The following is a 72089-nucleotide window of genomic DNA, read 5'->3' as shown; positions in this document are numbered from 1 at the left end:
TAACTGAACCAAGGGGAGGAGTATCCATTGGAAGGTGACAGACTTTTCAGCGTTAATCCTAGTCTCAGGTTGGCGACGCCATTCTCCTGCCAGTACCAGAGAACAAGTCGACCGGCAGGTGAGGCAGGGAAGGTGACTGTGTTCCCCTCCGTCCTCACTCCCGAGCCACACACTCCGTCAGCAGGAAGATGGTCGGCTGTGGGTATTGCTGTTGAGGAAAGACATGGGTGGCATTACATTGACAGCATCAGGGTGGCTGTGGGTATTGCTGTTGAGGAAAGACATGGGTGGCATTACATTGACAGCATCAGGGTGGCTGTGGGTATTGCTGTTGAGGAAAGACATGGGTGGCATTGCATTCACAGCATCAGGGTGGCTGTGGGTATTGCTGTTGAGGAAAGACATGGGTGGCATTATATTCACAGCATCAGGGTGGCTGTGGGTATTGCTGTTGAGGAAAGACATGGGTGGCAATCATTCACAGCATCAAGGTGGCTCTGGGTACTGCTGTTGGGGAAAGACATGGGTGGCATTACATTCACAGCATCAGGGTGGCTGTGGGTATTTCGTAACATCTCTTCCTCGTCCATTTATCCTGCACATTGCACCTCAGTGTACTCTTGTACGTTACTGATGAAGACGCGTCCATATTAAAATTATACGAATAATGTACGGTATATTATAAATGGAAGAAGGTTAACGTGTGATAAGCAAAATGAATCGCTGAGGAAGTGGATTTACGAAGTCTGCTATGTCACGTATAATAATATGGTCCACAGGAACAATTAAACAGAGGTATAAGGTTGCTCTGTCAGGGTCGGAACAACTCTAGTATTAAGCTAAAGACTTCATTCAGCTAAGACAGTGTCAGAGGCTAAGACCTGTTATCTCGTCGGGTAAGGAGACTCCATAACACCTATTCCTTAGCGATTTATTTTTGGATGTTCTTGGGTAATATAATTATGTACGTTATTTATTCAGAGTATGGCGATGTTTGAAGGATTTATATAACAGACTAGGACACTAAGGAGTCTATCTATCTATCTATTGCCAGACGCCTTAATCCCGCAAGGGGTGGCCACAAACAAATCGCCGCCATGTCGCCCTGTCCCCCGCCATTTCACTGACCTGCTCCCAGCTTACACCCCCCTCTCTCATATACCTCTCCACTCCATCCCTCCATCTCATCCTTGGCCTCCCCCTCCCTCTCCCCCCCTCCACATCACACATACACTCTTCTCCTGTCTCTCAATCTCCATCCTCTCCACATGGCCAGACCACAACCACTAAGGAGTAATAAGCATAATAAATCGCTTATGAAAAGGTGCTAATTACCTCAACCGACGAGGATAGGGGTCATCGTCTTCATCAGTGACGTACGAGAGGATTTTCGGTGTTTAGGGAAGGACAAATCACTGAGGAGAAACTGTTGCGAAATCTTTCAAACTACAGTAACTAGAATCGTAATGTCATCACTACAACAATCACCATCATTATCATCATAACTATCATGATCAACATCATCATCATCATCATCATCATACCATCATTATCGTCATCATTGTCATCGTCATTATCATCATCACTACATTCACCACCACCATCATCATCATAATTGTTATCATCAGTATCGACATCATCACCACAACCACCACCGTCATTATCATCACCATCATCATCACAACTATCACCATCATTATCATCGTCTTTATCATCACCATCATCATCACAACTATCACCATCATTATCATCGTCATTATCATCACCATCATCATCACAACTATCACCATCATTATCTTCATAATTATCATCATCATCATCATCATTATCATCATCATTATCACCACAAACACCACCACCATCATCATTATCATCATTAACATAAGCATCATCGTCATCATCATCACAACTTGTCACCATCATCATCATCATAACTGTCATCATCATCATCATCACCACAACTATCACCATCATTATCATCATAATTGTCATCATAATCATCGTCATCATCATCACCATGATCACCACCATCATAATCATAATCATCATCATCATCATCATGACCACAACCAGCACCATCATAATCGTCATCATTATCATGACAGCAACCATCATCATCATCATCATCATCACCACAACCATCGTCATTGCCATCACCACAACCATCATCATCATAATCACCACAACCACCACCATCATCAGCTGTCATAATCGTCATCATCATCACTACAACCACCACAGTCGTAATCATAGTCATCATCATCATCACAGCCATCATCACCACCACCACAACCAACACCATAATCATCATCGTCATCACAACCACCACCAACCCACCACCATCACCATCTTCAACAACAACACACCAGTCATCATCATCACGACACCATCACTACCACCACCAACCCATCATCATCATCATCATCATCATCATCATCATCATCATTCCACTGGTGGGGTGGGAGAGATGGAGAAACAGGAAGGGGAACCACAAAAGCAGAACTATGAACAGAGCGCCAGTAAGAGCGGGCCAAACATCCACTCACACATTCAAGTCTGTGAAATTCTCGGCTCCATCTCACAGGCTAAACGCATCTCACCAACTTTGGCTTCATAATAATGCACCTGAGGAATAGAGTCAGTGAGAATATTGCACATAAGCTAATCTGTTGCACTCTCCCGCTCTACAGGTCAGCATCGGATGAAAAAAAATTGTGTTTGACTCCGGGTATAGGTTTCTGAGCCTTTTCCCCCCAAGACCAGCAGTCCTCATACATACCATACACCACATGTCACCACTTCGGTGCTAACACCCACCTTCCTTATTAAATACATGCTAGGGCCGTCTCATACAGGGCCGGTGTAACGGTATTAGCAGAGGTGTTTTTGCGACAAGTCGGCGGGTCTTGTGGTGAACCAGTAAATTGTGCTTTAGCGAATTTCAGATCCTTAAGCTGTTCCTTGCCTTAGCTGCTATTCGAACCCTCATCCATAAGGTCAGCAGACCACCTCTCTCTCGACTGAGTCACCACCTCCAAAGGAAGATGAGCTCCTCAGAATGTGGAACAGTGAAAGGGATGTCATTTGTCCAGTTATTATCCCCACACAACTGGACAATCTGCATCACAAGTCGATTCAGCCTCAGTGTAACCAGGCCCTATCTCTAGGTTCGTGTAAACAAGCCAGTTATACTTACCAGGCTTTGCACCAAACGGGCAGCTGGTCCAACTGACTTTCTTGCTACTCTGAATACTGAAACTTAGAAGCTTGCTGCCCTCGTAGGGTTTTGACATTAAACCTTGCAGTCCTTGTGCTTCTACCACTGTCCGTGTGTTCTGTGAGAAAGAAATGGGGAAGATGGAGTCAGAGGGGAACTTCTTTACACATCAAAGCTTTCAAGTCAGTCCCTAAACTACCAAGATACATAGCGAAGAATCTATGCGCGGATGTCAGCAGAAAGATCCAAAGCAGCGTGAAAAACTGGCATCAGCTGTTAGTTCCCAACATTTAATGATCAAATCCACCTTCACTTTCAGTACCAATAGCAGAGTAAACAGAACGCTTAAGTTGACTTCGTAAGGTGACTGATGACATACTGAATTTATGGCTCATTTACTGGCCACTTCTCGCATAGTTCTTCTTCTAGTGGGTTGTGTTTTCCTATATCTGGATCACACTCATGAAATGTATTAGTAGTTAATAAAAATAATGACGATGATGATGATGAGGAGGAGGAGGAGGAAAAGAAAAGGGATGAGGATGACGAAAAAGACGACAATTGACAATGATTTAAAATGTAATATATATATATATATATATATATATATATATATATATATATATATATATATATATCTATATATATAAATGTAGATATACACACACACACACACACACACACACACACACACACACACACACACGAGTATACCCTACAAAATGTATCACAAACGAGGTCAGAAAGCCTTACCTGTTCAAACCTGAAGTTTATCCTCCTCATTTCGTTAGCGTTAATTATGACACCATTGATGGTGTCCTTGAAAGCTGCATTTGTTCTAAGATTCCTCAGCACCAAATGTATCCATATGGCGTCAGGTTGTTCCGTTGTGTAGTACAGTGAGAGTCGACCGGCATAGGGTACTGTGAACTCTATTTTCTTATGTGCAGAGGAGGTCACAGAGGGTTGACATTGTTCTGCAAGATGGGAGGACAGTGTTGATAACTGTGGTAGTTGTGGTTGTGGTGGTAGTGAAGGTGAGAGTGGTAGTGGTAGTTGTGGTAGTGCTGGTAGTGGAGGTGAGAGTGGTAGTGGTAGTGCAGCTGAGAGTGGTATAGTTGTGATGGTGGTGGTGGTGACAGCGGTTGTGGTAGTGGTAGTGACAGTGATGGGTTTTGTAGTGGTGATGTCAGTGATGGTGGTGATAGTGATGTAAGAAGTAGTGGTGATGATTGTTGTGATGGTGGTGATAGTGACATTGTTGGGAATAGTAGTGTTTCTGGTGGCAATGGTTGTGGTGGTGGCGGTGATGGTGATAGTGATGGAAGTAATGGTGGTGATGGCAGTGGTGGTGATGACAGTGGTGGTGATGGTGGTGACAGTGATGGGAGTAGTAATGGTGGTGAGGGTAATAGTGGTGATGGTGATGGTGATTGTGATGGGAGTAGTAGTGGTGGTGATGGCTGTCTACATCATTTCCATAGCACTTCTTCTTGACTAGCATCAGATTCTAGTACTCTGTTGCGACTCAGTATTCAGTATGGAGAGATGGCAATTTTAGATCAGGTTAGAAGGTTACAGTGGTAGTAGGGGTGATGGTAGTGGTGGTGGTATTGGAAGTAGAAGTGGTAGTACTGGCGGTGACTGGTTGAGGTGGTGGTGGTGATGGTAGTGGTGATGATAACAGTAGCAGTGGTGATGGTGGTGATTACGTGTTTGTTATTTTACTGATGTGGTGCTGTTGGTGGTGGTGTTAAGTGGTGGTAGTGGTGGTGGTGACTGATTGAGGTGGTGGTGGTGGTGATACTAGTAGTGGTGGTGGTGGTGATGTCTGGTTGAGGTGTTCGTTCTTTTATTTATGTGATGTTGGTGGTCGTGGTGTTGAGAAGCGGTGGTAGTGGTGGTGGTAGTAAAAGCCTTGTGGAAATAGTGGCAGATGCAAAGTATAGAAATTATGGATATCATTTTCTTTTTCGCCTATTTCCAGCAATACACAGTTAATCAGAAAAGCTGATGTGTTTCAAAAGCACACGATTGAGACGCCAAAGTATAAAGTAACTCCCTCAAGTTGAAAAAGCTCTAGTATGCAGTTCCAGCTGATGGCTTTATTCAACTATGAGTGAGTACGAGTCGGAGTGTTAGTACTGTCACCATTAATCCTGTCATACTTAGGTGTCATTGTTAGTCCTGCCAAGCTTGGGTGTCACTGCAACCCTACCATGTGTGAGTCTCATTGCTAACCCTGCCATGCTTTATTGTCACTGCTAACCCAGTCATGCTTGGGTGTCACTGCTAACCCTGCCATGCTTTATTGTCACTGGTAACCCTGCCATGCTTTATTGTCACTGCTAACTCTGTCATGCTTTATTGTCACTGCTAACCCAGTCATGCTTGGGTGTCACTGCTAACCCTGCCATGCTTTATTGTCACTGCTAACTCTGTCATGCTTTATTGTCACTGCTAACCTTGCCATGTTTTATTTTCACTGCTATCCCTCTCATTATAGGGTCAAATCTAGTACCGGATATTCAGTGCCAGCCAACGCAAGACAACATTATCAAGGCAACTGAGTCACAAGAGTCTGTGGGTAATAATAATGCCATCACTGACCCACTAATATTCGAAAAAGCTCTAGCAATCATCACTTCCATCCGGATACTGTCACTTTTTCCTTATCCTTGCTTGCTCCAGATCATATGAGTCAGTTCAGTAAAGGTTTCAAACAGGCAAGATAAGGTATAGCATTCCTTAATCTCTTCATTTCAAGAGATCTTTCCCAAACTGAATAAAACTGTTTGTAGAGACACTCAAAAGTAATAATCAATATCCTCCCAGCACTGCCTGAAGGTACACCCAAGAGCAATAATTGGTATCCTCTCAGCCAACTGGGAAGAATTACTAGTATTGTTTCAGCAAACTGTCTGTACGTAAACTCAGAATTAATGATGGATTATCCTCCCAGAAAGCTGTTTGTAGGTACACTAAACGGCAATAATCGCTATCCTCCCAGGAGACTAAATCATAGGCTGCCAAATATTCCAATCACATCATACTCAACAAACTCCAGAATCGAGTGAGAGTGGCGGTGAACTCACAGTGAGATGATGTATAATTAAATGGAAGCTGATAAGCACTTCAGACCCATGGCTCTTATTTCTCTGTTGGGGGTACACCAGTTATTGCTTTCCAGTACCAAGAACAGACAAAGCAAGTACATCTTAGTGGTGAATGGGTTTATAATAATAATAAAAAAAAATGTTTCACATGTCTCCACAATGCTTTAAATTCTCCATTCCGAGGATGTATTTTCTATTCTATTTTTGCTGTACCCATACGGTTTTATTAGGTTTATAAGGGAGACTTACACGAAGGGTTAAATACATCCCACATTTACCTCTTCTCTACAAGACACCTTCCTAAACCGACTAAAATCTTGTCTTGGAAGCCTGATTAAGAGAAGATTTACTCTCTCGGGCTGAGGAAATGAATATTATAGTAATCGTTTTGGTCAAGGAGGGGGAGTCTATTGTGGAGAAATGTTAGATAAAGGCAACGGATATGCATGTCTCTCTCTCTCTCTCTCTCTCTCTCATGTTATTAGTATTGCACCTTGATTTTTTCATCTTCAGTACGAGGACAAATTAAAACGTTTTTCAGTTTTGTAAAACGTTTTAATTCAGCTCTGGAGATTTTTTTTTTCACTCTGGAAGAGTTCCACACAGCCTTCATTAATCCATTCACTAAAAATAAAAATTTAATAAATAAATAAATAAAGTCTTTCTCCACCCAGATCCCTCAGCTGTTGTTTTCCACTGTCTTGGTGTTCGTTGTAAAATATCACTTGTACAGGATGCCTTTATTTCCTCACTCACAATGACTCATTTCCTTTAAGCTCGCTCCTCTCAGACGATTTTCTTTGGCTCAGGAAAACCCCATTGCAGTGAGAAGGTTGCTGAAGCCTGTATCCATCTCCGCTAGGTGGAAAAGTCTATCCAGAGTTGAATGAAATCTTTGAAGGCAAAAAGGCTGAAGTAACAATTGACACAATCCCAATGAAGGAGTTGGTAAGTTGGGTACTTTAGTGTGCTCGGTTTCTCCCCCTCCTCTCTTTCTCTCTCTCTGGGGAAGAATTAAAGGAATGTGCAGTCTTGTGTAGTCCCCTCTTGGGCTGGACCTTTCCATCACGGAGGGGTGCATCCATTAAGCCTTCCCACAATGGCTAGGTCGAGTTGGGGAGTGTGTAGGGAAGAGGTTGGGTGCATGTGAGATGGCTGGGGTTGTTTGTTCGTGTGTGATAGGAGTCTGTAGTTGCTGGCCTCAAAATGCCGTCAATCTTTACCCGTTTTGCTCTAAGCTGGCCTAAATTTGCGATCTACCCTCCTTAAATGCTGAGTTGTAGCAAAAGATTAGCAATAGAATATGGGACGAGTGAGAAGGCAGTGCTATAGAAACAGTGTAAAGTCACACTATTGTCTTTTTCCGCCACTGAGCTATGTGAAATAAGGAGCTAACGGAACAAAACCCTGGTCCAAGTTAAGGTAGAAAGGCCATAGTTGATATACCCCAGGTCCATAATATGTCAGTTCTTAGTACGATCAGACTGAGGCAAAAGACACCCTGCATAAAGGTCCCGTGACTGGTCCGGGGGTGTATTTTCGTCAGTTAAGTAAGCTCCTTAAAGCCTCTTTCTACATGATTTATGTAGCTTATTACTCCTTGCCGCCCTCTTGTGTATTACCAAAAACCTTTCAATATCACCATATTCTACATAAATAACGTGCAAAACCATATTAACCAGCCAAATCCACAAATAAATCAGTAAGGACGAGGTGTTAGGGAGCTTCCTTGACCGACTAGAATACGAACCCGGGAATCAAACCCTGGATCTCTTTCCTACGAGGCGATTATGCTGGCCGTTACACCACCGACGATGTCAGAAGGAGGCATTGGGCTGTGTAGCAAGTGGCATAACAGGCTTCGTAGTACCCCTTCCTAAGCGCTTTATTCTGCCTAGTAAACACTAACATTCTTTCGTAGGCTGTTTCTATCGTTGGCATCAGTAACACACAACAGCATACTAACAACAGGCATTAACAACAGGCACTAACACAGCAGCACACCATCAAAAGCACACTAACAACTGGCATTAACAACAGGACACTAACAACAGCACACTAACAACAGGACATTAACAACAGCACACTAACAACAGCACACTAACAACAGCACACTAACAACAGCACACTAACAACAGCACACTAACAACAGCACACTAACACAACAGCACACTAACAACAGCACACTAACACAAAAGGACACAAACACAACAGCACACTAACAACAGGACGTTAACAACAGCACACTAACACAACAGGACACAAACACAACAGCACACTAACAACAGGACACTAACAACAGCACACTAACACAACAGGACAATAACAACAGGAAACTAACAACAGGACACTAACACAACAGGACACTAACAACAGGAAACTAACAACAGGAAACTATTAACAGGACACTAGCACAACAGGACACTAACACAACAGGACACAAACACAACAGGACACTAACAACAACACACTAACAAAACAGGACACTAACACAACAGCACACTAACACAACAGGACACTAACACAACAGCACACTAACACAACAGCACACTAACACAACAGGACACTAACAAGAGGACACTAACACAACAGGACACTAACAACAGGACACTAACACAACAGGACACTAACACAACAGGACACTAACAACAGGACACTAACACAACAGGACACTAACACAACAGGACACTAACACAACAGGACACTAACACAACAGGACACTAACAACAGGACACTAACACAACAGGACACTAACACAACAGCACACTAACAACAGGACACTAACACAACAGGACACTAACACAACAGCACACTAACAACAGGACACTAACACAACAGGACACTAACACAACAGCACACTAACAACAACACACTAACACAACAGGACACTAACACAACAGGACACTAACAACAGGACACTAACACAACAGGACACTAACAACAACACACTAACACAACAGCACACTAACACAACAGCACACTAACAACAGGACACTAACACAACAGGACACTAACACAACAGGACACTAACACAACAGGACACTAACACAACAGCACACTAACAACAACTCACTAACACAACAGGACACTAACACAACAGGACACTAACACAACAGGACACGAACACAACAGGACACTAACACAACAGGACACTAACAACAGCACACTAACAACAGCACACTAACACAACAGCACACTAACAACAGCACACTAACACAACAGCACACTAACACAACAGCACACTAACAACAGGACACTAACACAACAGCACACTAACACAACAGCACACTAACACAACAGCACACTAACACAACAGCACACTAACAATAGCACACTAACACAACAGGACACTAACACAACAGGACACTAACACAACAGCACACTAACACAACAGCACACTAACACAACAGCACACTAACACAACAGCACACTAACACGACAGCACACTAACACAACAGGACACTAACAACAGCACACTAACACAACAGGACACTAACACAACAGCACACTAACACAACAGCACACTAACACAACAGCACACTAACACAACAGCACACTAACACAACAGCACACTAACACAACAGCACACTAACAACAGCACACTAACACAACAGGACACTAACACAACAGCACACTAACACAACAGCACACTAACAACAGCACACTAACACAACAGCACACTAACACAACAGCACACTAACACAACAGCACACTAACACAACAGCACACTAACACAACAGCACATTAACACAACAGCACACTAACACAACAGCACACTAACAACAGCACACTAACACAACAGCACACTAACAACAGCACACTAACAACAGCACATTAACACAACAGCACACTAACACAACAGCACACTAACACAACAGCACACTAACACAACAGCACACTAACACAACAGCACACTAACACAACAGCACACTAACACAACAGCACACTAACACAACAGCACACTAACAACAGGACACTAACACAACTGGACACTAACATAACAGGACACTAACAACAGGACACTAACACAACTGGACACTAACACAACAGGACACTAACACAACAGGACACTAACAACTGGACACTAACATTCTTCCGTATTCTGCTTCTATCGCTGACATCAGTAACACACTACAGGATACCGGAATGTAATGCACAGGATAAATAGCTACGGAACAGGTGCTACGACAGATCCCGGAGCTACTAAATACATGACTATTCGCGTCATGCCTATCGGCCACACTAGGGTCTTTAAGGCAGGTATTCACGTTTTCTAAAGCGCCAATCCTCCCCCCAGACTACAACACGCAAACCGTCAAGTGTTCAGTCAAGGTCCCGATTGTTGGTTCGGGTACGAACAGGCTGAGGTAAAGAAGCCTTGACAGAGAGAGAGAGAGAGAGAGAGAGAGAGAGAGAGAGAGAGAGAGAGAGAGAGAGAGAGAGAGAGAGAGGTGGGAGGGAAGCAGGGGAGTGAGAGAGAGAGAGAGAGAGAGAGAGAGAGAGAGAGAGAGAGAGAGAGAGAGAGAGAGAGAGAGAGAGAGAGAGAGAGAGAGAGAGATTATAAGGGAGTACAAAGGCAAGCTAACAGCAACAGACCTCCTTTCGTAGCTGTTTGGTATAGAGGTTATAACTATAATAACAAAGATATTCGATCACATAAAGACAGGATACAAACACAGGAAGACTCCCGTCCCCCTACCCACCAAACCCTCTAACTGAAGCCGGCAGGAAATAGCGAGAAGGACCAGCTTACAGCATAGAAAAGCTGTCATGGATATTTCATTGGAAGGAAGGAAAGGTAATTTTATTCTGCATTATCTTCCTGAAAAAGTAGGTTACATTAAGTCAACTATATTTATCGATGTTGTTCTGCGGTTGTGTCATCCACGCCCTGGAAAAAAAAAATCATACACACCAGAAACCGTGTTATTCAGTGTGAACATACTTAAATGGGGGTTAAATGACATGCTGGGGATTAGATGACCCCGAGGGAGGAAGGGTAAAGAGGGATGGAAAGGAGAGGGAAGGAATGGAACGGAAGAGGGTGTATGGAGGGAATGGAGTGGGAGGGTAGAGAGGGAGGGAACGGAGAGGTTGGGTGGAGAGGGAGGGAACGGAGAGCAAAGTAGACAAAGATGAAACGGAGAGAAAGGGTAAAGGGATGGAACAGAGGTGGAGGGAACTTAAAATAGTAGAGGGGGAAAATTTCATGGCTCTAGGGATAGAATCAGGCACTTCTAGGTTGAGTGCCAGGTGTTCTTCTGATTTCACCATTATCACGTGGTGATAGAACATCTCTGGCATCTCTCTCGTTAACTGTACTCTGTTAAGTGGAGTGAGGGGTGACCACTTTAATAATTACAGTTATATATTTTCTCTTCGTTGGGCTCCTCCGATCACAACCTTATCTCCTTAACCTGCCTTATTGCTCCAGTAAAGCCTGTGGACCTTCCCAAGAAGAGGCAGCAGTGGCACTTTCAAGCTGCTGATTTTGAGGCCCTGGTAAGGTACTTCTTTGACTTTCCATAGACTTTGTGTTGCTTTCATTACTGAGGGCCATCTAAATGTGAATTGTGCATTAGGAAGGTTATTTTCTCGAGCATGGAAATATGCATTCCTTTATCTTATTCTGTGACTAATGAAAAAAAAGTGGGTTTAATAGCGTTTGTTCTATTGCTGTCCACAGCATGAAGAAGAACTGCAAAATGTATTGGAGCAAACCCACCCCTGAATCTCATCTCTTTTATCTCTTTGCCCGGAAGCATGGTAATTCTGTTCTCCGTTCTACACAGAATAATTTCATTGGTACTAAATGCTCTGAACTCAATAAACTCATCAACTCATATTTTACCTGCTCTTTGTGGAACATTGCCAAAAACCTTTCTAACAACTTTACTTCATCTTTCTTCCCACCTCTTTTCGGCTCTGATGGTTCCGTTGTGTTTCTTATACTGAAAAGCAAAACTCTTTGCTCAGACGTTTTCCCCCATTTCTACCGTAGACGATTCCTATGCTGTTCCTCCATCGCTTTCCTTTTTTGATTTTCCTCATTACTAAGATTAAAATTTCCTCAGCTGATGTACTTTCTGCCCTCACTGATCTCAGTACGAACAAGGCATACGGGGTCCCTCTTGATTTCCTCAAGAACTGTGCTTCTGTGCTTACACCCTGCATAGGTAAACTCTTTTGCCTTTGTCGACCTGTACCTTTCCTTCTAGCTAGAAGCTTGCTCTTATTCATCCTGTCTCATAGAAGGGTGACCATTCCCATCCATCTAACCATCGCCCAATTGCATTAACATCCTGTATTTCTAAAGTTCATGAATTTATTCTTGACGAAGAAAAAGCCTCATTCCTTTCAGAACACTCTTTCCGATCGCCAGTATGGGCTCTGCCAAGGATGCTCCACTGGCAATCTTTTCATCCTCCTTTCAGACTCTTGGTCATCCTCTTTCGGGACTTTGGCGAAAGCTTTGCCATTGCGCTTGACATCTCAAAGGCTTTCGATCGAATCGAATCTGGCATAAATCTTTACTTTCCAAACTGCCGTCTTACTGCTTCTATCTTTCTATCTGTGCCTTCATCTCTAGCTTCCTTTCCGGGTGTTCTATAGCTTCTGTTGTAGACAGCCACAGCTAACAACAGTGGTGTTCCTTAGAGTTCTGCCCTATCATCAACTGTCTTCCATCTATTCATCAGTGACCGTCTAAGCTGTAAGTCTAATCCTATCCACTCATACACACATGGCTCCACCCTTCACCTTTCAATTCGCTTCTCGCAGGGTCCATCTCGGAAGTCACTTCAACAAACACGGGAGGAGGCTATCACACCTAATGTTTGACTTAGTTCATATGTCTGATCGGGATAAAGAAAATTTGGTTGGTTTTAATGCATCAAAAACTCAGTTCTTACACATTTTGACTGGGCAGAATCTTCTACCTAGTTTTTAACAATAACCAACTCAGTTCTGCATCATCTTTGAATATAAGTTGGGTTTCATTCTCTCGAGATTTATCTTGGAAATTCATATGATATCCCTTGTAAAAAATAAATGCCTGCAAGAGATTAGGTTTGCTAAACCTGTTCTATGCCGTCTTTACCTCTGCATAGTTATTGACTTTATACACAGGTTTTATTACCTCTCCCGGCCGGAGACCGGCGAGGTATTGTTTTTGGTCGAGTTTGTTGCTTTGTTTCTTTGTTACCAACTTTACGGGAAAAAGGCTGAAAGAAGTTACATTAAACTTTCAGGATATTTGGGCACTGGTCCCAAAAGGAAGTAATTAAATTGTGGAGGTAACTGAGTCACCCTGAAATGCCAAAATCAAGGTCACGGATTTTCAGAGGACTATAACCTGAAACCGGTTGAGGATATATTTACTGTTATCATCGTACACCAACTCCCATATGGGCTTTCATTTAGCACCAAAACCTTTGAACTTAAATGATCTTGAAAGGTCAAACTCAAGGTCACAGACAATCAGGGGGCCATAACTCGAAAATGATTTTAGATAATTACTTTTACCAACATTTAGGAAGTCCCATATGGGTTTTTAATTGGTACCATGACCTTTGACCTTAAGTAACTTGAAAGGTCAAACTTAAGGTCACGGATATTCAGGGGGTATAACCCTGATTTGGCTGAAGATAGAGATATTTACTATTATCAAGATATAGGAAGTTTCATATGGGCTTTCATGAGGCGCAATGACCTTTGACCTTGAGTGACCTTGAAAGGTCAAATGCATGATCACGGATTTCCAGAGGGCTATAACATGAAAACGGTTAAAAAAAAAAATGCTGTCGGGCGAGGTCTGTTGTGTGTGGCACCACTTGTTCGCCCCTGTGGAGAGCACAGCTCTCAAATGAAGGAAGGTTCCCGACATACAGCTCTCCTTAACAAGGTGAAGTTATAGATTTTTCGTCTCATTTACTCTCCTCCTCTTACTGGCTCGCTTTAACTTCTGTCTTTTCGGCACAGTGTTTCATCTTTATCTCTTCTGTTGCGACGTCAGTGGTCACTGCTCCTCTGAATTGTCTGCTTGCATCCCTCCACCACTACTTTGGGCACGTAGCACCCACCTGGCAATAAACTCCCTTCCCTTTTCTATCCAACTCTCTAATGCAAGAGTTAACGGTTATTCCCAGCCCTTCATGTATGTAACAGGTCGCCTCTGAAACTGTCTTCCTGTCTGTATTTCCTGCTGCTTATGACCTTTAGGCTTTTAAAGGCAGTGTGTCTAGGCATGTTAAAATGAAAGGATCTTGAATCTGACTCTCTGTTATTTTGTTTTTTATTTTTCTAGAAAGGAACATTGTCTCAAGCTTCAGGCCTTGGTTCCTTCTTCCTTGCATCTAAAGCAATACGTCATTGTAGTGAAGGTGTTAGCAAAGAGGCCATAACTGTTTAATAAATGATAAAGAAATGGAACGAATGATCTACCTTCGACACAGGATCATCGTTTCCCGGAGCAGCCCTGTTCCGTCAAGGGAAAGCCAAATTACTCTATCAAGTCATCGCTATAAAGGAATTAATGATGCTAGCGTAAGTTTTCAATAAATGATAAAGCAACACAATAAAAAATTTACCTTGGGCATCAGCAGAGCAGGTGTTGATAAGAACCAGCAGCAGAGTTGGCCAAATAAGCACACGTCCTGGCATCTTCATTCTTCGCTTCTCCATTCTCTTAGATTGCATTTCCTTCCTTGCTTTCATCTCTCTCTCTCTCTCTCTCTCTCTCTCTCTCTCTCTCTCTCTCTCTCCTGCACTTGTCCACCACAGCACACAGTATTCACCAAAATTTAGAGACTGCGCCGCAATTAGACTCCACCACAGTTTGGACTCCACCACAATTTGGACTCCACCACAGTTGAGACTTCACCAAAAATTATACTCCACCACAGTTTAGACTCCACCAAGATTTAGAGTCAACAACAATTTAAACTCCACCACAGTTAGACTGCACCACAATTTACTCCACCACAGTTTGGACTCCATCAAGATTTAGAGTCAGCCACAATTTAAACTCCACCACAGTTAGACTCCAACACAGTTTAGACTCCACCACAAATTAGACTCCACCACAATTTAGACTCCACCACAATTTGGACTCCACCACAGTTTAAACACAATTTTGAGATTACTACAAAATTTAGAGCCAGCCACCACAATTTGAACTACACCACAGTTTAGACCACCACACTATAGACTCCACCACAATATAGACCACCACAATTTAGACTCCACCACAACTTAGAGACTACCACAACACACCCACTCTACCACAGTCTCTAACCGCTCTGTGTGGAACGGAAGCGTAGTGGATAATAAATAGCATATGCTTTGTCTGCGTGACCGGATAACACCCCCTCCCCCCTTCACCAGCTGTGTGTGTGTCTGTGTATGAGGGACAAAGTGTAAGATGTTTCTGTGTGAGAGTCAGTGTCTGAGAGTCAGGTGTGTGAGTCAGTGTGTGAGAATCAGCATAAGAGAGTTTGTAATGTGGGACAGTGTTTGAGAGTCAGTGTTTGAGAGTTAGCTGTGTGAGTCAGTGTGTAAGAGTCAGTGTTTAAGAGTTAGTTGTGCGAGTCAGTGTGTGTGTGTGTGTGTCAGCGTTTGAGAGTTAGCTGTGAGAGTCAGTGTTTGAGAGTTAGCTGTGTGGGTCACTGTGTGAGAGTCAGTGTTTGAGAGTTAGTTGTGCGAGTCAGTGTGAGAGAGACAGCGTTTGTGAGTTCGCTGTTTGTGTGTGTGTGAGGGTCAGCGTTTGAGAGTTCGCTGTGTGAGTCAGTGTTTGAGAGTTAGTTATGTGAATCACTGTGAGAGTCATCATTTGATAATTATCTTTGTGAGTCATTGTTTGGAAGTTGGCTGTGTGAGTCAATTTTTGAGAGTCAGTGTTGAGAGTTAACTGTGTGAATCAGCGTATGAGAGTCAGTGTTTGACAGTTAGCTTAGTGAGTCAGTTTTTGAGAGCCATTGTTTGAGAGTTAGGTCTGTGAGTCAGTGTGTGATAGTGTTTGAAAATTAGCTGAGTGAGTCAGTTTTTGAGAGTCAGTGTTTGAAAGTTAGCTCTGTTAGTCAGTGTTTACGAGTCAAGGTCTGAGTGCTAGCTTTGAGAGTAAGCTTTTGAGTATTAGCTGTGTGAGTCAGTGTGTGCAGGAGACTGTTTGAGAGTTAGCTGTGTGAATCTGTGTTTGAAAGTCAGCGTTTGAGAGTTAGCTGAGGGAGTCAATGTGTGAGAGTCAGTATTTGAATGTTAGCTGCGTGAGTCACTGTGCGAGACAGCGTTTGTAAATTAGCTGTGTGAGTCAGTGTGTGACACAGTTATTGAGAGTTAGCTGTGTCAGTCAGCAGAGGGTGTCAGTGCTGAGAGACAGTGTTGTGACAGTTAAATATCTGAGAGATATAGTACTGAGATTAAGCTGTTTAATTTATTAAAGAGAGTCATTGTTGAGAGACAGTGTTTTGTGAGAGATACTTAATTGATAATGCTGGAGAGTTAGATGTGTGAGTCAGCAGGGAGTCGCTGCTGAGAGATACTTTTGTGAAAGTTAAATTTTTGAGAGATATTGCTTTTAGAGATAACTGTGTGATTCAATAGAGAGGGTCATTGCTGAGAGATAATGCTTTGAGAGTCAGATATTTCTGTGATAATTTTTGAGAGTTAGCTGGGTGAATCAGTAGTCAGTTTTGAGAGATAGTGTTGTGAGAGTCAAATATTTGAGAGATAGTGTTTTAGAGTTAGCTGCGTGAGTCAGTAGAGCGAGTCAGTGTTGAGAAACAGTACGGTGAGAGTTATATACCTTAGAGACAGTACTTTTAGAGCCAGAGGCTGGAGAGTTGCAGCAGATGTTAATGAACAGGTTTGTGGTTGACTGGAGTGAGTTACTGTGTTGTGAGATAATGTTGAGAATAAAGTGAGTGTAAGATGTGTGAGTTAGATGACCAAGTCCATAGACTGAGTGAGTTCTACACACACACACACACACACACACACACACACACACACACACACACACACACACACACACACACACACACACACACACACACACACATACACACACACACACATTGTACAGTATATCTAACCGGATGCAAGATCGTCTTCTGACACAGATGAAAACACACACACACACACACACACACACACACTCACACAGAATTACCCATTTTTACTCAAGTAAAATTAAGAGAGAGAGAGAGAGAGGCATTTATAATGATCCACTTGTCATCCCGCTAACAAGGCGTTATTTTCATCGTAGCCAAACCAACACCAGACGATTTTATTCAGCTTAGGAGAGACTTTTAGAACTGGTGGGGTTAGACCGAGGCCTCGTTAACCCCTCCAGTACCAGGGACCTCCCCAAAGCTGAAGGAAATCGTCTGAAGACAGCAAGAAGATCCAGGGGTGGGAGACTCAGAGATTTTCGCGACTCTTTACCTGTCCTGACTGATATGTTTTTACAGGAAAGGCTCGACAGGGGAAGATTTTGTACCCCGTGCCTTCCTACAGAAAACTCTAGTAACCTGCTGTAATTTTCGTGTCGTTATTTAAGATTTAATTACAAAGATAAAATAGGACCAAAAGGAGGATTCCACAGCTTCCTTGTCCATCCTGCATATCAAAACCTGACTTACGGTTAGGAATGGATATGCATTTTCCATGTTTTCTCTGAATGCACAAGAAGAACTGCACATCTACTTAATTTTCTTGAATGTGTCATAAAGGTTTGCGGAGCTAGAAAATTTTAAGCGCTTGTATTGGCGGTGACTAGCTTACTCGTCCTGCCTACCTTAGGACATTACTTTTCGTTCATTGTTGAGATTGCTGGTGCTGTGTGGCTCAGTCACACATCACGAAACACTGCCTTTGTGTTATATTATCACTAATATTATGCACAATGAAAAATCTCAGCAACTTGAATATGCGACTCAATATATAAATACATTCAGAGGAAAGCAGTCAGCTTCAGAGCTCTGTTTTTACATAATGAAACTTTGGCGTAAGGTTTAAAATGGCTATGCTATCTGCTCTGGGAGAACAAAGACTTAAGAAGGTTCGTACAAATCACCATTCTCCTCAGCTGTGACCTCCCAGAGAAAAGTGACAGGGACAAGCGTGCAGCTTTAAGAAACTGTAATAGATATTTTGTAGAAAAAGTGCCAGCATGTTTTAGCCTACCGTACATTAACAAAGTAACATAAAACAATATTATGGCATTTTAATCCTTCTTGACCTGCATCATCAATCTGCAATATCATTTTCAGACCAATACATCTGCATTATCAACATGTAAATCCTAACTGTGAGATAACTTACCAATTCTTATTTCATCTATTCATGATCCAAGAGTCTCATTTAGTACTACTTTCAAGCATGGAAACTTATTAATGGTACTCCTGTTTCCTCTCTTATAATAATATCCAGTCGATGCATTCTCGAAATATACACAGTAATTTGCCTGAACATTTTGGCAGTATTCCCCCCCTCCCCCTGCATTAATATCTGTATCTTCTCGTTGTATTTTATTTAAAAATACATGCACCCTATCCCACAACCTATTCACACACACACACACACACTTTACGTACGTTGTTCATTCGCCACTTCCCCTATACACAGCACTTCTTCCTCCTGTGCTGACGTCTGGTTTGCCATGAGCGTCAAGTTGTTATTCACTATTTTAGCTTGGCTTTCTTGTGGTTACAAATATTGATTTTTATATTGGTCAGTGGACAGTTTTGTCATTTTCTGTTATAAGGTTTTGAAAGTTTGTTTTATAGCTGAGAGAGAGAGAGAGAGAGAGAGAGAGAGAGAGAGAGAGAGAGAGAGAGAGAGAGAGAGATTGTTGCGTGTCCAACAAGAAAAAGGACTTTCAAAAGCCGCACCCACTCTTGCTATATTGTAAGGAAAAGGAAATAAATAATTAAGGGGAAACTGATGAGTGAAGTCCAGGTGTTCTACCTTTCATAAACTCCGGTCCGGGTGAAAGTCTACTACTGTGCAAAATTTCCTGTGCCAGCATAAAAACCAGAGCGTTGTCCCACATGTGGACAATCTCATCCATCTGTGGGTGGCCATTTGCGCTTCCGTCCTGCCTAAAACGTATCCGGGGTGAACGTCTACCTACAGTACATGCACAATTTCTTGCCCTTAGGTTGAAAACTATGACAGTGCATGAAGACTTTGGCCAAGACCCTCGGAGGCCGCCCTCACCCCCGTGGAGGTGGCCTTCGGAGTCTCACCCTACGCGAAACGTGAATGAGAAAATTATATGTTCCTTGGTAAGAATCTATGGGATTCTCCTTCCTGGGGGCCACCCCCCCTCACACAGGCCAGAGGGGATGATCACTGGGAGCCCCATCCTACTTAAAACGTGTCCAGGGTAAACGCCAACCATTGTGTACAATTTCTTGTTGATAGGTTTAAACGATGGCCGTACATAATGGCATTGCCGGACCTCCCTCTTCCCCGGGAGGGTGACCTTCGGCATTTCCACGTTTGTCAGAACGTGGCCGGTGAAACTACTATTACTGCACAATATTTCATGTTCATCGGTTATAAGATTTATCTGTGCATTACTACTTTGTTCGAGATCACAGAGGACCGACCCCCTGTGGTGTACTGCCCAGTGGGGTTCCACCATGATTATAACCTGGCACGGGTAAAGCTCTACCATTATGCCAAAATTTTTGTTACTTCATTAAAAACAGAAATGACTGTCCCTAACGGTTTCGGTGGGATACCCTGGACCCGCTACCCCCATAGGAGGCGGTCATCGGCTGTCCCACCCTGCCGGAAAGCTGGTTAGGGAGCAGGTCTTCCACTGTGCAAAATTTCTTTTTCCTAACGTACCACCCAAAAAGCTTGGGCCCCTTTCTTCAAGATAGTACAGTAATTCAGTAAGTGAGTGAGTAGGTGGGTGAGTGGAGGGGAGGAGAGAAGGTGATACAGGGAAATTGGCTATATTTGGCCAGTCATGTGAATGTGGCAAAATTGTATCAATGGTGAAGATGTCGTCTATAGTAAAATTAATCAAACTGCTCTTGTGCTCATGTGCGTTCTTGTGGCTCCGTTTTCGACTCTCGTGGCTCAATTCATCAAATTTTATAGCAGTTTGGGAAGCATCTTATCTTTTTTCGATATGCTGTTTTACCAATTATATCCTCATCCAGAGGCTAATGTTTATATTTACATTCTGTCGTTACCATTCTTTTTATCTGGCTTTTCACAGTTTATTGCGTTATTGCTTCGTTATATGATATGCGCACTCACTTTAATCTTTTCATATCACCTCTCTTTCTCTCTTTCTCTCTCTCTCTTGTTTCAAGTAACCTTTTCATAATGTCTTTTTTTTTTTCCTTCTCCATCCATCATTCCTCACTGCTGTTCAGGTTTCGCTCTCTTTTCTTTTTTATGTGCCAGTTTATGTACATATCCACCTGTATCTCCAATAGCTTTTTAGCATATTAATTTTATTTGTTGGCCACAGACTCTGTCACCGTCTTGCCTCATTATATCCTGCTAACCCTTCAGCCTCCTGCCTCACACCTCATCATAGTTCACCTGTCTTCATCACACTCACCACACACCTGTACCCTCCATCATGCACTGCCAACACTCATATAACTTATAATTTCTCACTACCCCAGATCACCGCTCAAAACACTCCCTCACCCTTCACCACACCCTTCACCACACCCCCTCACACTTCACCACACCCCGTCAGCCATCACAACATTCCCTCACCCTTCACCACACCCTTCACCACACCCCCTCACACTTACCACACTCCAACACCATTCACCACACCCCGGAGCCATCACCGCACTCCCTCACCCTTCACCATATCCTTCACCACACTCCTCCCTGCACTATTTCATGACCTCACAAACCTCTCATGAACTCGTGACTCTTTTCTTCCTGTGCATATCACAGTCTTTCTCATCACAAATTCTCTTTACGTAGCCAACTTTCCTTTCCTCTTCAGCACAAGCTCATCACATCATCGTCTCACGCTTTATCATATCATGCCATCTGTTTCAGTACGAGTCTTTCACTGATCTATCTATCTATCTATCTATCAATATCTATGTATCTATCTCTATATCTGTTTATCTGCCTATCTGTCTATCTATCTAGCTCTTTCTATTTATCTATCTATCTATATCTATCTACCTACCTATCTATCTATCCTTGAAGATAGATAGATAGACAGATAGATAGATTGACTGATTGATTGATTGATATAGATATAGAGATAGATACATAGTTATTTACCGCACTTTCCATTCCCTTCACCACATAAGTTCAATACTCATCACATTTTCTCACTAATTAGAGTACCTTCACACTGATTACCATCCCCTCTCGCCTCTTAACCACACTCATCCACACTTCATCACACTCCCTAATTCTTCACCAATCTTCTAAACTTTACCATCATGTTCATCCCTTAGCTATATCATTATCATAACCTCATAACCTTCTACTCATCACATAAGTATTTCGTGTTTCAGGCATCCCCTTTCACTCACATTATTCGCCACCCATCGTTGCAACACTTTCATCACAAGAGCCAACATTATACATGAAGAAGCACAAGATGAAATGATATACTACATCCTTTGCAGTTATTTCGGTAATGAATCACAGCCATGAGCGACACCTCCCTTACATACAATCAGTCACATCATTACTTGTCAAATCAGTCTGATATAATTACATTGCCAGGTCGCTAATCACAGCGGTAATTTGTCAGGATGAGCTAGGGCCGTGTTAATAAGTGGCTGTGTGTTTGATAAATAGCGCCACCCTCCCGCCTCCCTTCACTGAGCCAGTCTTTCACACACCAGTATCTAGCCACCGTAATTTTTATGCACTGCGTTCACTTCCTTTGTCTGCGGATTGTTCTTTAAATATCATTAATTTCACCTTTGTTGTATGCAAAGGCTACAGGTTGAGCACGATATTAACCTGTATCTGAAAATGCTAGTTATTCACTACCTCCATTGCTGGTCGTGTACACTCTCAAAAATGCTTAAAATCAAACTATTTCTTTAAACAAGAGTCCGAATGGTTTAAGATCCACGAAGAAAAAGACACTTAAATATATAACAGCTAGTATAGGCTGTCTATAGTAAATGAACACTAGCAGTAGAAGCTTTAGACCTTGCTTGTTGTCTCTAGGTGCTCTGTCCTCTCTCTCGATTTTTGGTGTCATGTCGCTCAGTCAGACGTTACGAAACACATGCTTCCTACGTTCCATTATTACTATAAAAACATACCCAGTGAATTATCAATATAATGAGACTCAAAGTACAAAGAATCTCGGAGGAAAGCAGTCAGATTAAGAACGCCCTTTTTTTTTATTGCTACAAAATTAGAAATGACTATGGTATCTGCTTCTTGAGAAAAAAAAAAAAAAAGATCTGTTAGCAGAAAGGTCTTACCATTCACCCATTCCCTCTACTGCAAAGGAAATGACAAGAACAGCCACACACTGCTTAAAAAACTACAACTGATATTTCAAAGGATAAATGCCAGCGTACTCGTATTACAATCTGCCATTAATGAAGACAATATCACCATCAATATCACAAATCTTTAATCCTTCGTATCTTCCATTCAGTACTCTCCTGTTAGATTTTTGGACCAGTAGTCTACACCACCAACACGAACCTGTAAGCCCAAACTCCGTTTGAGTACTTTCTAATTCTTGTTTCATTCAGTCGCGCACTAGTAACCTCATTAGTTAGCAGGTTCAAATAAGGAGTTTTATTACCTGTACACCTGTTCATTCAGTCCAGATAATCTCCAGCCGTAGCGTTTTGCACACTACGTCGTGGCATACCTGATCCTGCCACTTTTATTACTCCCATGCATACATACCTGTAACCTTTCATTCTGTTTCATGTAAAAAAACTCCTCAGACTTCACACACACACACACACACACACACACACTCGTCTATATCAACATCTAGCCATGCAACTACAAAATTTACCTACGGTGCTCTTTTGCCACTTCTCCTACAGAGTAGCATTTCTCTCACCTGTGCTGACGTCAGTTTTGACTTGAGGAAGTCACGTTGTTGACGTTACCCATTGTTTTGTCTGACTCTCGATGCATTAAAGTGTTGTTTCATTTTTATTTCGCCTCTGTACATTTCTCTAATCCCTCTTCATACTCTGTCTCTCTCACTCTACCAGATTTACTCACCATCGCATCCGGTCACCCTTCACCACACTTTCACCCTTTACCACCCCCATCACCTTCTACCACACCCCATGGCGCTTTACCACACCCCATCGCTCTTCTCTCTCTCACCCTTCACGAAAGCTTATCACCCTTCACAGCTCTCTTACCCTTCACCGTACCCGCTCACCGTACATCATGCTCTCTCACCCTTCACCTCATCTCGTCACCTTATCACACTCTCTCACCCTTCACCACATCTCGTCACCTTATCACACTCTCTCACCCTTCACCACACTTTGCAACCCTTCCCCACACTTCCACACCCCTCGTCACAAACTGTCACCCTTCACCTCACTTTCCTCTTCACTACTTCACGGTTTCGCTGCCCCCTCATTCACTCCTGACTCTTGTCCTCCTCTATATAATATTTCAGCTTCTCATCACAAAGTCCACTTCACATAATCTACTTCCCTATCAGCTTCATCACATGGCTCTTTTCACATCCCCATCTCATACTTTTACTATATTTTCTGTTTCATTAATGATCTTCACTGTTCGTCATATGTATAATTCATTTACCGCACTTTCCATTCACTACATCACTTTAGTCCAACGCTCACCACATTTCCTCACAACCCACACCGTTTTCACTATACTTACCAGGCTATGTCGCCGCTCAGCTACACCTTTCCCTCCTTCATCACGTTCCCTAATTATTCACCACTCTTCCAATCTTCATCACGGCGTTCATTCCTCAGCTACATCATCCACCTAACCAGCTACTCATCTCACATGCACATAGCGTTCCGATCATCACTTGTCCCACACATTACTCCCACCCATCATCGCAAAACCCTCATCACAACAGCATCCAGCATATAGTCATAATCACTCACAAAACGAGACGATAAATTGTACTAAAGGTTTGCGATTGTTGCGGTAACCAATCAGCACAACTAGTGTCATCTTTATATGTCATCAGTCACATCGTTGTCTAATTAATCTGATAAATTAATATCGTCAGTTTGTTGATCACAGCGGTACTTTGTCAGAATGAGCTTGGGTCGTATTAATAAGTGGTTGTGTGTGGTTAATAGCGCCACCCTCCCCGCCTCCCTTCACTGAGCCAATCCTTCACCTAACAGAATCTAGTGTCAGTAATATTTCATGTATCGCCTCCACATCCTTTGTCTCCGTATTTGTTCATTAAGTACATTTCATTTTATTTTTTCATCATCAGAGGCTGTAATTTGGACAAAATCATAATTCTGAATTGTGCAATGGAATGCCAATCCGTTTTTTTCTTCTTTTATAATGCTGACAGTTCACTTATATAGCTATTGCTCATCGTGTTCACCGCCAAAAGACTTAAAAGAAATGCAAGCAATAACATTTATATAAAAAAAGGCTGTGTCAAAAAGATTTAGGACGCTCGAAAAACTACTAACTATAATTCTGAGAACTAGTATAGGCAAAGACGAATAAATGTATAATACCAGCACTGGATTTAATATTCCTTCTTGTCACCAGGCAGTCGATTCTGTGACATGCTTGCTGGTGCTGTTTGGCTCAGTCCCACACCACACAGCACAGCCATCCTACACTACATCAGCACTAATAACATTGCCAGCGAAACGTTTCTACAAATAAAGAAATGTGCAAAGTATAAAGAAGTTCAAAGGGAAACAGTCTGTTTCAGGACATTTTGCTCTTAAAACAAATTATTGTATAAGGTTGGGTATGACTGTGGTATCTGCTGTTTGAGAAGAGATATTACCAAGCAGAGGGTTCGTATGGTATCTGCTGTTTGAGATGAGATATTACCAAGCAGAGGGTTCGTACCACTCACCCATTCCCTCAGCTGCGACCTGTCAGAAAAAGTGGCAAGGTGCAATAGATATTTCATGCGAAAATTGTCCATTTGTTCTGATCTACCGTAAATAAACCGTCTGGGTATCAATACCACTATCACGACTCGTGAATATTTTCTGGTTCCCATTCGGCATGCTCCTGTGACTTTTTTTTTTTTTTTTGACCAGTACGCCAGCATTACCAGCTTGAAAATCCGAACTTTAACGGAAAACTTACTACTTCTTGATTCGTTCTTTTATGCGCCAGCAACCTATCTCATTAGCTGCTTCAAGCACGAAAATTATTATATACTGTATATTCTACATTTTGATGATTGCCATCACAGGATTCTTCTCTTTAGTGATGAGGCTGAGCACTTCGAAAACAACCTCGAATGACGAATATACTCGTATATATTCTGGTTAACTCTTAATTCTTTCAATAATAACTTTAACAAGTCATCTTCCATTCCCCCACTAAAATCTTCAGATGGCAACATTACAAATGACCCGCCTGGGAAACGGATATTTTTGCCAGTACATTTGCCAGAAACTCTAGGCTACCACAGACGATACCTGCCAGAATGCCCCAGTACTAGAACTTGACTCTCCCGAAATTGCCCCACTTAAAATACAGATAAGATACGTAAAATCCATCTTAGACAATTTACCTACTAACAAGCTCCTGGCCTAGATGGAATTCCGCCAATTGTTTTGAAAAGTGTTCCCCTGAACTTGCCTCTGTTCTAGCTAAACTTTTTGGACTATGCATACGTACTTCTTCATTCCTAAATTCATGGAAAGAAGCTAATATCCACCCAATTCAGAAGAAAGGAAGTTCCTCTGACCCCTCTAATTACAGACCAATAGCTGTCACATATTCTCTTGGTAAGGTATTTGAAACTTTAATTAATAAGCACATTGTTAAACATCTTGAATCCATCAACTTAATTAGTGATAGACAATATGGTTTTCGCCACTAAAGATCCACCATTGACATACTCAATCTCCTAACTCATACCATCCATCAATCAACTGACCTACATGGAGAAACTCATGCAGTAGCTCGTGATATTTCTAAAGCTTTCGACAGTGTATGGCACCGTTCCCTGCTGTCCAAACTCCCTTGCTATGGACTAACGTCTTTTGTTCCTTTGATTTCTTCATATCATAGCGACAGGAAAATAAAAGTAAAAGTAGATGATGTATATTCCAATTTCCACTCAATTAACGCCGGCTTGCCCCAGGGGTCAGTTCTGGCACCAACCCTATTCCTGGTTCATATTAATGATCTCTTATCTGTCACCCACAATCCCTTCCACTCATACGCAGATGACTCAACACTACATAGTTCATTCACACTCAGACACCCATTTACAAAGTCTAATATTTCTGCCTCTCAACTCAGTACAGCCATCTCCATAAATCAAGACCTATCTACAATCAGTGAATGGGGACAAAACAACCTTGTATCATTTAATGCTAATAAAACTAAATATATACAATTTACAAATAGACAGATATTGCCAGATTCGTACATTACCTTCAGTGCTACTAATATTCCCATCTCCAAATGTATTGAAATTCTTGGCGTCTCGGTTAACAATGTTCTCAGCTGGACCTCTCATGTTAGATCACTTGCTAAAACCGCCTCAAAGAAACTTGGATTATTGTACAGAGCCCGTAACTTCTTAGCTGATGAGCGGTTAGCAATGTGCGCTCTCAGCTTGAATATTGCTCACCCTAGTGGAATGGATGTGGAGAGTTGCATTAAAACAACTAGACAAAATTAAGAACAAAGCTGTTAGAATTAATAACAACCCTGTCATTACAAATAAACTACCTCCCCTGCAAGTAAGAAGGAATGTTGCCTCCCTTGCATTATTTTACAGATATTTTTTTTGGCAAATGCTCAGACGAAGTTGCGTCCATGGTGCCACCTCTCCATGCCTTCCTTCGTGCTACACGGGCATCTGGTAGCGCTCATGACTGGTATGTCACTCAGCCATATTGCAGAACTTCTGCCTATCAGAATTCTTTCATTCCCCGAACTGCATCTCTCCGGAACTCGCTTCCCCGGAGTTGTTTCCCCCCAAACTTCAGCCCACAGCAGTTCAATTCTAACTGTTACAGATTTTTTATGAACAGAGGACACCAGTAATCTGGAGTATGGATTATTTTTTTTATTCATTTGTTTTTCTTTTCTCCGTTCTGCTATAAAAAAAAAAATTGTAGTTAAAGAAGGGGCTATTAATTTTTGTGTACAGCTCTTACATACCTTTAAATTTTTAACTTTCCCTCGATAATATTCCATATCTTATAATACGCTGAAAATGCGGCGGGGCATTTCCGTGGAGTTCATGTCTGCACAGAGAGAGAGAGAGAGAGAGAGAGAGAGAGAGAGAGAGAGAGAGAGAGAGAGAGAGAGAGAGAGAGAGAGAGAGACTGGGGAGTTGCACATCTACAGTTCGATGTCTAAGTTCTCTGATGCAACCAACAGACGATTTTATTTAACAGAAAATGGTTGGTAGTTTTGGTGATGGTGGTGGTGATGAAAGAGATGACAGTACCTGTGGTAGTGGTGGTGGTGATGGTGGTGATGAAAGAGATGACAGTACCTGTGGTAGTGGTGGTGGTGGTGGTGGTCGTGGTCGTTATGGTAGTGGTGGTGGTGATGGTGGTGGTTGTGGTGGTGGTAGCTGTGATAATAGTGGTTGTTCTTTGTACTGACCATAATTTCTTACATTAAAGTTCAAACACACAAAAGGACTTGTCCAAAGATATTATTTGCATATTACTGAGGCACAGCCTACCTTTGACCCGGGCAAACTAGTTTACTATAGTGTTCATTATTTCACTCATGTTAAGTAATATCCTGCCTCTGCATTTTTGCAGTCAACACTGCACCTGAAAACCCTAAGTTCCCATAGACACATAGCTTTAACATCCCCCGACATGTCACCAAAAAGTACAAACCTCATTCTCCTCCCCTTTTACACACACACACACACACACACACACACACACACACAAACCAGCCTACTCCACATCTACATCTCACGCAACAGCAAAATGTACCTGCTATGTTCTATCATCAACTTCCCCTGCACAGTGGCATTTCTCTCACACTGCTGACGTCTGGATTGACATGAGGAAGTCACGTTGTTGCTGTATTGCTGGATGTGACCTCAATATGTTTATACGTACTAAATGTGTGTGTGTGTGTGTGTGTGTGTGTGTGTGTGTGTGTGTGTGTGTGTGTGTGTGTGTGTGATTAGTAGTCGCTATTTTGTACCTGTCTCACTACTTCTGAATACGCCTGCTCCAAGAGAGAGAGAGAGAGAGAGAGTGAGAGCGTCGTGAGTCCAAAAATTAATGAACAGTGAACATGGCATCACACGCAAAACTAATCAAGTTCCCATTGTTATTTCCTGTCCTCGTCACTCCAATATCGACTCCAGGTTTTGGTGTTACTGATTTTATCGTAGTTTCTTATCTGTTACTTTTTCCATGTCCCTCCCTCCCAGAATATGAAATTATATCTATTTCTTCTTTTTCGTTCATTCCTCTCTCCCTTTTATGCTTGGCTCCTTTGCCTGCTTTCTTTCCCGTTAACTTCACATATTCTCTCTCTCTCTCTCTTTCTCTCATCCACATTCATTTCTCCTTGGCCACGCACCCGAATTATTCACCCGAATTTGCCACTTTTTACCTTACCACACAAACCCTTTTTTTCCATCACTCCATCCAGTCATCACTATTTCATTAACTTTCGCACACGCCTCATTACAAACTACTTATGTGGAGATTAGACATCACTTTATAACACATCAGTTGACCATCTATCCCTACAACACTACCACATCAATGTAAGATCCTACATTAGCCATAAATTTCCACTCAACGCCGGCGTGCCGCAGGGGTTAGTTCTGACTCCAACCCTGTTCCTGGTTCATATTAATGGTCTCTTAATTGTCACCCACAATCCCATCCACTCATACGCAGATGACTCAACACTACATAGTTCATTCACACTCAGATACCCATTTACAAAGTCTAATATCTCTACCTCTCAACTCAGTACAGCCATCTCCATAAATCAAGATCTATCTACAATCATTGAATGGGGACAAAACAACCTTGTCTCTTTTAATGCTAGTAAAACTAAATATATACAGTTTACTAACAGACAGATATTGCCAGATTCGTACATTACCTTCAGTGCTACTAATATTCCCATCTCCACAAGTATTGAAATTCTTGGCGTCTCACTTAACAATGCCCTCAGCTGGACCTCTCATGTTAGATCACTTGCTAAAACCGCCTCAAAGAAACTTGGATTATTGTACAGAGTCTGTAACTTCTCCGCTGATGAGCAGTTAGCTATACTTTATAAGAGTCATGTGCGCTCTCAGCTTGAATATTGCTCACCCTTGTGGAATGGTTGTGGAGAGGTTGCATTAAAATAACTAGACAAACTTCAGAGCAAAGCTGTTAGAATTATTAACAACCCTGCCATTACAAATAAAGTACCTCCTCTGCAAGTAAGAAGGAATGTTGTCTCCTTTGCAGTATTTTACAGATTTTTTTTTTGACAAATGCTCAGACGAAGTTGCGTCCATGGTGCCACCTCTCCATGCCTTCCCTCGTGCTACACGGGCATCTGGTAGCGCTCATGACTGGAATGTCGCTCAACCATATTGCAGAACTTCTGCCTATCAGAATTCTTTCATTCCCCGAACTTCACCTCTGTGGAATTCGCTTCTCTAGAGTTGTTTCCCTCCAAATTTCAACCCACAGCTGTTCAAGTTTAATTGTTACAGATATTTTATGAGCAGAGGACTCCAGTAATCTGGTGTATGGATTATTTTTTTTAATTCATTTGTTTTTCCGTCCTCCGTTTTGTTATTAAAAAATATGAAATAAAATAAATAAATATACCTAATATTACACGTAAGAGCACTTAATTATTGTTTAGTCACAGTCATGTCTCCCATTTCTCCTATGTTTCATCTACGTTTCATCAGTCATGAACGTATTATATCATTCAGGCATATTAATAAGTTTGTCATTACAGTTACTAATTCAGGAGCACTGATAGCTATGCACCTACTTGGATACATCAGTTAATTACTATCCACTTTGTTCTCCCTACCTCACTCCCAGTACCTCCCCCTTCACTCCTCACACTCCTAACTCCCCACACCCCTGTCTCACTCTCCACACCCCTGTCTCACTCCCCACACCTTAGCTCACTCCCCACACCCAAGGTTCACTCCCTACACCCCAGCCTCACTCCCCAGTCACCTCCCTTATGACACACAGACTTCTCATTCATCTCTCCCTCACTTTACGCCCCACACCGCTACCACACTCCTCACAACCCTGCCTCACTTCCGGCACCCCTGCCCTATTCCTCACAGCCCTGCCTCACTCCCCACACCCCTCTATACCCTTGCCTCGTTTCCCACACCCCTCTACCCCCCTGCCTTATTCGCCACACCCCTGCTTTCCTTCCCCTACCCCGGCCTCAATCCCAGCGCCCTTGTCACCACTCTCGATACCCCTGCCACTCTTTCTACACCTCTGCCAGTCCCTACACCCCTGTTTCATTCCTCACACCCCTGCCTCACTTCCCACACTGCACCCACAGTCCCCACATCCCTGCCCCACTCCCCACACCCCAGCCACAGTCCCCACAACTTTGCCTCACTCCCCACATCTCTACCACACTTCCCAGTTCCCTGCCTCATTATCCAAACAGACTTCTCATTAATCACATCCCTTCCTCACTCTATCCTCCTCTGCTTCACCCTTTTTACCCTCTCTTCATCCCGCATGCCCGTACACCCTCCTTCATCCAGGCCTCGCATTTTTCACCTCTGCCTTACTCACTTCGTCCATACTTCTTTTTCTTCCTATGGTTATTCACTAACTCATGGAAATCCTATTCTGCAGCCCACTGCCACATGTCATCACAGTCCTTCTACCTGTCTAAACCCGGGAAAATGATCTCAAACTCTACGATTTCTTCTTCATGTTTTCGACTCCTTCTCTTTACGTTTATTTTGTGTGTCACTCTTTTAAACCCATTTGACATCTGGCAATTAAAATTCGCTTTCGAATTACATTCAAATATTTCAGTTTGTGTGTGTGTGTGTGTGTGTGTGTGTGTGTGTGTGTGTGTGTGTGTGTGTGTGTGTGTGTGTGTGTGTGTGTGTGTGTGTAAGCTTGCGAATCATCCACAGGGTGAAAGCTTTGTGGGTGGATGGATGGATGGGATGGATTGGTGGAATGGGGTGGGGTGAGATGTACTCGAAGGCTGGTTGGAGCGGGTGGGGTGGGTAGAGGGGGTGCGATGTGTGGGTGGGATGAGTGAGGTTGGTGGACATGCTGTTTAATTGAGTGGGAAAATTGTGTAGGTAAGTAGTGCAGGTGGGTGAGTTTTGTAGGTCAGTGGATGGGTTTTGTGGATAAGTGGCTGTGGTGGGTTGGTGAGTGGATTTTGTGGATGGGTAGTTGGGTAGGATGGGTATATGATTGAGTTATCTTAGTGGATGTATGGATGAAAGTGTGACTTCCTTGGTGACGAGGCAGCAGACATGCTTACTATACTGGGTTCAGTGAATATGCATATATCTGAGTTGCTGTCTGTGTGAATGGATGAATGGGGGAAAACAGGTTTATGTACCAAATTGTTTGATGTAGGAAAACAGGTACAAGGCAGATACTTCTTTATGGGAAACATAGGTCCAGAAGGTAAGAAAAGTCTGGGAGAAGTTACAGTAGCTCCATGTGGGGATGGGTCCTCTTGGAAAGAAAAATAGGTCCAATGGAAAAAAAATGGGTTCATGAAAAAAAAAAAAAAAAAAAAAAGATTGCATGGAGGAATTAGGTCCATGGTGAGGATAAATCCATAACAAACACAGGCCAGTGAATGGACAAGTAGATCCATGGAGGGAAAATAGATCCATGGGGTTAATATAGCCAAGAGGAATACAGGATCAAAGGGAGAAAAGTCGCTGGAGAAAAAAATAATATGGGTGGGGATTGACGTCTTGTGGCTATAGCCAGAGATTGGCATTTGTGCTAGTATACGGTAAAGAGGATCTGCAGTCCAGGAGGAATGAGGACAGAACGGGTTTTGAGAATGCAGATCGAGGATATAGGGAAGGAAGACTAGAAGATGAATATTGCACTCACTGCAGTCACGATTTCCTAAAGTATGCACGAATACACACTTGATATGACACACAAGCCTTGGAAAGAAAAGCAAGACAGTATGACAATGACATAATTAAAGTAGATAACAGACGATAAAGATACAGTTCATCCTTCAAAAAAAAAAAAAATACTCTTCAGAATTTTATAGATAGGGTGATAGAATGAAAGGAAAGTGTGTGTTCTTTTCCCAGTGGATCAATATTCTTTGGATGTTGATTTTATTAAACCTGTACCTTTCTGATTGGCTGCCCGCAGTCACTGGGTTAGGCTTCGAGGGTTGCAAATGAATGTAGCAGAGGTCGCCGACCTCTGTGTGTGTCGGGAGGTGGGGGTGGGGGGAGGAGGTGAGGGAGACATGGAGCCAGCTTACGAAATGAGGTCCTTGTGCCATTTCTTGCTCTGTGCCAGCCCCATGTCAACTCCTCTAGGTATGACAAAACCCGACCTGGTCATGCACTTAATCTTTCATGAACTGGCCGTGACCTTCATTAATGAATGTTAAAGTTTAAACATCAAACCTTTCAAAAAAACACTTCTCTAGATGACACAGACAGTCACCCTGAAAGGTCATTCAGTCCCCTCTGGTGGTGGGTGTGGGTCGGGTACACATGCATGATGTATCACTGACACGCATAGAGGGAAGGGCCGGAGGGGAGGCAGATGCAACAGGAGTCAAGCTTCACCACTCAGGTTAGTCTGTTCTCTTACCAGTGATCGCCCAGCGTTGTAGGTCATTATATTCAGCGAACCTGCAATGCTTGAAATTCAAGATGAAATAAAAGGAAGATCAAGGGACAGCAGGAAAGTTAGTGCTAAGGACAATATACCTGAGTGTGGAGTTAGATGGAATGAATGACTGCATAACTGTTGAAAAAAATAACTGGGAGGGAGAAAGAAGGGAGAAGTGGTAAGTAAGTAAAATAAAGATACTACCTTCAGTAATAGAGCAAAATTTGATAACAGTAAAAACATTTTCCTGAAAGATGGAATGGAGGGGGAAGGAGAACTAGAAATTGTTCAGTATAAGATGAAAGAGAACATGCTGGAGGACGCACTGAGATGGTGAGCAGGACTGATAACGAGGCAAAGGAAGAGAGAGGCTGGGAACTGTTTCAACACCAACTCTCGCCTTTCCTTTATCTCTTAGCTTTGTCTTTTTTTTTCTTTTTGCTGCTAATTGTTATCACTATGAGCTTGGAATGAGCAAGTAAAAACAAAACAGAATGGCATATATCAGTGCACTGGACTGGAAAGAGAGGAAGAGGAGAGGCACGTCGAAAGCGAGTTTGGATGATGATGATGACGAGAAGCACACTTACTATGGAAAAATTACTTGAGTCAGAACGACAGACTAGGGTGGGAAAATGACCTGAAATTTCTACACGACAGTATTAATGAGTACATGTGAGAAGATGGACTTGTACGGTATGGAGTGCTACTGAAGTGTGATGAAGATAGATGGGGATGGAAGGAAGATCTGCACCTAATTCAAGGCAGGTGTGTATGTTGAAAACTGAATTATGAAGTGAACCAGTCAAAGGCCAGCAAATATTTAACAAGCCCTATTGGGTGATTATAATTTGAGAACGTATACAAACAGTGCCATTAAAGACACTTAATAACTATCAACCAGCTGCCATGGTTTAGGTCTTTTGTTGTTGTTGTTGTGTTGAACACATTTGCTGAGAGAGATAGATAGATAGATAGATAGATAGATAGATAGAGAGAGAGAGAGAGAGAGAGAGAGAGAGAGAGATGGGTGAACCAAAGCGGCGTCATAATCTTCTATGGATCAGCAACCTTTCCTCTCCAACATTATCAGTTTTGTTTGATATACAAGGTTTGTTTCGTATGTAAGGAAGTTGGTTTATAAGTGAAAACATTTATGCCAATCACACAGGCACCATTTCATTGTTAAACAAGTAATCAATTCGTTCGTGTTCTATTTGTGGCTGTGAATCGCATTTACATAATTTCTTTAAAGCAGCTCCAGCATTCCCTTTTAGACGGTGTGCTGGTCCATCACTTTAATGTAATAACCGTATCCCACAACTATTTATATGTACTGTTTTTGGTCCTGTTTTGTCCCCTTCTTCTCTCAACTCACGCTAAAATAAAAGAAATGGTTGATGTATTTTTACACATAGAGCAAAATAGGGCAACTTTTGTTCACCTGTCAGTAATATATTTTCCCGGGTCATAAGAATCAGGGTTGCATAAGAATGCATAATATTTCACCACCTTTTCTGCTAGTAAAGCTGTGGAATAATTTTCCAAACCAAAGTTCATAGACAGTTTATTTGCAAGCGATGGTGGGGAAAGTAAGGGTATATATTTAAGGGTTACATTCTTAACAGGAATAGCGCTTCCGGGCTTGAGCTGGAGATTTATGTGCGATAATTCCTCTGGGTGAAGCTGTAATTCTCGCCTACTTGTTCCGCTGAGCAACTTAAATGTGTGGAACTGAGTGCAGACTGAGGCAGGTGGGATGATGGGGGATAGCTAGGGTGCATTGTGGTGTGTGTACGGAGTGTGGTGGGAAAGTGTCAGTAGCCTGAAGAGATATGCGTTATGAAGTCATGTCCAAAATATCTGAGTGGAATAAGTCATTCTATATTGTTTTTAATACATCAGAAATTGAGTTTCTACACCTTTAAACCCGACAAAAGTTCCCACAATTTTTTTTTTTTTTTTCAAAAGCACGTAACAACGCCTGTCATCATCTTTTAATATCCTTGAGATTTCTTCCTCATAAGACTTATGATGAAAAGATCACATTTCTTTACTCACAGTATCTGCTGCTCAGAGGTTGAAGAACACTACAAGTGGGGGTTTGAAAAATTTTAAACCTCATATAGAACGACCAGCTGCATCTGCTGTCATGAGAGATGTGACGACTTGTTGTCTACATATCTGAACTTTCTGAAGCGAGACAGTCTGGCTACGGTGAGATTAGAGCAATGATTACATAAACTGCAGGTCCTGCTGCGACAGTGATGACCATCTTAGCGGTGCTGTTGTGGCGAACTCTGTTTGCGTTGGCTTTCTGGCAATAGGATTACTCTGGTTGATAAGTGAATAATGGTACTGAGGTTGAAGCACATTTCTGGCTTTTCTCTAATAGAGGTGTATGCTTCGACTGAGGGGAGAGGTCTTGAAAGGAAATAGCCGTTTTACATCTAACTCAGCTCAGCCGTGGAACAATGTTCCTCGCAGGATACACTATTTGATTTGTTTGACCTAAATGCAGTCATTATTACTCCCAGGAAGGGGTTTGATGAATAGGTAGGCCCACATGGCTCTGGAACTAATTGTTATTTGTATTTCTTATTTTCTGGAATACGTGATATCCCGTAAGATGAAAATTTTTGGATACTGGTTTCACCAGCCTCATCTTCACCGCTGGACTAGGTATTCCAGTGCTGCTTAGGTTGCTATGGAGATTGATCACATTCACGTAAGTGTTCAGTGGAAAACCATTCAGAGGTGCAGGGTTTTCTGAAGCTTAGAGTTTGTTGTTACTGATCACATAGTTGTCGCTTCTTGAAGACTGCAAATCAAAATTAAAGGAATCCCAATGTGTCTCGTAAATTGGTTCTATCTTGAGAAACTTAGGGATGAGGATTGTATTTATGGGTATGCACTGGCCGTCCTCAGTCGGTTTGACACGGTAAGTAGTGTTGAGTACCCTATTGAACAAGATGCTTTGAAGCAAGTTACTCTGGCAATAGTTCCCGAATGCTTTGGAGAGCGTTTGAAATTATTTGTCTCACAGGGGACGGTGACTACGACTGAGAGTCTTGCTGCCGGGTTGATTAGGGATCGGGAGCATCACACACTTAAACGATCACCCCAGCGGTAAAAGATTAATATTGTGTGGTGTATAAGGTTAGCGTCATTATCCATAAACTACTGTAGGTACGGCAAAGAGCCCACCACGTAGCTGCGACGAAATATTTGTCTCATTAATAATTTAACAACACCCGCCTCTCTCAGACATCTGCCCCAGACAACTGCCACAGACACCAGAAACAGACACCTCCTCCAGACGCCTGACACAGACAGGTGCCGCAGACAACAAAAGTTGCCGGCGATGTAGTTAATATTCAGTTAACAAAATGGTTGTGGCTGCCTCGTTTAAGGTAATGCTGACTGATAAAGAAACCTGCAAGATAAAAGAACAACAGCAGCAAGAATGAACACTCAGATAATGTAACACCCACTCTCAGCGTTCTCGTCATGGCCAAATCTCTGACTGCCCTACGACCTTGACCTTCGCCCTTAACATCTATTCTGTTGAATCTGCCATTATAGTGATATTCAAATGACAAGAAGTATTTTGTCTCAAAAAGTAGGATATATTTCACTCATCTGCTATCGAGGGTGACATTGGAGATTTGCTTATTTTTCTTTTGGATATATTTGAGAGAAAGATAGGCTAATGGGCAGAGAACTGAGAGGCATAGATGAAGTATTTGTGATGACCGACTGTAACTTATTTAAGACTGCGTGGAAGTTTTGTGTGCCTTTTGTGTGAAAGGAAATGTGGAAGTAAAAGAAAATAGAAAAAATAATGATAGCATTACCATTCTTGAGGGCGACAAATGCAGTGGGTTAGGAATAGGGTACATTTTTTTTTTTTTTATGTGACCGACTCTGGGCATAGGCTTCACAGCCTGCTTTCAAGGCCCGGTAGTCCTCCTACGTACCGCACACCTCTGCATGTCACCACTTCGGCGCTAACACCCACCGTCCATACAGAATACATGCTAGGGCTGTCTCATAGAGGACTGGTGTATTGGTATTAGCGGGGGTATTTTTATATGTCGGCGGGCCTTCTGGTAGATCAGTAAAGTCTGATTTTATGAGATTCAAATCCTTAAACTGTTCCCTGCCTCAGCGGGATTTGAACCCGGATCCCTGAGGACTGAAGGCCAACTCTCTACCGATTGAGCCACCGCCTCCCCCTTTACTTTAAAACACCAGTTAATAACAGTACTTCCTGTTACTTTCACCAGTCCATGTTTGTGTCGGGATGAAGCAGCCAGATTATTCAGAGGTAAGTATGGCAGAGGGAAAAGAATGGGTGTGGAATTAGAGTAAGCTGACGGTGGCAGAGAGCAACATGGAGCAGTAAGTTTGTCCGTGTCCGTGCGTGTTTGGGGATGGCGGTAAAGCCTGACGGTAGCCTGCACCTCCTGTAAGCTGCGGAAGATTTGTATCGGATATACACCGTCCATATTTACAACACTGAAGTTCGGGTCATGACTGTGAGTCAGGCAGTAGTCGCTATGGCTGAAACTCACACTTAGCAAGTTCGGGGTTGTGGCCTGCATCATCCCAGCGATGAAATTTGTCACGAACTGGTTGGGAAGGCGTGTGTTACGAATGGCTAAGTTTTAGCGTGCGTGAATTGAGGTGGTTTGACTGACAGTATTTCGCCATGCTGAGGAGTTGTGCCCTAGAGACTGAATGCTCGCTCACGAAGTACGGGTGATTTATATCACTGATGTTCAGAGGGTGGCTATAAGAGGCAGTCATTATAATTTAGCGAATTCGATATGTATCAAGAGGAACTGCACTGTATACTAAATGATAGGATAATAAAAACAATGTGAGCGACTTGCGGTGTTTTCTGTATATTTGCTAGGATTCTTAGGAACAAGATAACAACTAAAAGAACATAATGAAAAAAAAAGCTGGAAGACGCCTATGCCATATAGGGGACTAACATAAGATCAGGCTAATGATACTGATGATGATGATGATGATGAGATAATGATAATAATATACGTAATAACCATTTTGCATGTGCCAGTGAAGTTAGCACCAGCCTCCGTAATATATATGATAATTCCAGCTGGTCGTAAAGTTAATAATGATGTGTATCTAGATTACTGACAAAGACATCATTATACTTAAAAGCAGAGAATGCCTTGAAGTATGAGCATACATTATTGGATTTTCATTATGTCCTGAGAGAGAGAGAGAGAGAGAGAGAGAGAGAGAGAGAGAGAGAGAGAGAGAGAAGAGGGGAGAAGGGGGGAGTTTGTGTGTGTGTGTGTGTGTGTGTGTGTGTGTGTGTGTGTGTGTGTGTGTGTGTGTTCTTTACATTCTACTATTGTCTCGGAGATCAGTGTTTATGAAGAAATCATTCCACTTGCATACCATTTTCTCTGCAAAATCTTGTCCCTATTTTGCATTTCCTTTAAATTCAAAGATAATTCACATCCTGTTATCAGCATTTACACAATGTCCACAGTTTTAATATCCTCCCACAGGAAGAATAAGTGCAAATATTTGTTTTCCTTCATCATGCTCGTCAAAATCATGATTAATAGTTTTGCATTCTGTGAGTGCCATCCGCTGGTGACGTCTTCTTGGAATTTATTAGAAATTTTACTCCTTCTCTCTTAGCATATCGGACTTTTACCTGGAGTTCTTTACCGAGATTTAGTTATAATCTTCATACTAAAGTGATCATAATATTTTCCCCCCGTTTTCTTTTTTTCTGTCTTCTTAACTACTTTAAGCCTGTTGCTATTCCTTCATCATCTCACTTCTAACGTGGTGCAGTTGGTCCTTTTCATTGTATTTATTAAGCCCTTTTAAAGCACACTATGGGGTACGGAGTCAAACCATACCATCACTTATATAGCAATACTAGCAGCAGCAGCAACAAGAACAGTATTATTATTATTATTATTATTATTTGTAGTAGTAGTAGTAGTAGTAGCAGTAGTAGTAGTTGTAGTAGCAGTAGTAGTAGTAGTTAAAAACCCAGGTTCATCTACACGTAAACCGGTGTACCGTACCGCCGAAAACCCAAACTGTAACTCAGTATCCTAGTTTAGGAAAAAAGAGGATACTGAGGGACATTTGTGCATCCGTGGAGCTTACACATCTCTGTAAGTACGGTGGGGACAATCACCTCTCTGAGTGATGGGGATTTGCTTTTGTGGAGACCATCCAGCGTTGCCATGAAAATAACAACAATGTTTAATTTTACGTATCCAATACCTGTTAGTTTTGTGTCTGCAATTATAAGCGATACCTTTTCTTCCCCTGAAGACAAATCAATGGTCTCGGTAGCGTTTGATGCTGCCTTGTAATCAACGCTCATTGACTTCGCACTTTTTCCCGCCTGACCGACCATTCGATGATAAATGTTCTGATTACAAATTGTGCCTAATCATCTCAATATACAGTAAATCAACTCCTGATGATATCTTGTCCTCCAAATACTATACTATCTCAGTTACTATATTCGTGCAACATGTACAATCGTGGTCATAAATAATCACCTATCCCGTGCCTCAGGCTGGCTCCTTTGTGCATGGCAAGTCACAGTGGAGTAAGAGGGGCTGAAAGGGAGGGGGCCAGAGAGAGAAGGAAATGTGGGTGGGGAGACGAGCGATGGTGAGAGGGTGGACTGAGGGAGGGGAGGGAGGTTAGGTAGGGGAAGGAGAAAGAAATGCAAAGTGGTAGTCACATTATTTGTCTTTCTTTACTTTTGGGCATAATATAAAGGAGTTAATATTCGGTAGGTAATGCTGCATTTCACCTTGTATAGCGACGTCAGATAACAAGCTTTAGATAGGTGGTGATATCAAGGGCTGGCCCGTGAGACAAGTATACTGACGTGACAGATCAAACATTAGTGCAGAGCCAGAAGTTTCCAGACAACACAATATTGCCTTGTCCACTTGTCCACCAATTTGTTAATAGCTGTTTTTCGGAGGAAAATACCATTCCGAGGTGATGAGAGGGTGTTGGGGGGTTGTTGGACGGCCATTCAAACCCATACCAGCATGGAGTCCAAGCAACAGATTGTGAGATATATCAACCCATTATTATTACATCAACCCATGTGCACAGGCATCAGATTCATTTACCTTTTATGCACAGTTATATTAAGCAGCCTTTTCATATAGAGATGCCATAAAATAGGATGGTGACTGTACAGAGGGAGTGTATACCGAGAGGATGATCATATATACCGTGGACACTGCCATGTCAAAGCTTGCATATGATATTTAGTTCCAAAACTAATTACATGTGAGGGTAAAGGATGTTTCTTACACAAACATTACGGAAGTCAAAGCCATCCAGGTTCCATTCTGCATCCGGTCAAAATACGCGGATAAATACAAATATCAGGCTCCGCACTAATGTTTGATCTGTCATGTCAGTAAATTTCTCTCACGAGCCAGCCCTTGAGCTTGTTATCTGACGTCACTATACAAGGTGTAATGTAACATTATCTACCGAATAATAACTCTTTTATACCATGCCCTGAATTAAATAAAATAGACAAATTATATGACCACCATATCGCATTTCATTCTCCCTCCCTACCTACCCTCCCTCCTCTCCCTCACCCCACCCCCGCACCATCGCTCGTCCCCCCCCCCACCTCCCCCTCTCTTTCTGGCCCCTCCCTCTCAGCCCCTCTTACTCCACTGTGACTTGCCGCGCATAAAGGAGCCAGCCTGAGGCAGGGTTACCGGAGCATAGGTGATTATGAATGACCACGACTGTACCTCTTTATATGCCTATTATATCTAGCAATGTATTTATGTATCCCTTTGTCTATCTATCTATCGTTGTATCTGTCTTTGTTACTATCTATCTGTCTGTTTATCTGTATACTTGTCTATCTGTCTATCGATCTTTCTGTCTTTCTTTTACTTTCATCATCTTAAATGTCTATCTGTTTATCTATCTGTGTCTAACTAACAGTGTATCTGTTTGTCTATCTATCTGTCTGTCCACCTAGCTATCTATGGGCCTCTGTCTACCTGCTTATCCTCGGTTGAATAAAATCGTTTTGGTATTACAAGATTAAAATTAAGAATCATTAGCTTGTTTTCCAGGTGATAGATCGTGGCTTCAGTCATCCACTCACTTGACGTAGTGTGGCATACTTCTTCCTTCACATTTATCATTCTTTTTCTATGTCTGTCCTCCAGTCTTTTTATTCCTCCTGTCCTCCCTGTCATCTTTTCAATACTGTTCTTTCCAGTATTGGTGGCTCTTCACGGAGTGACAAGCCTAATGTGTGTATGAAGCCATTAATTCACAACACCAACAAAAAGCATTGGAATAAAAAAAATGCTGTCACGAAATATCACCACTGAGGGAAAAGTGTAAATATATGTTAAAAATATAAAATATCAAGAACACAAGAGAAACCTCAAAGGTTGCTTAAAATCGAAACCTCTTCCGATCTGCCTGCGAGACTTTTGTTTATTAGCCTTTACAAGGCGGAGCGATATTAGTTATGCCCGCTTGTGTGTGTGTGTGTGTGTGTGTTCCAATTATATCTCCTGAACGGCTTCAGCTATCAACATGAAACCTTCAGGGTATCAAGATATGGCCAGAATCTTGGACTTGGCCAACAGCATATTCTGGCGGGCGATTAGCATTCAGCCCCCGAATGCTCTTCTTTCATTATGTTTGTAATTCATCATCACCATCATCATCATCATCATCATCATCATCAACATCATCATCATCATCATCATCATTAACATCATCCAGTATCGTTCAGCTGCATGACACAGATCTACGCCAGCTTTCTCCACTCTGACCTATTTGTTCTTAGGATAAGTTAGTATGGTTGGCTGTGGTGGGTAGGCTATATGTGAGAGAAGGAGGAGAGGAAGTCTGAGGACGAGGTAACTGTGTTACTGGAAAGTAGATGTGAGTATGCGTAGGATTAGAGTGAGTTTCTGAAAATTGTGTGTGTGAAGATGAGTGTGGAGGGAGAGCATTGTTGATGTGTGTGTGTGTGTGTGTGTGTGTGTGTGTGTGTGTGTGTGTGTGTGTGTGTGTGTGTGTGTATACTTGCTTGTATTAGCATGTTTTTGTGTCTGTGTGTGTGATGGTCTGGAGTGGATAGAGTACGGTATATGGATATTAAGTGTGCATGTTAGTGTGTGCGTGTGTGAGTGCAGGAGTTAGTGGATATGAGTGCTGGAGTATGGATGAAAGACTGCATGAATAGAGGAAAACATTAGAAGAGGCCCTCCTCACTGCTAATTAATTCACATACACGAGAGAGAGAGAGAGAGAGAATTATACGTAAAACTGTAATGAAAAATCAGGCAATGATCGATTAAAAAAGAAACCACGTGTACAATGTGGTTTCGATCCCGGGCCTCGCCATCCAGACCCAGTTATCTACCAGTGTTGGCCGGTGTGGCTTCTGTTGGTTTTATGTAAGCAAAATGCATCTATCTCTGTATGTGTCTATATATCAACTCAGTGCAGTTCATGTACCTTCTAGCACCCTGTTGCTTGATATTATTAACAGTCAACTCATCTACAAAATTAAAAGCTATCATCATCATCATCATCATCAACCGGACCATAATTGCCACTGATAAATGGCATGAGTAAACAAGAGTAGTAAATGTAATAATCAGGGAATAGATAAGATAAAGAAGGCTATTATGAATGAGGGAGATAGGGTTGTGTGTGAGAAGAGTATTTTTGTGTTGTTGTTGGTGGGGCGAGAGGATTATATTGGGCAGAGGAGAGCAGCCTAGTAGTGAAGGTGGTTAAGGAAGGCTGCAGCAAACCCGTCTACTTCACAAAGTCTCTCCTGAGCTGAGTAATATACTGTGTGGATAGCAAGAATACAGTGAAGAAGACCTCACTGTACTGAAGGGGTTATGTACACAGTTGGCTACATGGCACGAGGATTGGCAGAGAGAGAGAGAGAGAGAGAGAGAGAGAGATTACACTTACTGCGTATATCAACTGTGACAAATGCAAAAACGAGCCCAATTTTGAACCCTAACCTGATATAGAAAAAGGATCTCTCGCGGCTGGGTTTGATCCCGGGTCCTCCCAGTCCATACCCGGACATCCATTTGTGTTGGGTATTGGTGTTTCTGCCAGACATATGTGCGGAAAATAATCTATGTAACCATCAGTTTTGTCTATATATCCATCTATTTCCTTATCCCTTTTTCTATTTGTCTGTCTATCGGTCCATTTAGCACTATACCCGTTAACCCGTCTATCAGGCCTTCATTCATAAGACACTGTTTCTGTTTCAGTTATCTTCGTTTCCATGTCGGGTTATTTGAACATGTATCTGTCTATCCATCGGTAACACCCCCCCTCCCTCTCTCTCTCTCTCTCTCTGCATCTACATATCAATCTTTTTTTCTCTAGCAATTTGTTACTAATCGGTATGTGTGTGTGTGTGTGTGTGTGTGTGTGTGTGTGTGTGTGTGCATTTAGTCTCCATGGGTGCTTTCCTCAATGTTATATTGCGTTTCTGAGAGCACGTTGAGTGCGTCTGCAGTGTTTGACCAAAGGCTAGGTTCTGAGTGTGGGTTACTGAAAAGTGCGTGTGCATTATACAAGTGTGTGAGTGCTGCGGAAGTAACGAAGGTGCGTGTGAACAACGTAGGAAACCCGATCCATGCTAGAGCAGTTACAGAGAGAGAGAGAGAGAGAGAGAGAGAATTACTATTAACCAAGATAACGGATCAGGCACCAAATCTAGTATGATTTACGTAAAAAAAGAAGCCTTCAAAGCAACGTTGGTTTCAATCCCTGGCCGTCTCTATCCAGACCCAGTTATGTACCAGTGACTGCCGGTGTGGCTTCTGTTCCTCCTATGTAACCATAATGTATTTCTCCCTGTCTACATATAAATTCAAAGTATTTCATCTCTTTACTCCACAGTCTTCTAGTCAGACATCATCCGAAAGATAAAATTGACCTGAAACTTAATTGTCATCATCACCATTATCATCAGCAGCAGCATTATCATTACCATCATCATCGTCGCAGTCATCATCATTATCGTCGTCCTCGTTATCGTCGTCTTTGCCATCATCATCGTCGCTGTCCATCATCATCATCATCATCATCATCTGAGCCAGATTTCCCACTGATAAACGGCATGAGTACACAACAGCTGTAAATGTAATAATTAGAAAATAGATAAGATAGAGAAGGTAAATACAGTATGAATGAGGGAGATAAGGTTGTGTGTGAGAAGAGTATTTTTGTGTTGTTGTTGGTGGGGCGAGAGGATTATATTGGGCAGAGGAGAGCAGCCTAGTAGTGAAGGTGGTTAAGGAAGGCTGCAGCAAACCCGTCTACTTCACAAAGTCTCTCCTGAGCTGAGTAATATACTGTGTGGGTAGCAAGAATACAGTGAAGAAGACCTCACCGTACTGAAGGGGTTATGGACACAGTTGGCTACACCACATGAGGATTGGCAGAGAGAGAGAGAGAGAGAGAGAGAGAGAGACTGGGTATAAAATTATTTACTCGCAACAACCCGAACTTATTCTATTGCAATATAATCAACGCCATGTACAGTCAGCATCAAAAATACTATCGCCTCTCCTGCTTCTCTCTCCTTGAAGTAAAAAAATTCGTGTGGTGAAGCCGTACCAGGCGACACTGATGCCACTGGTCTACACCCCTATCAACACATCCACATCGGTTGTTGCTGGTTCACTGGACTGATTAGCAAAGGCCATGGAGAGAATGGCGGCAGAGGCGACACGACTTCTGGTGGTAACTGTACACCATACCTGGCAGATGATTGGACGGCAACAAAGAATGAAAAAAAAAAAAAAAAAAAGGAACCGAAAACAGGAAAAAAAGAGAACCCGGTTTGATGGTAGGAATCGAAGCCTTGTTTTTTGGTGACGAATCTGGAGCCTCCTCCTGTCTGTGTGTTGGGGTTCTGTTTTCTTTGTGTTGGTTTAGGTGTATTTCTCTTACACTGTTGGCATGAATATGTTTACTGTGCTTAGGTTTATAGGTGTTTATGTTAAATTGCTGTCAGGTATATGATTTAGTGGTTTTGTGTTTGTGTTTATGTTAATTTGTTTCCAGATATATAGTTTAGTGTGTTTACGTTTAACAGCGTTTATGGTAAATTATTGTAAGGAATGTGTTTTAGTGTGTTTATGTTTCAGTATGTTTAATTGTATTCAGGTATATATATGTTTATATTTAAATGTGTTTATTGTTAATTTTTTCAGAAATATTTTTTCCCGTTTGTGTTGATATGTGTTTATCGTTAACTCTTATCAGGTATATGAGTGTTTATGTTTGAGTGTATTTCTCGTTAAAGATTATCAGGTATACATGTGTATGTTTAACTGTGTTTCTCGTTAAAGATTATCAGGTATACATGTGTTTATGTTTAAGTATTTTTCTCGTTGAAGATTATCAGGTATACATGTGTTTATGTTTAAGTATTTTTGTGTTAAAGATTATCAGGTATACATGTGTTTATGTTTAAGTATGTTTGTGTTAAAGATTATCAGGTATACATGTGTTTATGTGTTTCTCGTTAAAGATTATCAGGTACACATGTGTTTATGTTTAAGTGTGTTTCTCGTTGAAGATTATCAGGTATACGTGTGTTTAAGTGGGTTTGTGGTTAACTGTTTTCTGGTATATGTCCACTATGGTCAGTCGTTAGGTATATGTGTGTTTGTGTTTACGTGTGTTTATTGTAAGTTGTTGTCAGATTTATGCGTTATTGTGCAGATGTTGTAATGTTCGTGGTAAGCTGTCACCATTCAGGTTATATGTGGTTATGATATGATGTGGAGGAGAGAGTGTAGTCAACTGTTTGTGGGTAGTGTGTCCAAATGACTGGATTAATTGAGTAGCACCTGAGGAATGGAAGAGGTTCTGGAAAAGCCTGCTCATTGGAGAAGGGGTGTTAGAGGATAAATATTTATCTATGTATCAGTGTGTTAGGGTAATGGCAGGCACAGAGGGGGTGGTGGTGGTAGCAATAACAGTGTGGATGTATTGGCCACAAGTATTCTTACACACCTCAGATTTGCCTCTCCCAGATTTCATCTGGTAACACTGACTCCATGTTCAGATGTACGATGTCCTATGTTCCCCACCTCATTTTCCCCTCGCATACTTCTAGCCATTTATTTGCCTTGGGGTAATATTCCATGAATTTGTTATTAATCCCTCCATTTAGCCAAAGTTTATTTGCTGTCTGTGTATCTATGTATCTGCTGTGGCTTCTGTTCCTTTTGTGTGACGAAAATGAAGGAATGAACCAATGAATGAAATTTCGACCAAGCACTCTTTTCTTTGTGTGTGTCTGTCCGTCCATCTATATATCTATCTCTCTATCTCTCTATCTATCTGACTACTCATCCATCTATCTGCATTTCTATCTGTCGACTCATCTATCTATCTGTTTATCTGTCTACCTATATTACTATCTATCAAAATACCTATATCTTTCATCATTCATTCAGTCCATTTGTTGGTCAGTTTGTTTGTGTCCACCTGCCTAAATATTTAAAGCTTAAAGCTTTCAGTCTTTCAAAATGTGTCTAAATATCTATGTATACATAATCAGTCTGTAGAGTTATCTATTGCATATGTTTTTTTTCTCACCACCTCTGTCTTATTTTTAGTCCATCTACGTGTGGCTTTATCTATCGAATTACTTACCTATCTATCTACATACCAATGTCTATCCATTAATAATCTATCTATTTATCTAAGATGGCCACAAAATCACTCACTGACCATATGTCTCGACGGCCAGTAACTCTACTGTAGTAGTGGCTTTGTGTAGTGATTCCTACGTTTGACAGTGAGAGAGAGAGAGAGAGAGAGAGAGAGAGAGAGAGAGAGAGAGAGAGAGAGAGAGAGAGAGAGAGAGAGAGAGAGCATTATAAAAATACGAAATGAAACAAGGTATACTGCACAAATGTGGTTAGAAAATAACAGGGACATTAAATATATAAAAGAAACCGGGCCTCACTCACCAGACCCAGTTATCTACCTGTGTTGGCTGTGGTGGTTTCTGTCTGTGTGTCTTTCTGTCCATGTGTTTTAATCTAACTCTTGTTCAGTTCATATTTTTGCCTTTCTTTTGTCTATTTATTTGTATGCCTCTCTGACCTCTTATTAATCCATCAGTATAATTTTTAACAATATTTTTCCCCTCTTTCAATTATCCAGTGCATCTATCTGTCTATCTATCTGTGTCGCCTGCTTCATCTCGGTTAGGTATCAGCTCCTCATCTTAACACTCAGGCATCTATGACTCACTCTCAGCTGAATAAAATCGTCTGGCGTTAGCTGCAATTAATTACTAGAGCTTTTCCGGTCATTAGGGGGTTAACAATGACAGTACTAACACACCAAGACTAATATGACTCACTCTCACCTGAATAACACACCAAGACTAATATGACTCACTCTCACCTGAATAACATCGACTGAAATTACTTGGACTAAAATACCAGAGTTATCCCCACGATGGGAAGGTTAAGCATCGTCATCATCATCATCCAGTATCCTTCCACTGCATGACACAGATCTGTGCCAGCTTTCTCCACTCTGACCTATTTGTTGTTAGGATATGTTAGTGTGGTTGTGTTCCTGGGTGGCTGTGGTGGTTATTTGTGGGAGAAGGAGGAGAGGAAGTCTGAGAACGGGGTATATGTGTTAATGGAAAGTAAATGTGTGTGCATAGGTAGGTGTGAGTTTTTGAAAAGTGTGTGTGAAAGTGCGTGTGGAGGCAGTGCATTGTTGACGTGTGTGTGTGTGTGTGTGTGTGTGTGTGATTTTTTTTTCAGTATGTTATTGCTTGTCGTAGGTTTGTTGGTTTGATTTTCATTGCGAGTGGTCAGCATGTTCTCTTGCAAGTTGAGTGGAAGCAGAGAGAGAGAGAGAGAGAGAGAGAGAGAGTGTTATGAACGGAATCCAAGTGTAAGTTATCCAGTATTTCGTGTGTAGCTGTGTGCGTATTGGGAACTGCATGAACAGGTACTTGAAAGGAGATAAGTTTAGTGCATGGAACCTGGTCTATTGCTTGAGCAGTAACAGACGCTAGAGAGAGAGAGAGAGAGTACAAAAGGCCAATGGATGAACTGTTTCATGAAGTATAAAAAAAGAAACCATCGCCGCTGTATGGTTCGATCCCGGGCCACACTAACCAGACCCAGTTCTCTACCATTGTTGGCTGTTGTGGTTTCTGTCTAACTATTTATTTACTCATATATTTCCGTGTCATTTCTTTACCTTAATGTTTTTGCGCATCTCATTTTTGCAGGTGCGTACTAATCTCTCCTCGAAAAGATTGAATTAACGGTATGCAGAGAGACTGGACAGTGAGGAAATGAAGAATGTGAGTACATTTAATTACTTAGGTATACTGATGAATAAATATGGCATGTCAGAGTATCAAATGTTTGAAAACGTACATCAGGGAAGGAAAGCTCCGTGTTCACTGAATGCATTGGTAAGGAATAGTGATCTGAGCACAGAAGTAAAAACGCTAATGTATGACAGTACTGTGATATGGACTTTAATGTACGGAAGAAAAGCTTGGACCCTGTTGGAAAGACACAAGTGAAGAGTGAGGGCAGAGAAAATGAGTTACAGTATTTTAAAGACCATTTGCATTTACATAGACAAACATAAATGAGGAAGTGAAGACGCCTTAAGGTTTAATACGGGTGTAACTAACAGAGGTAATAGTAATACTCTGATAATGTCTGGCTATGTGGAGAAGATGGAAAAAGAGAGACTGGTTAGAAAAGTGCATGTGAGTGAGGTGGGGGAAGAGGAGAGCTGGGGGAGCCAAGGCTGTTATGGATAGATTGAGTAGAGAGATGTAAGAGAGAGACGGGTGTTAGTTGGAGGAAGGGCAGCTAAATGGCTAAATAGGAGAGGAGAGGATAATATGAAGGCAATTTGTTTCTGGTAATTCCTTGCCGGATTAAGGAGTTTGGCTACAGATAGATTCTCGTACAACCGACTGATTGATAAAAATATCTTTTAATTAATCTATTCTCTCTAGGTTCGCTCCACGTATTTACTGTGTTTTTTCTTAGTGATCATCACGAGCGGGTATAATTTGATGTTTCTTTCGATTCATGCTCCTATGACTCACTGTCAGCTGAATACAATCTTCTGATATTACCTGTAATGAAATACAAGAGTGTCGCCTACATAGGAAGATTTATGGGTAAAGTATTAACACTCCCAGGCTCATTAACAGTTAAAATATTTCGTCTACGTTGAACAGGAACAGAATAACAGATTGTTCCCATCATGAAGGGGTTCCTGATAACCGTATTAACACTCCCAGGCGCCATTAACTTCTTCTCTGCTGAATAAAATCGTCTGGCGTTAGAATACAACAGGCCTACTTGAGGTGTCTGATTATATATCTGTCTGTCTCATCCTATTTATCTATGTATCAGTGTGTTAGGGTAATGGCAGGCATAGAGGGGGTGGTGGTGGTAGCAATAACAGTGTGGATGTATTGGCCACAAGTATTCTTACACACCTCAGATTTGCCTCTCCCAGATTTCATCCGGTAACACTGACTCCATGTCCAGATGTACGATGTCCTATGTTCCCCACCTCATTTTCCCCTCACATACTTCTAGCCATTTATTTGCCTTGGGGCAATATTCCATGAATTTGTTATTAATCCCTCCATTTAGCCAAAGTTTATTTGCTCTGATATTACTTTTGTGTGAAGAGAACTGGTCTCTTCTTCTTCCCCTCCATCTATCCCCATCCCTCCCTCTCTCTTTCTCACGCCTACTTCCTCCCCTCTCCCTCCCTCTCTCTCTCTCACTCCTACTCCCTCCTCCCTCCCTTCCTCTCTTGCCCCATTCCCTCTCTCCTTATCCTCCCCCTTCCTGTCTCGTTCTCCCTCCCTCGCTCCCCTTATTCTTTCTCCCCATCTCCCCTTCTCTCTGTCTGTCTCATATGCCAGGTTCCTTGCTACAGGTATCTTTCCCACTCTTACAGAAAGCTATTTTTTTTTTTTTCTTCCTATATTTCAGAGTCATTTCATGGAGAACTCTCCCTACTTCTCGTCCAGTACACTTCCATATGTCGTATAAAGCTGGAGTGGAGTTGGCAGTATCTGCACATCTGTGTATAGGATATGGAGGTTAAGAAAGTAATAAGGGTGTGATTATTTTATTAATGGAGTAAAATTTCCGTAAAATATTATGAAAATATTACTAAATGCACTGGTAACAGCCCTCTAGCCTAAGGATAAGGTGTTTCTATATAACCTAATAACCAGACGTGTGTTTTATCAAAGCCTATAAATTACCGCACAGTCTGTGCAGAGAAAAGTTTGTGATGGATCGTTCCTCCCCGCAGTTAGTGATAACCCCCTGCAGCCTGTCAGAGACAGAGGTAACAGGTCTGTAAACCACAGTTTTTATTAATAGTCCATCAGGTACAGGGGGTTGTCGGTACCAAAAAGATGGCAAAGGCTCATTGGTTTCATTTGAAAGGTATATTATTCAGGAACTCATTTTGCCCTGGTAGCAGTCTGGATTTCACAGCTTTCATATTTTTATCGCCTATTGAATTGAAGAGACCACCTATTGGCGAATAAATCCCGCCAAATGCGGTAAAGCCTGTATGCGGTACATTCATATCAGAACTGCATGTCATGATTCTACATGGTATGTCAAGTGCCTTTTACTTTTTTAAGTTTTAATTATGGCCATTTAATGCTACTGTAGTAAAAAGTTTGGTCAAATCAAAAGATGTTGTACTTTTTGAGCCAACATTTTATAATGCCAATAATCTACGCATTGCTATATCTTTGCAATCAGATAAGTTATTGATATTTAAAATTACTGTTTTCATATTCAATGCATCCATATTCAGACAGAGGGATCACATGTAGCAATTATTATTCAGCATATAATTATGACTGTGTAGTATAGGTGACAATGGTGACACATATATACCAAAATAAGATTGCAAACACTGACTATTCTAGTCAGATCTCATGATAAGCTGAGTTGGTATCTTGATTGTTACAATTTAGGAGGTTAAATGAATGAACTAGAACTAAACACCATCTTTAATTGAATATTGTTTCATTGCACTAGACACAGTATTAAAATGTACAAACAGACTACATAATGTTCTCAGTAATTCTTGTCATTTGCAATACTTTCAGAGTAATTCAAAGTCAAGTTCTTCCATTTCAGCATCATCGTCCATCACTTGTGGGTCATCGTCTTCATCATCCTGTGGCTGGTTGTCACAGTTTCTCAACTTACATAGTTCAGAGCACTTCATGTTATTAACCATCCATGTACACTGTGGGAGGCGGCATGACCTTGAACAGTTGCAGGCCAGGAGTTCCAATACAGAATCGGGTGCAGGAGCGCCATCCAGCCAGTCAATTTTCAATTCCTCTTTCCCATCTTTTGCTTCAACTTTCCAGCCTCGGCCTCTAGGTGATGGTACTTCTGGGTAAGCTTCCAGACTTCTTCGCCAAACACCGGCCTGGTAGCTGGCGCTACATGCATGTTTATGAAGGGCGTCTGCACATGGTGGAAGCTGGTGCGGTTCAACACAGCCTTTCTTACTGCTGAAAAGATGATACCGCAGTTCATTTACTTTTCGAACGCTCGTTTTGGTTGCATACATTTGACATGTAAATGCCTCCAGGTTGTTACGAAGTGAGTCTGAGACATCCCACACAGTTCCAAGATCTGCGAATGTGGACTGGAGCTCTGCGTCCTGCTTTAGCAGCTTGAGAGAAGCTATCTTTCCTCGGCCTGCAAGGGAGCTCACGCTGTCACATCCAGTGTATGCATGCATCCCAAGTAAAGCTTTGCATACCAATGGTCCTAGTGTAGTGTACACTTTCTGTACATCTATGTAAGACACCCTTGCCAAAGTTCCACACTTAAGATACAGGTGTGTATCTATGTCGTCACAGAATGCAAGTGCCAACAAAAACACATCTGTATCATCAGCTACAAGTACAACTGAATCAAATCCTGCACCTGCTGCATGTGCAGAGTGCAAGATAAGGCGGGTGTCTGCCTCCTCTTGAGATGAACATAGTTCTGGTACAAGAACACAGCCTTCATCATGCAGGATTTTGTAGCAGTTTTCCCCGCATGTGACATACAAACTTTTAGTCCGTCAGGTGAACCCCCATTTTTAGCCAACCGGTACCAAAAAAGATGGCACACTTGCAATTATTGGCAATTAGCTGATTTTTTCTAAACATATTATATGCTGCTGTTGATTTGCTGCAAAGTTCAAAATATTAGGGAAAGATCAATAGTGGCTGCATTTGATTCCTTGTATCTTAAAATGTATGGAAAGATAGTTTATTTATGTTATTATCACATACGGTTGCTAAGATACGACGATAAGTCGGTTTTCAAAATTTATCTGGCGGCTCAAACAGTACAAAATCTTTTGATTTGACCAAACTTGGTGCTATAATGGCATTACATGAACAAAGTAAAAGGCACTTGACATACCATGTAGAATCATGACATGCAGTTCTGATATGAATGTACCGCATACAGGCTTTACCGCATTTGGCGGGATTTATTCGCCAACAGGTGGTCTGTTCAATAGGCGATAAAAATATGAAAGCTGTGAAATCCAGACTGCTACCAGGGCAAAATGAGTTCCTGAATAATATACCTTTCAAATGAAACCAATAAGCCTTTGCCATCTTTTTGGTACCGGTTGGCTAAAAATGGGGGGTTCACCTGACGGACTATAATTTCTCCTGAATAATTCTCACTCGGCCGCCATGCGTTGTTGGAGGTGTTGGAGTGTTTTATTCGGCGCTGGGGCGAACAAATGAACCATACTACCTAAGCAGTCCTCGCTGGACTTCAGGTGGTCTGCCAGTTGACGTGTATTGGGCAGTTATTTCGAAAAAAAAGTGACAAACCATCCATCCTATCATACGTGTGCACGAATCCGCAACAGGCATTGGCCTAATATATATATATATATATATATATATATATATATATATATATATATATATATATATATATATATATATATATATATATATATATATATATATATATATATATACTGTAAATACCCTGTAGGTAAGAATTTTTGTATTATTTAAACAAAACTGCCGTTCTTAACACTAACTTTAGTACTGGCCACATTAATCATTATAAATTTCAAATGTAATGAAATGCTGGGTACGGCTCCTGACTTCGTTATGCGAGAAGAATAAAATTCACCTTAACTAACAACACATCACAAGGCGGCTGTGGAATCATATGTTAGACGACCCAAATCATAGTAACATAACGATCATATACCGAATAAATACTATAAAGACACTCATACCAAACATACCATGCCAGTGCCTAACACTGTATTCATTACGTTTCACTAATACTGTAACACTTAATACCAGGTCGCCTATAAGGATAAATCAGTCAGAGTTTTGATACACGCAGTCTATTATGTACGGTATAACTATTATTGTGAAGGGGATTATTTTCTCGATTTATCACTCTCTAGCTGAATCAGGGGTTATACATACAATTTTATGTTAACACTGTTCCGCGAGCCGTACTACTAGGAAGGTAGGGTCGCCTGCTGGCCACGGACCACAGGTTGCCTATTTAGAGAGGTGCTCGTCCGAGTGGCGTCGCTCTTTAAAAACACTTGGAGAAGAAGCGACGGGGAGGGGTGGGTAGTGAGAGGGAAAGGGGGAGGAGAGACCAGTTGTTGATATTTTAAATATTATTTTTTCACAACTGACCAAGAATGAAAAGGTTTCTCGAAAAGTCAAAGCCCAACCTGTCTGCCCTAATGCTAGCGAGAGTCGTCAGGCTGGGGCGAGGAAAAGGATATGGACTAGAAGTAAATGCAGAGTCCATCCCACAAATCCTTGTGACCGGCAAGAGCCTTGATTTCGTGACCCTTCGGACACGAATCTAACTAATATCAGAATATGAGCAAATATCTTAGATAAATTATTCGTTGGATGGAGGGATTAACAAAAACTACTCATCGATAATCGCATAATAGACGAGAGAAATATTGCCTCAAGCCAGGTAAATAACTGGAAGCGAGAGAGAGAGAGAGAGGGGGGGGGGAAGAGTGGGAGGATAAGGGAAATAAGGAAGAGAGAATGAGATAGAGAGGAGTGGAGGATAAGGAGAGAGGCAATGGGGAGTGGGAGGGACGGAGTATGCGAAAGAGAGGGTTAGGGAAGGTGGGGGAATGGGAGGAGAGACCAGTTTCCTTCACACATAAAAGTAATATCAGTGTAAACAAACATTTGGCTGACTGGAGGGATTAATAACAATATTCACTGAATATCGTTCCAAGGTAAGTAAATAGCTAGAAATATATACGTAAACGGAAAATAAGGAGGGAAGCATAGGATATCGTACATCTGGATATGGAGTCAATATTACCAGATGAAATCTGGGAGGGGGAAGTCTGAGGTGTGCAAGAATACTTGTGGCCAATAGTACAATATGGGTTAGCAGCGTATATGAGGGAGGCTGATGTGTTGTGGTGGCAGGCACAGAGGGGTGGTGGTAGCAATAACAATGTGGATGTACAATATGGGTTAGCAGCGTATATGAGGGAGGCTGATGTGTTGTGGTGGCAGGCACAGAGGGATGGTGTTAGCAATAACAATGTGGATGTACAATATGGGTTAGCAGCGTATATGAGGGAGGCTGGTGTGTTGTGGTGGCAGGCACAGAGGAGTGGTGGTAGCAATAACAATGTGGATGTACAATATGGGTTAGCAGTGTATATGAGGGAGGCTGGTGTGTTGTGGTGGCAGGCACAGAGGGGTGGTGGTAGCAATAACAATGTGGATGTACAATATGGGTTAGCAGTGTATATGAGGGAGGCTGGTGTGTTGTGGTGGCAGGGCTTTTTTTGCACCACCCACCCAAACACCAACCTTGTGTTTTTCGTCTGGCTTTCCCTTTGCTGGAGGTATTATTGTATCGTTCATAAAGGCTTCATCATGATTGCATGCGTCTCCCTTGGTCACCAACTGGCGGCCTTCAAGGCTGCTTGATCTGTACCTCCTTTTTCAGGCCCTTATCCTTGAGGTCACCCTCTGTGACCTCGTCCAAGGTCTTTTTCGGTCTGCCTTTCACAAACCTAGCCCGACATTCACACTTCGTACTTTAAGCACCCATATACCATCCTTGTGCCCGTGTCAGCAGGTGCTTTAATGCAATAGGTTGATAGATAGGCAGAAAGATAGCTATGCAGATAAACAGGTGGTTAAGTAGGTAGATGGGCAGGTATATATGTAAGCAGTAGGTAGTTAGGTAGGCGGGTAAGTAAATAGATCGATATACTGATAGATGGATAAACATGCATATAGATCTATACATAGTCTGAGAGCGAATTTTTAGTTCCATGCGTAAGCCAGAGGAAATTATTATCCTTGTGTTAGAGAGAGAGAGAGAGAGAGAGAGAGAGAGAGAGAGAGAGAGAGAGAGAGAACAGATAAAGTTTGACATACACAAACGGGGAACATAAAACACACACACACACACACACGAACCTAATTTTGAACCCAGGCTTGATACAGAAAAAGAAACTCTTTTTGTTCGGGTTCGATCCCGGGCCGTCACTGTCCACACCCAGATATCCACCTGTGTTGGCTGTAGGAGTTTCTGCCAGATTATGTATGGAAAATATAATCTTGAACTCTATGTGTGACTGTCTTTCTCTCCACTCATGCCTATATGCTACACAGTGATTCTACCAGATAGATGTGTGGAAAATATAATCTTTAACTGTATCTGTATCTCTTTCATTTTCTCTATCCCTCCCATTATTAAGAACAGTGATTCTGTCCGTCACTCATGTTAATAATGTATGTCTCGATTATGTCATCACTGTATTTTTTGTCTCTGCGTAGCCATACGTCTCTATCAACATATCCATCTCCATGTCTTTTTATCCGTCTGTCGGGCTGTTTTGCCTTATGTTTATCTGTTTCTTCAATCTGTCACTTAATTCATCCATGACGGTCACTTGAAAACACAACTACACCTCTCTGTCACCATCATCATCATCACAGTCAGTATCATCAACACCTTCTTCGGTCATCATGATTATCATTATCATTCCAAACTTTCTCAACTCCACCTTATTATTTTTAAGTTAGTTCCATGGCAGTGCAATATATTTGCAGGTTCCGTCTTTCCAACAGCGTCTCTGCCAGCCTATTCCTCTCACTCCATCTCTGGGCTGCCACTCAGCTACCTTAGTTATCATACGGTTCCCGCCTAAAAAGGTCTGTATCCCATATATTCACGTATTAAATGAATGAATAATAGAAACGTTCACCATGTATAATGAACAAATATTCCACACAGTGTACAGGTATGGATTTATTTCTGTGCGAGAGAGAGAGAGAGAGAGAGAGAGAGAGAGAGAGAGAGAGAGAGAGAGAGAGAGAGAGAGAGAGAGAGAGAGAGAGAGAGAGAGAGAGAGAGAGAGAGGGAGAGTTTTATTGTTCCGTGAAAAAAAAAAAACAGTAAAGCAAAAGAAAAAATATATATAAAGAAAGAAACAGACTGTGGGTTCGGGTTGGATCCTGGGTGCTCAGTAACCAGACCCAGTTATCTACCACTGTTGGCTGTTGTTGCTTCTGTTTATCTACCACTGTTGGCTGTTGTTGCTTCTGTTTATCTACCACTGTTAGCTGTTGTTGCTTCTGTTTATCTACCACTGTTGGCTGTTGTTGCTTCTGTTTATCTACCACTGTTGGCTGTTGTTGCTTCTGTTTATCTACCACTGTTGGCTGTTGTTGCTTCTGTTTATCTACCACTGTTGGCTGTTGTTGCTTCTGTTTGTCTACCACTGTTGACTGTTGTTGCTTCTGTTTATCTACCACTGTTGGCTGTTGTTGCTTCTGTTTATCTACCACTGTTGGCTGTTGTTGCTTCTGTTTATCTACCACTGTTGGCTGTTGTTGCTTCTGTTTATCTACCACTGTAGGCTGTTGTTGCTTCTGTTTATCTACCACTGTTGGCTGTTGTTGCTTCTGTTTATCTACCACTGTTGGCTGTTGTTGCTTCTGTTTATCTACCACTGTTGGCTGTTGTTGCTTCTGTTTATCTACCACTGTTGGCTGTTGTTGCTTCTGTTTATCTACCACTGTTGGCTGTTGTTGCTTCTGTTTATCTACCACTGTTGGCTGTTGTTGCTTCTGTTTATCTACCACTGTTGGCTGTTGTTGCTTCTGTTTATCTACCACTGTTGGCTGTTGTTGCTTCTGTTTATCTACCACTGTTGGCTGTTGTTGCTTCTGTTTATCTACCACTGTTGGCTGTTGTTGCTTCTGTTTATGTACCTTTTTTTACTGTTTTTGCTTCAGTTTATCTACCACTGTTGACTGTTCTTGCTTTTCTTTATCTACCACTGTTGACTGTTCTTGCTGTCCTCGATTCGGTTTATCAGCCACTTTTTACTGTTGTCGCTTCTGTTTATCTACCTTTCTTGGCTGTTCTTGCTTCTGTTTATCTACAACTGTTGGATGATTTTGTTGGCTGTTCTTGCTTCTATTTATCTACAACTGTTGGATGATTTCGATTGTGTTTATCTACCACTGTTGGCTGTTCTTGCGTCTGTTTATCTACTGTTGCGTGCTTTCGATTCTGTTTATCTAACTGTGTGTATATGGACTTTTTTTTTTTTACTTTTCCTTATCTATCACTGTATTGCTACCTTTCACCATCTATTTATCTGTTTATCAGAATGAGTGTAGGTATGTATATGTATGTACTGTATGTATGTATGTATGTATATATGTATCACAGAATCTTTCTGTTTATATATTGATATTGAATGGTCTTTAGGTATCTGCCCAATGATATCCAGTCTATCTATATATATGAATTTTTGTTTATGTCTGTACCCAGCCATGCATCTATATGTGTATACCTGTCTACGTATCAGTATTTATCTGTCTTTATCTATGCATCTATCTGTGTCTACCTATCTACATATCAGTATTTGTGTATATGTCTATCTATCTATGCATCTATCGGTCTACCTATCTACATATCAGTATTTGTGTATATGTCTCTGTCTATCTATGCATCTATCTGTGTCTACCTATCTACATACCAGTATTTGTGTATATGTCTTTATCTATCTATGCATCTATCTGTGTCTACCTATCTACATATCAGTATTTGTGTATATGTCTATCTATCTATGCATCTATCTCTGTCTACCTATCTACATATCAGTATTTATGTATATGTCTTTATCTATCTATGCATCTATCTGTGTCTACCTATCTACATAACAGTATTTGTGTATATGTCTCTGTCCCTCTATGCACCTATCTCTCTGCCAATCTACATATCTATCACCGGGTCTGTCTATCGTATCCAGGGTCACCACAACACTGATGCATGCTTAGGTGTAGTCTTGTTAAATTGTTATGAATCATTAACTCTTTTATGATAAGGGTGACTTTAGTAATATATTCCAGCTGACGACAGACGGTTTTATTCAGCTGAGAGGGAATCATAGGAGCCTGAAAATGTTACTTCTGTGACCATTAACTCTGTGTCATGCTCAGGATAATTCTGGTATTTTATTCAAGCTGACACCAGACGAATTTATTATGCTGATAATGAGTCACAGCAGCCAGAGAGAGAGAGAGAGAGAGAGAGCAAAGAATGACGAAAATAATACCGCATGAAAACAATCCCGAGGAGATGTGGAGAGTTGTCATAAAATAGTAAAAAGAAACCACATTCAGAAACAGGTTTTGATCCCAGGCCTGACTAACCAGACCCACTTATCTACCTGTGCTGGCCGTAGTGGCTTCTGTCTGTCATATATCTGGAAAGACTATTGATTGATAGGTATAACTATCTACCCATCTGTTTCACTTCTGTCAGTTCCACTTATACTTCAGTAAATCACTTGGTCAATCCATCAATCGATTTTATGTCTGACAGATCAGGATGGAATAATTTTTAGCAAACGCGGCCTATACCATTCCAAAAGATTCAGACTGGAGTAGTATGTGTGTGTGTGTGTGTGTGTGTGTGTGTGTGTGTGTGTGTGTGTGTGTGTGTGTGTGTGTGTGTGTGTGTATCTATCTATTTATCTATTAGTCAGTGGGTCTGGCCATCCCTCAGGCCACACCCAATGGCAGGCTTCATCCAGGGTGGCCACAACAAAACGCCTTTAACCCTTTGCCTGCCAATTACCTACTTGCAGTTTATTCCCGCTGACGTCACACGATTTTACTATGATGAAGAGAGAAATATGGCCCACCAAAAATGTTAAAACTATCCCATTTAACGTTTTGCCCCAGGATATACAACTTGCTGTTTTATTACGGCTTACCACCCACCATTTTGTTACACTCATACACACAGCAGTTATAAAGAAAAGATACTGTACGACTAGCCAACACAGACAAAAACAAAAGTGAGACCACGTGACCAGCAATGGGCTGAAATAAGAATAAGAAAAAAAAAGAAAAGAAACCTTGCATCCTATCTGGTTCGATCTCGGGCCTCACCAACGACACCCAGATATCTACCTGCGTTGGCTGTCGTGGTTTCTATTTATCTTCTTGAACATTAATCTATTTCCTCTGTCAATTTACCAGCCTATGTATTTGTCATTTCTGTCTGTGTATTTGTCTAGTCATCGTTTTAAGTAACAATCCATCTATCCATCCATCCAACCGTCCAGCAGTATTAATGTGTCCATCATTCCAGTCACCAACGTATCTATCTGTGTATATATCTGTGTATATGTTGAAGCCTCAGACTTATTCCCGGGTGGGTATTATTCCTCGTGTTTTTATGTCAGGCTTCTATGACTCACTCTCAGATTAATAAAATCGTCTGTCGTTAGGTGGAATAGAGTACTAGAGTTGCGCCTACCAGGAGAGGGTTAGTTTTGATTGCATTGGCACTCATGGTCCTATGACTCACTCTCAGATGAATAAAATCGTCTGGCGTTAGATGGAATATCATAGTAGAGTTGTGCCTACTGTGTAACAGTATTAACACTGTGGTGAGTGCGTGGTGGAATATGGATGAAGGAGCGCGTGAACGGAGAGGAAGACAGTGTAGGATATAAGATCTATTCCTGGTGAAGCAATAGGGAAAGTTATTGTTTTAAAATGAGGAGCAAGGAAACCCGACATGGACATGTGGAATGGAAACCTGGTTCTCTGTGACAAAGCTGGTTTCCTTCCTTGACAGCTGTAAGGGTTTCTCCTCAGTCTAATGACCTTCATTCCTTCGTTCTTGCTGCCTCTTGGCCACTTTGTTTAATGTGGGAGAGGCTCCTGTAGTGCAAGAGGTCATGGAGGACAGACCAGATTACTCCAGTTCAAATATTCCTTCGTGAAGCTGAATTAAGTCTGTAAGTGGCAAGAATGGAGTCGATAATACGTCATCGGACTGAAGAGGTTTAAAATCCCGGTGTGAATTTTATATAAAAAAAAAATCTTCATCTCCGTCAGTGGGATATTGTATTATATTTTATATTCTTGTCAGCAGCAGAGGGTTGCATTCAGGATAAGGAAATCGATAGGTACTAAAGATGTTTGAATCCATCTCCTTTTACCCTCTCAGTGGTGGTGCAGAGGGAAGCCTTCACGTGGTGGCACCGATATAACTGGTCGGCTTCACTTCCAGGATACACAGACGTCCCTCAGCTCCCTCTTTATCCCCTGAAAGGAGGATGGTGGACTGCAGCAGGAGGGCGAGTTCATCCTGCGGTCCACTGGGTTCAGGTTTCAGATGAACCTGGTGCTACATCCACAACTACCCTCTCAGAACGGTGATGTCGCTTTCATTTCATGCTTCCTTCCCTCACACGATTTTATTCAGCTTCGTGAAAATCCCTCGTAGTAAAGGAAGTTACTGGTAATATTAAAGTTACTGTGTGTGTGTGTGTGTGTGTGTGTGTGTGAGAGAGAGAGAGAGAGAGAGAGAGAGAGAGAGAGAGAGAGAGAGAGAGAGAGAGAGAGAGTTTAAATAATCATGACAAAATATACTGCGACATAAAAGAGGTGGGTAAAAAATACTAAAAATAATCCTTGGCATGACGTAATAAAAGAAACTCAATGGCCTTGTGTAGGTTCGATCCCGGGTCGTCACTGTCCACACCCAGATATCCACCTGTGTTGACTGTAGGAGTTTCTGCCAAACATATGTATGGTAAATATATACATAAATACATACGTACATACGCTCGTATTGTATCGTATCGTTCAGAAGGCGCAAAGATGAGCGCATGCGTCGGCCTTGGTCACCTGATGACGGATCTCCATGATGTTAGGTCTTTGACAGTCTCCCAGCTCAGATCCATATCCCTGATGTCATACTCTATAACCTCATCTCAGGTCATTTTTGGTGTGCTTCTCGTAACCTTACCCTCGACATTCACACATCTTACCTTTCGCACCGAATTGTCATGCTTCATCCTCTCAAAATGCCAGAAGTGTTTCAGTCAGCTCCTCGTGATCACGATACCAGTGGATTCTTGGCCCATCTTTCCCCTCAGCCCTTCAGTCGCAGTCCTACGCTCCACCCCCCTGCCAGGCCTCTCATTCAAGAACGCACTACACATCCCTCTAATCTTTGTCCTTTCTGTACTTTTATTAATGAGAGTATCCTTTTATATATCTATTATCTATCTATCTATCTATTGCCAGACGTCTCAATCCCGTTTGGGGTGGCAACAAACAAATCGCCTCCAAGTCGCCCTGTCCCCCGCCATTTCACTGCCCTGCTCCCAACTCACACCCCCCTCTCTCATATACCTCTCCACCCCATCCCTCCATCTCATCCTCGGCCTCCCCCTCCCTCTTCCCCCCTCCACCTCACTCACATACACTCTCTTCGTCAGTCTTTCACCCTCCATCCTCTCCACATGGCCAAACCACCTCAGTGTATTCCTCCTAACGCTTCCTATCACATCCACATCAACACCACAACGCTCCTTTATATCCGCATTCGTCAGCCTGTTTCTCCATGTGACTCCACAGGCTCCTCTTAAATAACTCATTTCCACTGCTCTCACTCTTGACTTGTGTCCTTCCAACAACGTCCAAGCTTCACTTCCGTACGTTAGAGTTGGTATCACAATACTGGCATGTAGTAACTTTTTCACTTCCATGCTCACTTCCCTGTTTCTTATCACTGCTTTCAAAGAACCAACAACCTTTCTTCCCTGCTGTACCCTTTCAAGCACTTCACCCTCCAAACCTCCATCCTTACGCATCACACTACCCAAGTACTTAAACGTACTCACATTTTCCAATTCCTCACCATCCAACCTCGCTATACATTCACTGACTTCACCTCTCTCAAAGACCATCACTTTACTCTTCCCTACATTCACCTTTAGATTCCGTTTCTTACACACTCTCTCAAACTCATCCACCAAGCTTTCCAGCTCCCCTTCGTCTTCACTCAACAACACAGTATCATCTGCAAACAACAGTACAGGGAGTTTCCAAACACTATCCTCTCTCACCAGGGCCACTCCAACATCCACTACCCTACCTTGTACCTCTTTTATTACCCCATCCATGTACAGATTGAACAGCCATGGAGACATGACACATCCCTGTTTCAAACCAACTTTCAAAGAGAAAAATTCACTTAGTTCACCATCCACACGCACTGCAGCCTTCGCACCATCGTACATACTCTTCACAGCATTCAACAACTTCCCATCTACTCCATATATTCTTAACACTTTCCACAATCCTTGTCTATCCACCCTGTCATATGCTTTCTCCAAATCTATGAAAGCCGCATACAACTTCTTTCCCTTCTCTAGAAACTTTTCCACTAAAGATCTACGAATGAATATCTGATCTACACAACCTCTTCCCTTCTTAAAGCCTCCCTGTTCTTCTCCAACTAATTTCTCTGTTCTTTCTCTAACTCCGTCAATAAGTATCCTACCATACACTTTTCCTATTATACTAAGAAGACAAATGCCCCTATGATTACCACACACTTCTTTTTCCCCTCTTCCTTTGTACAAGGGAATAATTATACCTGACTTCCAATCCTCCGTGACTCTACCTTCCTCCCAGGCCAATCTGCACATCTTCCACATCCATTCTACTACTATCTCTCCCCCATGCTTCAGCATTTCACCACACGCTCCATCAATTCCTGGGGCTTTCCCCGATTTAACTTTCTTCATTGCTTCCACAACTTCTATCCTACTGATTTCTTCCTGTCTTCTCACCTCCCTCCTTCTCCCAGCCATTCCCCAGCCACTTATACTCGCATTACTTCCATCCTGTACTTTCAACAATTCCTTAAAGTGTTCTCTCCATCTGCTCACTTTTTCTCCCTTCTCCACTAGTAATCTACCATTTTTATCTTTCACTCCCCTGCTAACTTCACTTCCACCCTGTCTTACTCTTTTCGCCTCTTTCCAGAACATTTTCTTACAGTCCCTCCACTTTACACTCAAATTCCTTCCAAATTCCTCATCCACTCTCTTCTTACTCTCTCTTACTAATCTTTTCACCTCTCTCTTTCTTTCTACATATAACTCTCTCTTCCGCCTCTCAACTTCTTCCACGCCCCTATTTCTCATCCATTCATTGTATGCTTTCTTCTTTTGTGCCACAGCCTGTTTCACCTCTTCAGTCCACCACGCTGTTCCTTGCACCCCCCTCCGTCTTCTCTTCCTTCCACATACCACATCACATGCTGCACATATTTCTTCTGTAAATATCCTACACACACCTTCCACGTCTCCCATCTGCTCCAATTCATAATTGCCCAATCGTTCCTCCACTTCTCTCTTATACTCTGCCTTTTTCTCATCCTCTTGTAACCTTTCCTCTCTCCTTGCAACTACTCCTTCCTCTCGTCTTTCCCTTCTTCTATTCCTCCAGAAAGTCCACTCCCCCAGCCTCTATAAACTCTTGCATCCATTACACATCTTCGCATCCTTTCATCCACACACACCTAATCAATCATTGCCTTCCTTTCATTCAGTTCACCACCCACCCTTCTCATCACTCGCCATGTATACCTGTGGATCATTTTATGCCTGAAGAGGGTATTGGCTATCACCAACCCCCTCCCAGCACAAATGTCCACTAACGCACTCCCATTCTCATCTATCTCAGCAGGCACACCCCACTCACCAACTATTCCATCCACCTTCACATTCCCAACTTTACCATTCATATCACCAATCAAAAACACTCTCTCATTCCTTCCAAACTTTTCCATGCACACTTCCACATTTGTCCAGAACTCTTCTCTCACTCTTCTAGCACGATCTTGCGTTGGCGCATACACACACACAATCGCCCACATTTGTATTCCAACTTTCAACTTTACCCACACAATCCTTGACCCAACTGATCCATACTGTCTTGTGTTCCTCTTCCATCTTTTACTCACAACTATACATACTCCTTCCTTTGCCCTCTCATTCTCACCTACTCCTGCACATATACCCCATCCATACTCCCATTCTCTCACACTTTCTCCTCCCCATTTTGTTTCAGTTATTCCACATACATCCACTTTCGCACCCTCAAGCACCTGGACAATCTCTCTCTCTTTCACCTCATCATTCGCTCCTCTTACATTCCACGTTATTATTATTATTATTATTATTATTATTATTATTATTATTATCATTATTATTATTGTTATTATTATTATTATTATTATTATTATTATTATTATTATTATTATTATTTGTTTTGCTGCCTAGATCTGACTTGTATACAGCATTACACTCCTAAAACTCGCTGTATACAAGGATCTCTTAGCACGGACGGAGAGCTGTGTCAAAGTTAGGAGAGACAACAGCTACCTGAACTTCCTCCAGCCAGTCCTTACCCCATCTACGGAGCTAGATCCAGCCCCACCACCATTACGTAATTTGTCCCTCAACAAAACTCCTCTACGCACTGAAGAGACTCTCCAAGAACTTCAATCATGACCTGAATGTCAATCTCTACATTTTCTCCCCAACACACAACTCATGGGAAACCATTATTATCTCACAACCTACCTCAAATACCAATACAACTCTTAAGCACCCACCAATCACAAAGGCTTCAAAACATGGAGTTATTCCTAAACCCTTGTGGCAAACTCCACATAGCCACACTCCTTCTTATTTGACAGTATTGCCATCACCTCTAGATATCTTCACTTTTATTTTTTCCAAATATACCCAGTGCCTTGTACCCCGCTCCATCTCCCCACTTCCTAAATCTTTCTTACCCCTCCATTTCATTCTCTGCAATCAACATAAGTCATCAGCATACAACATCTCCCTTGGCAGTCCATTTCTGAAGTCATATGCGAGGGCTTCAAGAACCATGACAAGCAACAAGGGACTCAAGCCTAACCCCTGATGCAAGCCAACATTCACGGAAAGATCGTCACTCAGATCTCTCCTCAGCCTCACATGGGTATGAGAACCCACATGCATAGCCATATAACCACTTTAATCAGCCACTCCTCTATCCCATGTGTTCTCACTGCCCATTTCAAGACCTCCTTAAGGATAATTCAAACAACTTGTCCAAATCAACAAACACAAAGAAAAGCTCCATCTTCTTTCCTATATAATTAATTTTCCCGAAGCTGTCGGACAATGATTATGGTATCAGTGGTGCCTATGTCTTGCAAAAACTGAGACTACTGTACATCTTATCAATATTCCCTCTTTCATTTATCATACCTTCTAGGACTCTCTTCATGATCTTCATTATCTTGTCCAAAAGACTCATGCCCATATAATTTCCACTTTTCACGGCATTACCTTTTCACCTTTACACATTTACAGTCACATTCTTCAGTCAGTCGTGTGCGACAACAAACTCATATACTAGTGTATATAATGAAATTAATCAAACTGGCATCTAACCCCACTCCATATCTCTTGAGTCCTTCAACATTTCATCAGTTAATCCAGCCACACCTGATCATCGGAAAGTTAAATATTTGCCTCCTCTTGCATATGCTCAGTGGTTGCGATGGCCAGTGACTTGCTTGCTTTGGCTTTGTGTTGTAATTCATACCTTTGAGACAGGCCAAGAACCAAATGGAGGGGCAAGGTGGGGGAGTATATGAGGGAGGGTGACGTGTTTTGGCTGGGAGGACAGGTCGTTAACTAACAGGGACACAAAAAGTATTTTATTGATCTGGGTTAAATGGTAATTGAATGAGTGTGTGTTGATATCACTGGGCAGGCTGAAGGTAGTTCTCCCTCTGTAGTGCTTTCTCTTACCTTGCTTTCTGATCTTTGCCTCAGCCTTTCCTTGGGTGTGAAAAGAGGTGACGATGATGATGATGATGATGATGATGATGATGGCGCCTCTGCTTTTCTAAAGATGTCAAAAAAGGCTAAAATGATGATGATGATGATGGCAATGATGGTGATGAAGATGATGATGAGGAGGAGGAAGAGAATGAGCATAGTGATGATGTTAAGGAGGCAGTTTTCTGTTTGGCACGATCACATTTGATAGAGAGAGAAAGACTGATGATCGTCTATTTTTATTTCGACCTCATCTAGTAGAGAGAGAGAAAGAGAGAGAGAGAGAGAGATCATTAAAAAAATAAGATATGAAACAAGGTATACAACTAAGCAGAGAAAATACAGCGACATAAAATAATAAAAAGAAACCCAACAATTCACATTGGTTTCGATCCCGGGCCTCAGTCACCAGACCCAGTTATCTACCTGTGTTGGCTGTGGTGGTTTCTGTCTGTGTGTCTTTCTGTCCATGTGTTTTAATCTAACTCTTGTTCAGTTCATATTTTTGCCTTTCTTTTGTCTATTTATTTGTATGCCTATCTGACCTCTTATTAATCCATCAGTATAATTTTTAACAATATTTTTCCCCTCTTTCAATTATCCAGTGTATCTATCTGTCTATCTATCTGTGTCGCCTGCTTCATCTCGGTTAGGTATCAGCTCCTCATCTTAACACTCAGGCATCTATGACTCACTCTCAGCTGAATAAAATCGTCTGGCGTAAGCTGCAATTATTTACTAGAGCTTTTCCGGTCATTAGGGGGTTAACGATGACAGTAATAACACACCAAGACTAATATGACTCTCTCTCACCTGAATAACATCAACTGAAATTACTTGGACTAAAACACCAGAGTTATCCCCACGATGGGAGGATTAAGCATCATCATCATCATCATCTAGCATCCTTCCACTGCATGACACAGAACTGTGTCACCTTTCTCCACTCTGACCTGTTTGTTGTTAGGATATGTTAGTGTGGTTGTGTTCCTGGGTGGCTGTGGTGGTTATTTGTGGGAGAAGGAGGAGAAGACGTCTGAGAACGAGATAACTTGATTATTATTGGAAAGTAGATGTGAGTGTGCTAGGATTAGTGTGAGTTTTTTAAAAGAGCGTGTGTGAAGGTGCGTGTAGAGGGAATGCATAGTTGATGTGTGTGTGTGTGTGTGTGTGTGTGTGTGTGTGTGTGTGTGTGTGTGTGAAATGGTTTAATTCTTCACTGTTTCTTAATGCTTGTAAGTCTGTTGGTCGTTCCTCAGTGCGAGTACTATTGTTTGTGGGCAGTATATTTTCTTGTAAATTGAGTGGATGCAGAAGGAGTGTAATATACGAAATCTGAATGTCAGTTATGAATATTTCGTATGTAAGTGTGTGCATATCGAGAAATGAACGAACAGATGCTTGAACGGAGATGAGCCCAGTATAAGGAACCTGACCTATTGGCAGTGCAGTTATATACAGTGGAGAGAGAGAGAGAGAGAGAGAGAGAGAGAGAGAGAGAGAGAGAGAGAGCCGTTGGATGAAATGTTTTATGAAATATAAAAAAGAACCACTGTTCATTTATGGTTCGATAGTGGGTTTCACTAACCTGACCCGGTTATCTAACTGTGTTGGATGTTGTGGTTTCTGTCTAACTGCTTATTTGCTCATATATTTACGTGTAATTGCGTTTCTTTCGTATGTCTGTGCATCTCGTTTGTGCATCTATGCATTAATCTCTCCTTGAGAAGATTGAAGGAACAGTATGATGAGCGGAAGTGCTTGGTGAGCAAAACTAATGGAGAACGTGAGCACATATAAATTCTTAGGTATACTGATGAGTAAATATGAAGTTCAGAGGACAAAGTTCTTCAAAGCGTGAACCAGAGAAGATAAGTTGTTTGTTCACTGAATGCATTGCTTAAGAATATAGATCAGAGCATACAAGCAATGAAGCAAATGTATGACAGTACTGTGATCCCCATTATAATGTACGGAAGCAAAGCTTGCACCCTGTTGGAAAGACACAAGTCAAGAGTATTGGCAGTTTAAATAAGTTATTTTAGAGGAGCATGTGTATTTAAACAGAGAGGCAGACAAAGAAATGACGAAATAAAGAGCCTTTATGACTGTAATATGGGAGTGACTTATCGAGGTAAAAGAAATACTCTGGTATGGCTTGGTCATGTGAAGATAGAGTAAGAGAAACTGACTAGGAAAGTGCATGTGAGTGAGGTGGGGGGAGAGGGGGGTGAGGGGAACCAAGGATGAGATGGATAGACTGAGCTGAGAGATGTAAGAGAGAGGCGGGTGCTAGTTGCAGGAAGCGCAGCTAAATGGAAGAGGAGAGGAAGTCATGCAGGCTATTTGTCTGTGGTAATTCCTTGCGAGATTAAGGCGTCAGGCTATAAATACGTAGATAGGTAGATTTACAAGCGAGTGATATATAATAATATTATTTAATTTATCCATCCTGTCAAGGTTCAGTGCGTGTGTTAACTGTATTTTTCTTAGTGATCATCGCGGGCTGGTATTATTTGTCGTGTCCTTCCATTCAGTCTCCTCTGACTGACTGTCAGCTGAATAAAATCGTCTGACATTACCTGTAATAAAATACAAGAGTGTCACCACCATAGGAAGGTTAGTGGGTAAAGTATTAGCACCGTCAGGCTCATTACCAGTTATTATATTTCGTCTACGTTTAACAGGAACAGACTCACTGTCAGCTGAATAATATCGTGACATTATCTGTAAATACAATAAAAAAGTGTCACCATCAAAGGAAGGTTAATGGGTAAAGTATTAACACTCTCAGGCTCATTATCAATTAAAATATTTCGTCTACTTTTAACAGGAACAGATTAACAGATATGCTCCCATCATGAAGGGGTTCCTGATATCAATAATAACAAACTGAGGCGCCATTAACTTCCACTCTGCTGAATAAAATCTTCTGGCATTACCTGGAATAGAAGAGGCCTACTAGAGGTGCGCTTTTATATGTATGTCTGGCTTATCTCACCAATGAAATGTATCTATTCATCTATATATAATGTTTGACTGTGTCCGAGTTGTGACAGGCACAGAGGAGTGGTGGTAGCAATAACAATGTGGATGTACAATATGGGTTAGTAGCGTATATGAGGGAGGCTGGTGTGTTGTGGTTGCATGGCTTCTTGCTCAGAACCCACATGAACACTTACAAAAGGTTTTTTGTCTGCCTCACCTTTTGTACGAGCGGCGTGATCAGATAGGTGGAGACATGGAGATATATTCATATGCCAGTTCATTTATCGAGAGATAGAAAGCTAGGTGGAAGGGTATTAAGATAAACCGTGAAATTATGAATATTACACCTCTGTGAAAAATCTTGCCGCAATGCCATTCCAGAGAGAGAGAGAGAGAGAGAGAGAGGCTCCACGTTAATCTGTTTGGTCCACAGGTGTTCCGTTTACTACCTGGCAATATATAGGGTGCAATACTTATCCTTTTCATAAACAGGACATGCAACATGAGGGAAAATTTGACCTAAAAACTGCAGCAGATGAAATGCATTGGATATATATTTATCCATCCATCCATCCATTGCCAGACGCCATGTATCCCAAATGGGGTGGCCAATGGCTTAGAGTTAATTGTTTTACAGGGAGGGGCACTAATCCTCCACCAACCCCACTTGACGTAGGGATTAATTCTTGCCCAGCACCACGGCTGTTCCACTTATACGGTCATAAGGTAGACCATTATACTAAGTCCCTGTGGGAGGATAAATAACTTATCCTGGGTCCAGGCACTGACATGAGCGTGGCGGATCTACTGACAGAGTTGGTGGAACTGCTCTAGGGCCATTTTTATTCATATTTATATTCTGTTGAAGGAAAACATTCTTTTGGGGAAGCATGGCTGCCTATAATAATGTATTAGATATATTCGTATGTTTTTGCCAGTGTATTGCAACCTTGAGGATTTCTTGCATTTTTTTTATAAGGTGTGTGTGTGTGTGATATTTTTAAGTAATTAACTTATAACGACAACATTAATGGCAGCAACAAGGAAAAAAGCTACTAAAACGAACGCGAATTATTTTTTTGGAGGTCTTAGAGTTCTTAATGGAAAAATAAAAGATATAAAAATAATGAAAACAAAAGAAACCTAAGGGGATACCGTTGAATTGAAACCTGAATCTTTGTCGCAGATCCAGACACTCTTCCACTCTGCCCGTGAGGCCTCTTTTTACCTTAACCGCAATTCATCATCATCATCATCATCATCAACCAGTACTGTACCACTGCACGACAGAGATCTGTGCCAGCTTTCTCCTTTCTGACCAATTTATTGTTAGGTTATCTTAGTGTGGCTGTGGTCCTAGGTGGCAGTGGTGGTTATTTGTGAGAGAAGGAGGAGAGGAGGTCTGAGAACGAGGTAACTGTGTTATTGGAATGTAGATGTGAGTGTACGTAGGATTAGTGTGAATTTTGAAAAGTTCGTTTGTCAAGGTGCATGAGGAGGGAGTGTATTGTTGATGTGTGTGTGTGTGTGTGTGTGTGTGTGTGTGTGTGTGTGTGTGTGGTTAAAGCACTGTTATGTGTGTGGGTGGGTGTGGGGGTGTTCGTGTGGGTGTGGTTGCGAGAGTTAGTTTGTGGGTGTGGGTTTGTGGGTGTATGAGTGTAGGTTACTATACCCTGTACCATATAAAACTCAATGTAAGCCCCTCCCACTCGGTGAAGACAGGTGGAGACATTTCTTCCCGTAGACAAGTGCTATTGGACACCCGGTACTGATGGGCGGGGTATGTGGTCAGCCTCCAACTAAACCAAAACTCAGTTCCTCACCTTTATGCTCTCTACCTGACTTGAACTCCCCAAGGCAAGGGCAGCGGTCCCTCAGGAGATAATAATGATCTCTCTCTCTCTCTCGCTCTCTCTCTAATGATATTAAAGAAACAAAATTAGTAACATGGATATCGGTTTATTCAGATGAATTGTGCGTAAAATTTACGAATGCAGAATAATGTTTGTATTGAATTAACTTAAATTAACCTAATAATACTTTACAGCAACCCTAAAGCATAAATACATATTCAAAATTTGCTTGCGATGAAGGGAAGTTCGAAAAAGGGTAAATGCATCATGTAACGAGAGAGAAAGAGAGAGAGAGAGAGAGAGTGTGTGTGTGTGTGTGTGTGTGTGTGTGTGTGTGTGTGTGTGTGTGTGTGTGTTTCAGTTATCATCTTCACTGCTGTCGTCAGTCACTCAGAGTGATGACGAAGCTATCAAACAAATGTTCAGAGGCAATATCCTTTTTCCTGTATTTTTCCTCTATTTTCTTTGTGTGGCTGATACATTTTTTCCAGTTCTCGGCAGACACGTTGGAGATGGC

Source organism: Coenobita brevimanus, chromosome 6 (assembly GCF_032717465.1).
Source record: "Coenobita brevimanus isolate Jiangsu-jjx chromosome 6, ASM3271746v2, whole genome shotgun sequence".
NCBI lineage: Eukaryota > Metazoa > Arthropoda > Malacostraca > Decapoda > Coenobitidae > Coenobita > Coenobita brevimanus.
The sequence above is the reverse complement of the archived record's forward strand: the minus strand, read 5'-3'. Positions refer to the sequence as shown.